This window comes from Lepidochelys kempii, chromosome 3 (assembly GCF_965140265.1).
Source record: "Lepidochelys kempii isolate rLepKem1 chromosome 3, rLepKem1.hap2, whole genome shotgun sequence".
NCBI classification, from domain to species: Eukaryota; Metazoa; Chordata; order Testudines; family Cheloniidae; genus Lepidochelys; species Lepidochelys kempii.
This window is the reverse complement of record NC_133258.1, coordinates 113499254-113561340: the sequence shown is the minus strand read 5'-3', so window position 1 is coordinate 113561340 and position 62087 is coordinate 113499254. Positions and strand designations below refer to the sequence as shown.

The 62087-nt window shown below is 42.9% G+C and overlaps 1 protein-coding gene across 3 annotated transcripts; it reads left to right on the top strand.

The window, feature by feature from the left end:
• Window positions 1-24767: 24767 nt before the first annotated feature.
• Window positions 24768-61441, top strand: LRP11 (LDL receptor related protein 11). Of its 3 annotated transcripts, XM_073337629.1 has the most exons (9): window positions 24771-25557; window positions 32164-32321; window positions 44801-44942; window positions 47341-47466; window positions 50020-50226; window positions 51331-51501; window positions 53420-53476; window positions 59350-59448; window positions 59782-61441. In XM_073337629.1, the coding sequence occupies exons 1-9, from the start codon at window positions 25026-25028 to the stop codon at window positions 59934-59936; spliced, it is 1647 nt and encodes a 548-aa protein (XP_073193730.1). In that variant the 5' UTR covers window positions 24771-25025; the 3' UTR covers window positions 59937-61441. The 3 variants fall into 3 exon arrangements, with proteins under 3 accessions (XP_073193732.1, XP_073193731.1, XP_073193730.1); XM_073337631.1 differs by lacking the exon at window positions 51331-51501 and having other exon boundaries at window positions 24768-25557; XM_073337630.1 differs by lacking the exon at window positions 53420-53476 and having other exon boundaries at window positions 24770-25557.
• The last annotated feature ends 646 nt before the right edge of the window (window positions 61442-62087 follow it).

Sequence of the window (62087 nt, the reverse complement as noted above, 5' to 3'; positions counted from 1 at the left end):
GACATCAAGACTCAGGAATAATATTTTAGTTTGTACATTCTTGTTTGGCTCACAATGTTTCTGTCAGTGGGAGGGTTACTGTGCTCAGATAAATACATTATAAACCAGTTAAGTATATAGTTTGGTCATTACACATAGTTTTATTAAAGGAACACAGGGCTTTTTTGTATTATTTTAAAAGGCTTTTTTTATACTTTGGCAGTGTGTTTGTTTTTTAAAAGTGTTTGCTTGTTTCTTTTGCAAGATTTGTAGAAGCTCAGAAAGAAATGGCTTTCCCTACTGATTTTGCTCTTTCTCATTTAACAATCATGCTTTTTGCCTCTTTATTTCTAAATTTCTTTCAAAATGTGACTAATGTTCATCATTTAAAAACACATCATGCAGTTACTCAAAACGTAATCCAGAACTACAAACTCAGTGAGATCAAAAGATAGAAACCACAATGAAAACAAAGTTACTTTACTTAAGGCCTATTTAAGGGCACCATGTACAATGAAATGTAAAATATTTAGGAGTAAACTGCAGCTTAGAGCCACAGCCTTGAGAAGGAGACAGTGTGGATGTGTACTGCCCTAGCAAGAACTCCTGGAGGAATAGTTCCTGAGGTAGCTACAATGCCTTCAGGAGAGAGCAGGAAAGATGGAAAGAACACCATTTGAAAGAAAGCAGCATGTGCTCCCCTCTGAGTAGCTAGGGTGACTGTAGCTTTTTCAGAGGGGTAGGCCTCACCCATACACCTTCCATGTCTACTTTGTGAAGGCTACTGCTCCTGAAGGGTCTAGCTTAAAGCAGTGCTTCCATATCCTAAGTGCAAGGATTTAGATTGTGGTTGGCCCTGCATGGTCACAACAGAGGTGGTTTATGCCCTTTCCCCTGCAAACCCTCACAGGCATAATTTGGCCCTTAACTCTTAAGAAACTTGGTAGTCAAAGTGTTTTCTCCTTTAAGGATTGGATGGTTTCCTTAATTGCACCTGGGCTGTCTGAAGGTGCTATGTGTTGGAAGTGGAGAGTGAGTGAGGGTCTGAGAAGAGAATTGAAGTTGGGGCCTAACTATTTGATATACTGGTCCAAGCAGGTCTAGGCCCACCTCTAAATAAAGGCCCACCTCCCTCATTTAAGGAGCAGGAACCTCAAAGCCCAGGCAACAATTGATTTCTGGGGACAACAAATGAAAAAACAGGAGTGGGAGTGAGGTCAAAGACAAAAAATTGGGGATCCAGAGGGGGACACCAAGCAGAGAACCCCGGTAGTACCCACTGCTCCTCAAAGGTGTCCAGAAAGTCATTGGACACTACCCAGTGGAACTCTGCCCAGAGACATGACTGCACAAGGGACTGGAAATAGGCCCTACATTACAGTCACAGAGCACAACCCATCCAGCTTCCTCCACAGGAGTGATGGATGGCTATCTTGACTAGCACCAGGAGGAAGTTAACAAGGAGATCTTGCAAACTTCATGGGGCCACAGATGGCGTGTGCCTAAGTGAGGAGGTGGGGGAAGAAGTGCAGCCAGAACCTCAGTAAAAGGTCCTGAAGGAACTGGAAAAGGAGCTGCCACCTGACACGCCCTACATAGATGTGCGCCGGGATTGGAGATAGGTCGGTCTAGCCAGTTTTCAACATCCCTTCTCAAGTTACTCTTCTCCCCCAGAAGGTCTGAATGCTAGAAAGTTCCTCCTCCCTGCTTCCAAGACGCCTCTCCCTGTCATGAATCATCAAGGAATAGGTAGCACACAAGTGCTGCTAAAGTCAGGAATCAGGAAGGAACAAGCATACAGCCAGCAACATCACTGATGTCGGAGCCACAGAGAGGCCGCTGAAGGAGGGCCTAAGGCTCTCCATCTGTTCTGGGGAGCAGGCAGAGGAGGAGGAAAGGGTGTTCTAGCACTTCTCAGGAACCAGGGAAAGGCTAGGGAAGTCGGGGTGACGAATTGGAAAAGGGATGAATAGGACTGAGCAGCAGAGGAGCAAGACAGACAGGAAAGGGGGGAGCTGCATTTTCACAGCACATGAGGCATTCTGCAAGGAATTTCACAGAATGAGGCACAATTCTCCTAGGGGTTCCAGGGTTCCTTTCCGAGCTACAAGTGAGCCCAAACCAGAACTGTGCCTCTAAAAAAAACCACACTTTTCTTTTAAACTGACTGCAGTGAAGCCTGCTCATGTGAGAGGGTTGCAAGATGAGTCCTTCAGCTTGTAATTAACAATTCACAGCACAATTTAGTGTTCATAAATACAGGCCAAACAGAACATTGTGCGCCTTATGTGAAGGACACTTTCCTTCTAACATGCAAAACAGGGCAAACCCTATTCCCCTGACCTCACAGTGGGTACGGTCACTAGATTCATCATATGTAAATAAGAGAACTGTTGTGTCAGATCATTCCCTCCATCTCCCTGGGCAGAGGGGACAAAATCTGGCAGATCATGGATTTGGGAAATCAGACCCCTTTCTATCTCCCCAAAGCACCACTGTCTCCCAAAATCCAGTATGCCAAGTTTGCCTTTCTAATGAACTAAATTTGATGTAATGTTACCAGGATAACAAGAAAATTAAATCATAGGAAAAATAATTGAGTTAGTATAGCGAGTATGTCCTTGCTGATGAGTGACATCCAGCCCCACATCATTCTAGGGTACAATCTCCAGCTATGTCCAGCTGCTACTGAAAAATCATTTTAAATTCAGCCAGCCCAATATGTTCCAGACTTAAAAGTGCAATGACCACCTTAACCACTGTTCCTAAAGCTTCATGTGCCATGCCCTCATCCCCTCCACTTGAAGGGAACGATTTGGGAAGCTGTGCACAGTGTGAAACTCAGATGAGGTTCCATTGCCACACTCATGCAGAGCTACAGTTGTCAGTGGTCTCCTAGGAAGTTATCCCACCATGGTAAAGAGGTTTTCTTAATCATTTTATCCTCAGCCCCCTGCAAGGCCAATCTTGCTCAGCTCCACTACTTTACAAATTTGTTGGAGCCAATCAAATGGAGTAGGTGGAAGGAAGTTTTTCGATTGTTGAGAGATAGTCAATCTACTCACAGACAATAGAGTTCCAGTCGGTTTAACATATTTCCTGCAAGCATATAAGAGCATATATCTGCAAGCATATAAGAGGGGAAACCTGTGGCCACTTTGGCAACATCAACAGGCATCTGAACATCACGTACATCATTCACCATATTGGAAAATGGTATATGTGTATATAGTATACATTATATTACATATTCACCAACCCAATTTCCCAATATTTAGCAAGAACAGAGTATCTGAAACATAGTTTCATCATAATTATAATTAGTTCCTATGACTGAGTTATGGGGCCAAATCCTCAGCTTCGATAAATCATTATAACTCCACTGACTTCAGTGAAATTATGCTAATTTTCTCCAGCTGAAGATTTGGCCCATGGTTTGTAGCTTGACTAGTGCTGGATTATTTTGGGTTAATCTTCCATTGAGGTTAAAATTGCTTGACAGAGTGAGCTTCTCCAAACGGCTTCCAAGGTGTCTGACCATTCATTTAAGCAAAGCTCTTCTCCAATGTCTTCTTTCAGTTTGATCATAAAAAAGGAGTTCCTGTGCTACCTCTTGCTGAATCAGAGCTCATTATGTACTACCAGTCACTTATTTTTATCCCAGGAGACTAAAATAGCACTCTTCTAGCTCAGTGGGAAGCTCAGTCATCAATCAGTGTTTCTATTATTAAGGGGCCAATGATAGAAAAAGCATTTATAGTAATGATACAACTCCATTTTTTAAATCAAATATCAGAGCTAGGTAAATACTGGAAAAGTTTCACAATTATGTACTGATATTTTGCAGTGAATTTGCTTCAGCACGTTCACACCATTTTGCATTAGCTTTCAATGAACTTTTGTGCAATAATTTTTTTTTACTGGCAATATTGTTCACAAAAAATAAGATGCAAAGCTGCATGTGGAAGTATTCGTGATAACTGAATTTAAGATTTGCATTTGCCAGAAATGCTTGTGCAGTTACCTAGGCCCTGCTTCAGGAAAGCCATTAAGCGTTTGCTTAAATCCCAGTGACTTCCTTAAATTATGCAAATACTTAAGTGCTGTCTTGAACAAGGATGGTTTCACGAACTGGGACCCTCATCAGGGAAGAGAAGTAGTACCACATGACTTACCTGCACAATCACAGCTATCCAACATAGCTCAGACTGCTGACAAATGGCTTGCTATCAATCCACACAGACTTTTAGAAAGTCATAAAAATGTGTTGAGTACTTTCAAAAAAACATGTGAGAAAAACTGCTAACTGCTTGTAAATACCCCATAAGCAGAAGAGAGACAACAGAATTTTTTAAAATATCTCATTTAAATTAGACAAGTCTAGAAATATGGCATCTGTTGTGTGATGAGGCCCCTTTAAATTAGATTCAGGCCTGAAGTCACAGCAAAAAAATAAAGACACTTTTACATGTACCTACAAAAGTCAAGTAGGCAAAATTTGTAAGCTTATGTAACATAACATTTCTGCAGTTCCTAGGTGTGACACTCTCTCTGGGCATCCAGAATCATGGGTCACTCTGTTCTCCCTGCCTTGATGCCTCAGTGGCAGAGACTTGCTATTGCTAACTGAGTGACAACTCCCTGCCTCCAGTCTGTTAGCCATGCCAGACAACTTCTCAGGATTCTGCCAGCCCTGACTTTGTTTTACTGGTTAATACTTGGTGTACCCCAGTTCCTGAACCTCCCAGAAGCATCCTCCTATAGTGTCCAGCCCTGTCACTGGGCACTCGCAGTAATTACCAAGTCTGCTGCCTCCAAAGAGACAGTGTACAGACCAGCTTGCTTGATTCAGCTGAGGAGGCACACTCTACTTAACATCACAGCACTGAGATGACTTTATCATAAAAGGAGAATAAGTTTATTAACAAAGAACACAGATTCACAGGTTCAGGTATTAAGAAGAATGGAAACAGTGATGGCTACAAATAAAACAAAAGTATAACATGCTTCGAAGAGACTAATCATAACTTTTAACAGGCTTCAACCTTTATCTAAGATAAGTTTCTCGCATAAAGCAACTCAAGGGTGCCAGAGCCTTCCCAAAAGTAGGGGGAGCAGGGACCAAGCCTCTGAGGCCACGCCCCTTCCCTGAGGCCCCACCCTTCCCCTGAGGCCCCTCCCCTATGTCACCCCTTTCCCCGAGGCCCCTCCACTTCCCCCCAAGGCCCCGCCTCCGCCCCTCCTCTTTCCCCCAGGGACTCCACCCCCAGCCAAGCCGAAGCAACCCCCACCTGTGTCCCCACTCCCCAGAGTCCTGCCCAGGGCAGTGGAGGGACCCAAGCTCCCCAAAGCTGCTTGCACAGCACGGCTCTTACCCCGACCTGACTCCAGCTGAGGGGCAGGGCCTTGGAGCCGCAACCCAACTGTGGTCAGAGCCCCACTGGTAGCTGTGGGGAGCAGCAGCGCAGACCCTCCACCTGCCCTGGGCAGGGAAGTCCAGGGGGTGGGGACATGGGCCGGGGGTTGCTCAGGCCCCCCACACCGTGGACAGGTGGGGAGGGTCCACTGCGGCTCCCCACAGTTGCCTGCGCGGTTCTCACTATGGCTGGGCTGCAACTCCGAGGTCCTGTCCTCCAGCTGGAGCTGGGTTGGGGTAAGAACCATGCAGGTAGCTGTGGGGAGCTGGCGTGGACCCTCCACCTCCTTCTGCCCTGGGCCGGGAGCCCGGGGAGCAGGGACAAGGGGGGAAGAGGAGGGGAAGGAGGTGGGCTTTCAAAAAGTGGGAGGGCCGTGGCCCCCTCACCCCACCTGTTCTGGCACCACTGAAGCAACCTATCAGTGTCACCAGCCCCCAAGGCCAGGAACCAACTTTCATGGATGCAGAAAGCACTGTCCTTTTTACTCCCACAGTGAGGGATAACAAAACGGTTCTTTTCCCTTCTTCTTGTAGTCCAGCAAACCTCAGAAATGTATCCTTTTGAACTGTACTCCCAGATAAGAGCCTTCTTCCCTGCTGCTTTGTGCTCAGGTGTGCTGACAGTGTGTTGCTTTCTCAGCCTCCTGTTAACTTGTTCTTCCTGTTTACCTCAGATGCAAATGAACTCCATTGAACTTGTATTTGGCTTATCCTACTTAATTTACATCAAAGATCTAGGCAGACAGGTCAATTAACATTCCTTTATCTGGGAAAAACTTGTTTATCAACCCTGGCTGGCTACATATTTAAACACATTTTTAGTACATACATACAATTTTTTGAATGATGCCCGTACGTACAGCTCACAATACTTATCATGAACAGTATGATATAAGCTTTCATTTGATATCTCACACAACTTTTTTTATAAATAAATTCTATGACAGCAGTGTGTTAGGTGTAGTGAGTTTGCCAGGCCTGATAACAGTTGCTGTTACATGACAATGAACTGTTTTCCAGTTTGCCCCAATTCAGCAGAGTATTTAAGCACATGCTCAAGTCCATCCCAATGCAACAAATCACTTAAATATGTGCTTAACCACTTTGCTGAAAAGAGATAAGTAGCTGGAAACCATCAGGTGTGTGAGGAAATTAAAATGGTCTAGGCACGCAGCCAGTTTCAGTTTGGAACTGAATTTGAAATGGAATTACATCCTAGATCCTTCTAGTAACTAGTAATGTAAGTGACCCTCTTGAAGACCAACTATGCATGTTTTGGGTCATTGTTGAAAGTGCCATTTATGAAATACAACTTTGCAGCTCCACACACATGTCCATATAGTGCAGTAGATGTTAACGTACTTTGTTCCTACACTTGCAGTAGCATGTACACACAAATGTAGCTACTCACTGCAGTGCAAAGCAGTCTGCATCCACAGTGTGGTGTGTAGCTACATGAAGCAGTGAAAGCCTCTTGTAGGAGGGAGGCAGCAGGGAAAGGACGGAGCTGCCAGAGCTTTTCCCTGAGGCCTCCCCCATCAGAGCCTTTCTCCATTGCCAGAACCTTTCTGAGGAAGGCAGTAGGAAGGCAGCAGGGCACTACAGTGCTAAAAATAGCAGTGTAGATATGGGAGACTCTGCCTGGGCATGCAGAAAGCCCTGTAGGGTGCATACCATAAGGTGGTGCTACTCTGTTCGCCAAAAAATCCAGCTGGGAACATCCTTCCACACAGACTCTTTGTCTCCTGGTTCTCAGCTGGAAATGATTTTTCAAGAAGGGAACTGAAACTATAAAAAGGAGGGACAAAAACCCCAAGGGACACCCCTCTCTCTCTCCCTGTCCATCGTATTCACTGCACTTGAAGCGACAAAAGAAGCAGGTGTTGGACTCAGGGAGAGGGGTCCTGACCTGAGATTTTGGTCAATAATCTGCTGGAGCATGTGGTGAGAAATTTTGCTTGAATATAATATAGTTTGTTATAATAGGCATTCATAAATGCCTTATCTTTATTTGTCTTGTAACCATGTCTGATTTTTATGCCTCATTACCTGTTTTTCCTTAAAATCTTGCTCTTTGTAGGTAATAAACTTGTTTTTACTGTTTTTTCTAATCCAGTGCGTTTAAATTGAAGTTTCTGAATAACTATTTGAGATAATCAGCTTGCATATTAGTCCCTTAAACGAATAAAGGATTTTAAATATCTGTACTGTCCAGGAGGGGGCTGGGCAGTACAGGACATACTTTGCTGGGGGAAAATCCGGGACTGGGGGTGCGTTGGGGTCACCCTGAAGTATAACTTAGGCTGGTAGGAGCCAGGGTATAGCTGGCAGGCTGCAGTTACCCACAAACACTCAGGGTATGGCTTGCATGCTGGAAGGCTGTTTGTGAGTAGCCTAGGTGTGAGCGACTTCATCATGGCATTGTAAGGCACCCAAGGTTGCAGGTCAAGGGTGACACAGCTCCCACTGGTCTGGGCTGGACCCTGATATGTTACAGCGATTAAAGAGGAAAAGGGCTAAGAACTGTGTTGGTGATAAGGCAGTCCTTTTGTGTTGTGTTGTGTGTTACGCCTTATGGGATAGGCACCCAGGACATAGGATCTATATTTTATAGATCTGATGAAGTGTAACATATATAAATTACTCAAAAAATTCAACAACTATGAGGAACCATAAGTCTGCAGTCTCAAGAAAACTAGCCGCCTGGCTTAATTCATAACCAAGTATTTCCTTTAGCCTTACGCTTGTTCAAAGGAAATGGAATTTATAGTCCCTAGATACTGCTTTGAAACATTAGCATCAATAAAGGAGTAAGACCTCGAGATGGCAAGAATTCAGAAAAAATTACAGCCTGAAGATTATTGCTAAAATCTGAAAGTAGTTATTACTAATAATGCAACAGAACACATTAACTAGTGCTGCTGACTTGTGCTGGTTCTTGCTTTATCTACAACCTTATTATTATTTTGCCTGAAGCATCATGGTGGTGCTCTGCTGTGCTAATAATCATACAACCTACAGTCTGTCAGTTTTTATATCTGGGGGAAACAAAATGGCATTTGTACTCACACCGTTAGCCATACTGTAGACACTTTTAGCAATTATATTATTGCATATTACATTTCATGACCACTGTACAGTCTGACAGGTTTCAGAATAGCAGCCGTGTTAGTCTGTATTCACAAAAAGAAAAGGAGTACTTGTGGCACCTTAGAGACTAACAAATTTATTTGTTATGTGTGCATTATTTTACACAATAAGTACAGATTTCACAGAGCAGTAGGATAATTCCTGTGCACACTCTTTTAGAGTAATCTTGAGCCACAAAGTACCTCAGATCATTGTTTAGCTATTGGGGCAATTGAAAGGGTTGTTTTGAGGACAGGCTGAAAATTTAGATAGTCTGACAGCCAATAACCAAACCAATTTATCATATAACTTACTCTTGCCTGAAGTCATCCAGCTAGTAACCAGAACAAGATGTAGCATGAAGGCAGTCAAAATCTCTACACTGGGTAGGAAAAAAAATCTAACCATTTGAACGTAGATGAAAGGATACATCCAGCCAGGATGAAAGAAGGGAGGATTCTTGATCTTTGAGAGAGTGAAATACAGAGAGGGTGTAATCTGCTTTAGCAAGATCCATGATAAACTCCCTTGTCACCAAAGAGTTAGATATCTAGCTGTGTCAGATGAAAAATTGGCTGTAGTTTGGCAACAGCAGTGAATTCAAAAGAACACTTACAAGTCCAAGGGTTGAGATCACTCTGCTTTCATGCATATACTGCAGTGCTCCTGCGGTGACTCAGTCTTTCTGACTGTCATTGAACTCCCCTGTGAAATGGCAGTGAAGTGAACTAAGGGAACTGAAAAACAAGCATTGGAGTCCTCTCAGAATTAAACCCTTCAAGCTTTGAGTTAGATCCCTCCAGAGAAGAATTCCCTGCATCAAGTAGTTTTACATTGGTCAAGTAAGGGAAAATAGAATTGGCAGGTCATTTTTCCCACCGCATATTTTAACCCTCTAAGCCCAGATTTGCAGTAAGAATACTAAATTTTAAAATTTTGCCAACATCTAATAGGCAGAATCTTCTTCCACTCCTTTTGGCCAGTGTGAAGCCCAGGTTTCAAACTCAAGATTTAATTGCATCTTCCTATGGTATTGAGCGCCAAAGACAAGATGCAGCCTTCCAGCTAGGGCTATGTAACCCTTCTGCCGGGTGGAGCTGGCAGCAACAAAGGCCAAGTTCAATATCTAGGGCAGGGGTCTCAAACTCAATTTGCCTTAGGGCCAGTACCAGTCCTCAAATCCTCCCAGTGGGCCAATAATGTCACTGAAGATGGTGTTCAGAAAAGAAAACGTTTATATTGTATTTTTTATTTCTAATTTCTTAGAAATAATATGATTGTCATACAACTTTATACAATTCTTCGCCTGCCAGAGAGTTTTTAGTGTTTGCCAGACACCTGGCAGTGCTTCAGTTCTGTCAGTTTGTTGATGTTTGGCCTCAGAGACTGAGTAGCTGAAACCTTTAGGATTGCAGCAAGGTGGGCATCAGATAGTTGTGTTCGGTATTTTGACTTGTTTATATTCATTGTGGAAAAAAGAGACACTGCCTCCATGGCTGACGCTGCCCGGAAACTAATGATGCTGCCTATATGGCTGACTCTGCCCGGCGACTAGCGATGGTATCTCTGTCCCTCTCCCCCAGCCAATGAGAGCTGTGGGTGCAGCGCCTGCAGCAGACTTTGCTGGCAGCGTGTCTACATGCATCTCTTCTCTGCAGGCCGCAGTGGGGAGGTTCTTGGGCTGCAGATAGCCTGCGGACCAGGACTTTGAGCCCATAGGTTTATCCTCCTTGTATTCAAGAGTTCACAGCCCTCCTTCTGGGGCTGTGCTAATAAATCAGGCCCACAAAGGTATTTAAGTATCTAAATCCTAGTTTTAGGAACCACTGCAATCCGCAAAACTCCCACTCAGCTGCCACCTACCCCTGTGGGCACCTACATTTTCACTGTGAAAGTTCCATAGGTGTCTATGCTTCTGAGCATGCACACTGCTGCCTCCCTCTAGGTGTCCAGATGCCTATACCCCAGTGTGATCCATGAAGTGAGGGAAGATAGGTGGAGAACACACATCACTAGGGTTGTCAGGTGTACAGTTTTTGACCAGAACACTTACTCAAAAAGGGATTTGAAAAGCATTGCTGACTGGGCCATTAAAAGTCCGGCGGGCGCAGGGCTGGCAGGCTCCCTACCCTGCTCTGCATGGCTCTGGGGAAGTGGTCGGTATGTCCCTCCAGCAGGGACAGCCCTGAGGGCTCCCTGAGTGCTGGCTCCACTTCTCCCATTGGCTGGAACTGTGGGGGCAGTGCCTGTGGGCAGGGACAGTGCACAGAGCCCCCTGGCCATGCCTCTGCTGGGGAGCTGGACATGCTTGCCACTTCTTGGGAGCCACCTGAGGAAAGCGCCACCTGGCCGGAGCCTGCACCCCTCACCCCCTCCTGGACCCCAACCCTCTGCACCACCCCTGAACCCCTCCCACACTCCAAACCCCTTGGCCCCACCCCCAGCCCAGAGCCCCCTCCTGCACCTCATCCCTGGCCCCACCCCAGAGCCCTCACCAACAGCTGGAGCCCTCACTGCCCCCCTGCACCCAACCCCCCTGCCCCAGCCTGGAGCCCCCTCACACACCCTGAACCCTTCATTTCTGGCTCCACCCCAGAGTCTGCACCCCCAGCCAGAGCGCTCACCTCCTCCTGCACCCCAACCTGGTGAAAATGAGTAACTGAGTGAGGGTGGGGAAGAGCAAGCGATGGAGGAAGAGGGTATGGATTGAGCAGGACCTTGGGGAAGGGGCAGGGGTGTTTGTGTTATTCTTATAAGAAGCACACAGGATCTTTATAGGGAAGAAGGCAGCACACTGCATTTATTGAGAATACAACAGTTAGCATATGCTTTTCAATCTCTCTCTCGCTCTCTCTCTGTGTGTGTGAAAGGGAGAGAGAAAGAGAGTCCTGCCAGTTGATGTTTATAGTTACCAGTCCAAAGTTTGGATCAATCTAGTGGCCAGGCAGATTGGTCGCAGCGGGGAGCAGGGCTCTGTTGGTCACGATCCGATGCTCCTGGAGTGTGACAAGATGAACCCAAAGTCCCATGGCCAAGCACTCTGTTCTTATAGTCTTTTTTCTCCTTTGAAGTCTGTGGATTTTGCTGTGTCAGTTTGTGACTGGTTACTTCTTCATTGGTGTATCTTTTGATGTAAACATTCCAATACACCTCTGAGAGGGTCATCCTGTCCTGGTTCCGATTTAATCAATTGTCCTGTCTTTAGGGGTGCCAGCCTTCACTTCAGGGTCATCAATTTGCCCTTCCTTCATTATGGATGCACGTTGATGATTCTCTGGTGTCGTTAAGTCTCTTTACTCCTTCTTCCTTGACCATCCGGCTAGAACAATGGCCTTCACACCTTATCTTTTCCTGATGCATACATTCCGCATTCACACAAACCGTATTTTTACAGAGACCTTAGAGAATACAAACAATGTCAGTTTATTTTGAATCTCCTTAACATAGACGCAATACAAGATCCTGTCTTTTACTTACTAAACCTTAAAACAAAGAAATGTATATTTAACTAGAGTGCCTAATTTGTAATACATATAGGAAACCATAGTAGACATTATAACTTATTCTAAAACAAAAGGGTGACCATAATCAGTCATAAGGATTGTTCTGGTCTGTCCCTGCTTTAACATCAGTACAGATGCTGGCAGTTTGTCAGATGCATTTCTACCAGTGTCCCAGAGGGTCATTCCTTTCTGCTATTCAAATGGGGTGGCTGGTAAAATGAAATCAAGACATACATTAGTACCTCTATTCTTATAGTACAATTATAAAATCCTGCTCCTACATTTGATTTTGTGTGATTAGAAAGTTGGCAGTCTGATCCCCACCTGTGGGGCCCAATCCGGTAGGCATATTCAGAGGCTGTCTGCCAGATCCAGTCCCATTCACAATCTACCTGGAGGAGGCATTGAGGGGTGGTGCCCACCTTATAACTTTTAGCCCACTGGCTAGAGCACTGAGCCAGGATGTTGGCCACCCAGTTCAATTACCCTCTCTGCCAGAAGAGGGATTTGAACAGGAGTCTCTCACCTCTCAGGAGAAAGCACTCTGACACTGAGCTATGGGACATTCTGATCTGGGGCTCCTTCACTTTATACAAAACCAGAACAGTTTCAACAGGAGAAAGAGAGTCACTGGATCCAATGGAGGTTTAACCACTGGACTATAGAGTCATTCTCACCCTCTCTCTCTTCCTCTGCCACAGTGAGAAGGCAGCTTGGCTGGAGCACACTGCTTGCTTGTGATTCCCCAGACAGAATAATGACACTGAGACCAAGCACTCTGAGGGCATGTCTTCAGAGGAATTAAAAAAACCCTGTGGCTGGCCCAGATCCGCTGACTCGGGCTGGTGGAGCTCAGGCTCCAGGACTGAAAAATCACTGTGAAGACATTTGGGCTTAGGCTAGAGCCTGAGATCCAGGACCCTGTGAGGTTGGAGGATCCCATAGCTTGGGTCCAGCCTGAGCCTGAACGTTTACACAGTGATTTTTAGCCCCACAGTCCGAACCCCCCAAGCATGAGTCAGCTGAGCCAGGCCAGCCGCAGCCATCCCATGGCTCTTTTATCCCTGTGTAGATGTAGCTTGAGGCTTCTCCTACTTCTGCTGGGAACAAAACTAGCTCCCAGCAACTACAAGGATTTGGGAGTGGAAAAGTAACATATAGTCACCCTGACCCCATCAGGTCATGCACTAAGGACAGTTTGGCCAGATTCAGGAACCGGGGCCTAATTTAAGACCCTTGGCCAGGAATGTTATCACCTTTCAGACAACCAAGAAAATGTTTCCAAATTTCATATTTGTTTGCATCTACATGCTCTGGTTGAAGGATGGAAGTCATTTACTCTTGATGAAGACTATCAGGTATTTGGTCCATGATAACTGCATAGGGAAAAGGAAACACACGGTGTTGAGCCTCTGAAATTCTTGACCTTTCCACAGAAAATAGCCTGATGCTAGTACGGGACTTCATGGACCAGATTCTGATCTCACTTATACCATTATGAATCCAGAGTAATTCAGCTAACTTCAGTGAAGGTGCATCATAGTCACTCCAGTGTAAATGAGATCAGAATACAGCCCCAAGTGTTCCTGTGGGGCATTTCTGTGTGGGAGAAGATTCTGATGTGAGGGAAGGGGGACCCACGCAGGTGGTGCTGAATTCATCTTTCCTTCATCATATTTTTATAATTCCTCTCAAACTGAAACTCACCTATTCTTCTGGAGCCTACTTCTTTAATACCTTGTATCTGGGGGTCATTATATATCAATGGCTCAGCTGTTTCCTGCTCTCCTCACTCCTCCACCTCTCAAAAAACACAATTTCACATTTTTTCACACTCCTTTCCAAATGCAGGTGTTTCCAGAACTCATGCACCGATAATAAGAAAGTTGTTGAAGGAATCACTGGATCCTGTGTTGGACATAAAACCTGCATTTTTCCAGCATGTGTCCCAGATGGCTGATTCCTGGATCTAGTCTAGTATTTGGGTGACAGATTGTACCATTAAATCAGCAATTATGTGGATTCAGTTATTGTGTTTTCCCCCACCCCAATTCCGCTCCATGCTAGTCTCCATTTTGTGGGGTCAACCTCTTTGCTCTGTCCACAAATGCCCATGCCACAGGCAGAAGAACTCCAGTAGTTTGGGAGGAAGGGGGGCTTATGGGACCACTACTGTCATGTGGGAATTTCACCCTAAATCAACTAATAAATAAGAAAAAATAAATGAACCTCTGAAAAAAAAATGTTTCCTCTTCCTCCACTGTCCCTTTTTTGTTTGTTTTTGTTTCTTAAAAGGAGATTTGAAAATATTTCTCTACACCAAAGTCTCAGTGTCTTTCTCAATGTCTGGTATTGTACCACATGGTGCCTGCCTAATGCCGTTCAGTCAGTTATGCAGTATCTCGGCAGAGAAACAATCATAGCACATATAAATGTATGTTAAAATAATCACATGATATGATTTTCTTTGCCTGGTCCTTACCACTGCTGCTGCTGAGGGAGATCTTTAAAAAACAAAACCTCAAACCTCACTCTCTTCCTCACTTCAGACTTGTCCCTGGTTTAGTAGCATATATAACATATAAAAAAGGACATACTAATGTTGTGTGTGAGGACATAATTTGTACAGACAAAGGCAGAGAAAGAATATTTTCTATAAATAACCTACAGTGATCATTAGTAACGCTCACATTTTTATTTAAATTGATATTTACCAATAAAAAAGCCCAATGGAATTTAAAAATACACTTGTCTAGGGTTGCTTTGTTTTTCAGGGTGTGGGAAGATGTTTACAAAACCCGAAGGGCTACAGCTGGCTCTAATTTCATTCCTTTATGTGGATTTGCACAAGGGATGAATTTAGTCCAAATGATACAATTATTTTAAATTTTCAATTAAGATGTTTTAAAACAAAACAAAACAAAAAAAACCCCCAAACTAAACATCCCCCTGCTGTTTCTAAAGCACAAACCTTACAGCATTATGCTAGTGAGAGTCAGAAAGTAAAAATTTAGTAGAAAATGACAAAACACAGAAACAAAGGTATCTAACTCTCACTCCTCTGTTAACACTGCTCTAACCCCTTAATTCCAGTCTAAACTCACTCACTGTTGCTGCATATCTTGAGTCTGGATCTCATTACCATCAGACTAAGGCCATGTCCACATTACAAAGTTTTGCCACCTCAAGTTACATCAGATACAGCTGCTGCAGTTAGCATATCTCTTGTGCACATGCACACTTGGCTCTTTGCATTGGCACGGTGTGTACTCACCAAGAGTGCTTGTGTCAATGCACAGAGTGGTGCACCATGGGTAGGTATCCCAGTGTGCAACCTTGCACCATTCAGGACATTGTCTTTTGGGTCATTTTTGCAATGCATGTTAGGTCAGAAACAGCTCATGCAGGGGTGACGGGGAGCAAGGGGTCAACTTCCCATAATGCAATGTCTTCCATTTAATAATATCATCTCTGTCTCATAATTTTTGAGCCTATTTCTGATTGCTCATGAATCCACACAGGACTTGTCACTTCCTGCCATCTCCAACAGAAGCATGGTGTCTGCACAGCTCTACACTGTTGTCGTGAGAGTTTCAAGTATAGGACGCACGATCCTCCAGTATTTGCAGACCCACAAGAAGAACATGATGATTTCCTGGTGGTCAGTTTACTGTGGGACATAGCAAGAACCAGTTCAAGATTTTTGTTGGCGTTCACAGAGCACTGCTTCTGGATCTGAGAAATGAGCACTGACTGGTGGGATTACATCGTGATACAGGATTGGGATGAAGAGCAGTGGCTGCAGAACTTTCGGATGTACAAGGCCACAGTCCTGGATCTGTGTGCCAACCTCAGCCCAGCCATCCAATGCAGAGACACCAAACTGAGAGCTGCCCTGACAGCGAAGAAGCAAGTGGCAATCACACTGTGGATTACAACACCAGGTTGCTACCAGTCAGTGGGAAACTGTTTTGGAGTCAGGAAAATCCGCTGTGGGAGCCATTGTCATGCAAGTGTCCAGGGCCATTAATTGTCTCCTGCTATGGAGGACTGTGACTCTTAACAATGTGCAGGATGTACATTGGATGGCTTTGCAGCTATGGGGTTTCGAAACTGCAGTGGACCAATAGATGGCACACACATGCCTGTTTTGGCCCCAGAGCACCTTGCCACAGAATACATCAACAGAAAGGGCTAGTTTTCTATGGTATTGCAAGCACTGGTGGATCACTGGGGATGCTTCACTGACATCCGTGTTGGCAGGTCAGGGAAGGTGCATGATGCTCACATCTTTAAGAACACAGGCCTGTTCAAAAAGCTACAAACAGGGACCTCCTTTCCAGATCCATGGATCACCACTGGCAATGTTGAAATGACAATTATGATCCTGAGGGATCCAGCCTGCCCCTTATTCCCCTGGCTCATGAAGCCATACACCAGCCACCTTGACAGCTCCAAGGAAAAATATTTGCCCTCTGTTAAAAGTCTGCTGTCGGACTGGGTTACAGAATCTCACAGAACAGGTCCTCCTGCATCCTCTTTTTTCTCCTCTGTATCTGGGACAATCGTTTCACTGGTGTGGACGGGGTACCCTGAAGGCCGCAGCGGCCACAGCTACAAATAAAACTAACAAAGGTACTGCTGTATAGTATAGTAGGAATGGAAAACGAAACTTAACACTCAGACACCCTCCATTCCCTTGCTCCCGTAAAGGGTTAAACAAGATGAGCTAATTGACCCTCCTGCTTTGGAGGTCCTGCTTTCCAGTGCCACACTCAGCTCAACCCATGGTGGGTATGATCCACCGGGTTAGAGAAACAAGGAGGGAAATGCTTAGTTGCAGGAAACTATGAGTATAGGGCAACGGCACTGGATACTGGCACAGTTTTCCACAGGCTGTGGTTTTAGGGGATATCTCACTCCTGAAGGTAACAAGGGCACAGAAAGCAGAGATGCTGGCATCCTGAAGCTGCCCAGGCCTGTACACTACTAGCCTGTTTACTGCAATGGTGCCTGACAAAGTTATTGCTGACTTGCGTGGGAAAGCGTTCTACCGCAGAGGAGGAAATAAGGCTGCCATCCCGAGAAACCTTTAGCAGAGGATTGTAGAGTACCTCCATGGAAGTTTTGTTGGGATCTCTCGGGAGGATTCAAGGGACATTCCTGGGCACATAAATAAACTGCTCCACATGCCCCCCCCCCCCGTCTAACTCTGGAGGGGAATGAAAAGCAGATAGTATCTTTACGTCTCTTTGTTGTACCATTACCTCTTCTACTATGAGTAAATTAATGAAACGTCAATAGCTGTGGCCTGTTAATTTGGAGGCACCAACACTGTAATGGAAAATTTATTCCACATTTACCTCAAGTTCCTTTCCCTGCATCAGGCTCACCCATGTTCAGCCGCAGCGACTGACTGGACTGCAGTAGAGTCAAAAACAGGTCCTGGCTCGTGGCATAGCCAGATACCCCCAGTCACCTGTCCCCCATCCTCCTCCTCCTCTTCCTCATCCACCTCCTCCTCGCTGTTCACAGCAGGGGCCTGTGACTCAGGATCCTCAGAAGTATCCACGGTGGTGTGCGGGGTTGAGGGTGGGTGGAGTCTGCACCAAGTATTTCAAGTAGCTCATTATAAAAGCGGCACGTCTGCAGCTCAGCACCAGATTGACTGTTGGTCCCCCTGGCCTTCTGGCATGCCTGCTGCAGCTCCTGGGCTTTCACATGGCACTGCTGCTGATCCGGTTGTACCCCTCTCCTGCATCCCCCAAGCAATCTTCTCATAAATGTCAATGTTTCTATGGCTGGTTCAGGCACAGCCTCTTCTCTCCATAGGCCCAGGAAATCCACTATCTCCTGTCTACTCCAGGCTGGAGCGCAACTGGAGCCTGGAGCCAGCATGGTCAGCTGGGCAGTTGCACACAACAATGGAGAGCAGATAGAGGTGTGCTTGCCAGGTGGGGCAACCAGGAAAAGGCATTTCAAAAATATTCAGGGGTTTTAAAGGAGTGAGGGCTTCTGATCTATGTGGCCCCCTGGGCAGTGCAGTTTGCAATTCTGAACAGAGTGGTCAGTGTGGGACATTAGGGGACAGCTGCTGGAAGACTGCTAGGGGTGATATAGGTAAAGCAGCGTCTACACTCACACTGTGTCAACCTACATACATCGACCATGGCTCAATGCCGCTCAGGAGGTGGTGTTCATATGTTGGCGTAACAGGGCACTTACATCAGTGGGAGACAAATTTTAGTGCAGACACATGCACAACTAGGAGGATGCAAGGTGGTTTATGTCAACCTAACTTTGTAGTGTAGACCAGGAGTGAAGCTCCACATTACAAAGAGAATGTTATCACTGCAATTTATACTTGGGCAAATTGTTCAAACCCAGCCATCAACCACCAATCCTCTTCCAGCAAGTAGGAAGATTCACATTTTTCATGTGGGCGGTTAGCTGACAGATACTCACAAACAAGTTAGAGAAGAGAAAAATTGTTTTAAGCACAGAATCATGCAGATGACAGATTTTATGTACATAAGATTTATGCAGTATATTTACTGTTCACAGAGCATTTTGAAGACACAGCATGAAAAGGAAAGCGTATTTATTTTTAGAATACATTTTCAAACAAAAATAGAAGCGCTAGTCTTAAAGAGAGGTGTTCATATCCTACTCAGGGCTCCTATATTTATGTTGTCCTGTGAAGTTGGAACATGACCAGAGGGGAATAAATTGACAAATTTCCTAAAATATGAACATTCATGAGTTCCCAAATAGACTATTAAGCAGTCACACCAGTGGCGGATTTAGAGTTAGTGGGGCCCTGTACGCAGCTTCATTTTTGGGGGGGCCCCCCTGGGGACCCAGCCAAGAAAACATTCTCTCTTATCTCCTCCCCCCATTTTTCATTATTTTTTTCTTCATCCTCCTCCTATATTATAAGTAATAGGAAGTAAATGAAAATAAAGTGAGGTACCTTGATTGGGGCAGAGGGTTGGGGTGCAGCAGGGGGTGCAGGGGTTAGGCTCTGAGATGGAGTTTGGGTGTGGGAGCGGGGAGGGGTGCGGGCTCTGGGAGAAGGTTTGGGTGTGGGGTGCAGGCTCTGGGCTGGGACAGGGGGTTGGGGTGCTGGAGGAGTCAGGAGGCAGTGTGGCTCCCAAAGCAATCGGCACACCCCTCTGGCAGCGGCTCCTAGGCAGGGGACACCGGGGGGGGGGTCTCTGCATGCCACTGCACACAGGCACCACCACCACAGCTCCCATTGGCCGCAGCTCGGAGTCGGTATGGGGCCAACGCGCAGAGACATACGCCCCCAGGGGCCGCAGGGACGTGCCGGCTGCTTCCGGGAGCGGCGCAGAGGGACAGAGGCAGCATGGGCAGGGAGCTGCCTTAGCCCTGCTGTGCCGCTGCGGGCACGTCTGTGCGCACCCCTTGGGGAGAGGGGGCAGCGGGTCTCTGGGCACTGCCTGGATCCGAGTAGCCTCATAGCACAAAGGCAGAGCTGCTCTAGCTAACACTCCACTGCAGTGGGCCCTTAGGGGCTAGCCACAAAATTCAGATGCAGTTCTGGGTTTGGATTCCAAATGCTCCTATTTCCTCCCCTAAATAATGTGGGGCTGTTAGTTTGGTGACTCTTTATAAAGAAAACGTGCTTGGTTTATTATTGATGAAAGCCCTGGAGACTGAGATAACCTATTCACAGAACTAATACAGCGTGGGCAGAGGCAATTAGAAGCTTCCCTACGTTGCCTTGCTGACAAGCCATCAACCCTGACCTGGAGGGACCCACTTATGGGGATTAGTGGCCTATTCACTCCATGCCTTCTTTCTGAGTTTGACATTACCCATAAGGAAACTCATGATTGTTAATTATGGAGGCTCTACCAACACAATACGATTATGCTTATGATTTATTTATATTACCGTAGCATCTACGAGCACTAGTCATGGACCAGGACCCCATTGTGCTAGGCGCTGTACACACATGGAATAAAAAGATGGTCCCTGCCCAAGGAGCTTACAATCTAAGTTTAAGACTGGAGACAACAGAGGGTTACAGATAGGCCCACAGGTGAGTATGAGGAAACAACGAGACAATTTTGCTGAGCATGATAAGCTGTAATCTGAGCACATCATCAATCTAATCATTGTAAAGTTTTTTTGTAGGCAGCACAGCAAAGAAGTGTTTTCAGGAATGGAGTCAGCTTTGCAGATGTTTACTGGGAGCATCTCCCAAGGAAGAGGGGCAGCCAGGAGAAAAGCATGAAGGTTTGTTTGAAAATTTAACAACTAGGTGATGGGCATCATAGGTTGATTGGAAACGGGAGTCGACATCTCAGCAATGAATGAGAAATGACAAATAGGGTGGGGATAGGCTGTGAAGGGCCTTGAAAGTGAAGACAAGCAGCTTACATTTGCTGTGATGTGGAAGGAGGAGCCAGCGGACGGATGCAAAGAGTGGGTGACATGGTCAAAAGATGGGCTAGGAAAATGTTAGCAGCAGCATTTTGTTGCTGGGACAAAACCGCATTTATCTAGGCCAGAGAGAAGAATGTTGCAGTAATCAAGATGTGAGATGGTGATGAGAGCTTGGATGAGAGTCCTATCTGTGTGGCGGATAGGAAAGGCCGTATCTTAGAAATATTATGCAAAAAGAATCTGCCAGATTTAGACGTAACCTGGATGTGAGGACCTAAAGAGAGGTCTGAGTTGAAAAAAACTTCCAAGTTACAGGTCTGAGTGACAGGCAGGATGGTGGGGCTGTTCACAGTGATTGAGAAAGGATGTGGAAGGAAGTCTTAAGGGGAAAGATTAAGAGCTCTGTTTTAGCCATGTTGAGCGGGAGCCATGTTCATATCCATGAAGACTTATAAGAGATACAGGCTGAGATTTTAATTTGGACAGAAGGAAACAGGTCTGGAATAACAAGATAGATGTGTGAGTCATCAGCACAGAAATGAGAGTTGAATTTGTGCTCATGGATTAAATTACCCAGTGAGAGGATGTAGAAGAAGAAGAGAAGAGGACCAAGGACAAAGCCCCATAGAAGCCAGTGGAATCACAGAAGCCATGGGAGCACAAGATTTCAGGAAGAAGAGTATGATCAACTTTGTTGAAGGCAGCTGACAAGTCAAAGAGGAGTACTGGTTCTTTACTTTGGCTAGGAAGAAGTCTTTAGAGACTTTGGTGATAGCAGTTTCAGTGGAGTGCAATAGATGGCCTGGAGACAGTCTAAAATGAAACTGGAGGGGAGGAACTCCAGACAGCCATTGCAGACAGTGAATTCAGTGAGCTTAGAGATGAAAGTGAGAAAGGAGATGGGGCAGTAAGTGGAGAGGCAAGTAGGGTCAAGGGCAGTGATGTAATCAAGCTGGAATGCTGTTGCGGTACTATGTTGTAGTTGAGCCAAAATGTGCATAATAAGCAAGCTAAAATCACAGAGATGGAGTGGCGTGGGAGGAAGCTGAGGGGGTTCTTGGGGAGAGAGGAGATGGTGATGTGTCTATTTCTGGGATGGGGCAGGGAGTTGGGAGCTCCCAGTGATGCTGAGGGATGGGCGGTTACAAGGAGAGACTGGCCGAATTCACCCAGTCACAGCCCGGCTCAGCAAGCAAGAAGGACCAAGACATTCTACAGGCAGAGTCCTGTTCCTGGCTCTCAGCGTAAATGGAAAGTGATGAACCCAGTCTTGTTCTCACACATCAATCACCATGCACAAAGTGGCCCCAAAGTGGGGTAACAGTGTGGACACTGATCACGTGACTTAAGCATTCCCAAGGAGCCAATCACCATCTCCCAATATTAGATAAGGTTACATAGCCAACAATCACTCTTCAAATAGAACAGCCAATAAATCCCTAGAGCAAAATCCAATAGCCAATTAGTGTTAGCCATCCCCAACTGCAGCCAATCACGGTATTCACATCTGACAGCCAATTATTGCCCATACCCCAAACGTGAATCACATCCTGACTAGCCTGACCGAGCAGACCAATCACAGCAGCAGAGTACCATACTGGGATAAACGCCTCCCCCTAGATGGTCGGGGAGCCCTGTGATGGGCCTAGGCCAGCGGTTCTCAAACTATAGGGCGGGCCTCCCAAGGGAGGCGCAGGAATGTGTCAAGGGAGGAGCAAGCTGTGTGCCTTTTTAAAAAAAAAAAAAAAGAGCTCCATCATCCCTGGGAGTCTGGGGCTCATGCAGAAGGGCTGTGACACCTGGGAGACAGTGATAAAGGGGACAGCTGGAAACCCCGCTGCTTGGGCTCTCCCTCCCCGCCATCCCTCACTGGGAGGCAGCCCAGGCTTGGGCTCTCCTTCTCCCACACTCCCCCAGTCCCACACCAGGAGGCAACCTGGGCTCAGACTTTCCTTTCCCCACCCCATCTTCACCTGGAGGTGGTAGGGCTCCGGCTGTCTGCCCCAGCGTGGCAGCAGCAGCAGTGTAGAAGTAAGGGTGGCAATGGGGTGCTAAGTCTGCTGTGAAAAGTGATATGGACAAATATCACTTTTCATATTGCCTCCCTTATTTCTGTGTTGCTGCTGGCATGGCACTGCCTTCAGAGCCGGGCACCCAGCCAGCAGCCGCTGCTCTCCGCTCTGCCTTCAGAGTTGGATGGCAGTAAATGTATTTGTGGGGGGTGGGGGAGGGACATAAACAACTACAGACACAAAGAAGGGGGACAGATCAAATAAGTTTGAGAACCACCAGCCTAGGCAGATAGCAGCAACACCCCACCTCCTGGTGAGGCATGTTAAGCAGCAGGCAGGGAGCAGGCATTCCTGTACCTTCAGATTTAAGACTACACTTCTGGTCAAGGTTGGGTATTTTTAGGATGGGAGAAACTGAAGCATGCTTGTATTGTAAGGGGAAAGAGCCAAAGGGAAATGAGAGGTTAAAGAGAAGTCTAAGGGATGGGGATGAGAGTGAGCATGAGGGAGCTCAAGAGATGGATTGGAATGGGATCCCTGGGACAAATAGAGTTAGAGGAGGAGAGCAGATGAGAAACTTGTGTGTCTGTGATGGGAGAACGATGAGAGAGTTTGGAGGGGGGAAGAGAAGGGAAGGCATGATGGGATGGGGAAAGTCATATCCTATTTTGTCAATTTTCTCATGGAAGAAATCAAAAAGATCTTATGCAGAGAGCAAAGTGGAGGCAGGAGTAGGGGAGGGTTTGAGTTGTGAGTCAAAGGTGGCAAAATAGTGGCTGGAATTATGCATGTGGGTTTCAATTAAACTGGAGAGGTAGAACTGTTTAGTAAGGAAGATGGCAGAACTGGAGGAGAGGAGTATGAATTTGTAGTGGAGGAAGCCAGCCTGGTGACAGAATTTTTGTCAAAGACACTCCATAGCATGAGATGGAGGTGAGTAAGGGTTTGGTTTCTCCAGGCAGATCTTGCAATGGGAGATTGAGGCAAAAGAATCAAAAGAGTCAGTGGTGCTTTATCTACCATGGGAGTGCACCCACCTGAGATTAAATGTGACAAATTTAAGAGCACATGACATTAGAGGGAAGTTTAGAACAGGAAGTGAAGTAGAATCCCACGTCCAATAAAAAGGACTCCACTTTTTTTAGTCACTTAGATGAGGAAGGTACAGTTGGGGCTACATTTCCTCCATTTCTATAGCAAATTTCGGCAAAGGCTCTCAAAGCTCTTTTCTGATCTTCAGGCTCATATTACACAGAGAAAATACCATATTGTCTCTATATAAATCTCTGGTGCACCCACATCTTGAATACTGCGTGCAGATGTGGTCGCCCCATCTCAAAAAAGATATATTGGAATTGGAAAAGGTTCAGAAAAAGGCAACAAAAAAGTATTAGGGGTATGGAACGGCTGTCATATGAGGAAAGATTAATAAATCTGGGACTTTTCAGCTTGGAAAAGAGATGAATAAGGGGGGATATGATAGAAGTCTATAAAATCATGACTGGTGTGGAGAAAGTAAATAAGGAATTGTTATTTACTCCTTTTCATATCACAAGAACTAGGGGTCAACAAATGATATTAATAGGCAGCAGGTTTAAAACAAAAAAAGGAAGTATTTTTTCACAAAACACACAGTCAACCTGTAGACTCCTTGCCAGAGGATGTTGTGAAGGCCAAGACTATAACAGGATTCCAAAAAGGACTAGATAAGTTCATGGAGGATAGGTCCATCAATGGCTATTAGCCAGGATGGGCAGGGATGGTGTCTCTAGCCTCTGGTTGCCAGAAGCTGGGAATGGTCGATGGGATGGATCACTTGATGATTATCTGTTCTGTTCATTCCCTCTGGGGCACCCGGCATTGGCCACTGTCAGAAGACAGGATACTGGGCTAGATGGACCTTTGGTCTGACCCAGTATGGCCGTTCTTATGTATTGTGCTTTTCCTGCCTAGCTCTCTAAGCGCATCGCAAAGCAAGTACCTTTATCCCTGTTTGACAGATGGAGAAAACAAGGCACAGAGGGATGAAGTGACTGGTCTGTGGCCACAGAGGACCAGAGCCCAGGCGGCTGGGACCCCAGGGTGGTGCTCTGCCTGCCTATACCACGCCTTGCTGTGACACAGAGGGAAAGGATCACACGCAGCCGCCCCTGTGCCACTGGGAAAACCCCTGAGGCTCTCATAGGGGCCGGCTAAGGGCAATGCTGGAAACAAGCGGGGCAGGAAGACTAGAGGCGGGGCAGAGGAGCCGTAGTAGACAGGACGAGGAAAGGGGCGGGAGGGGCCCAGCTCGTGGGCGGGGCCAGAGGAGCGGCGGGTGGGCGGGGCCCCCGGAGCTGTCCAGGGACTCTGGTGCTGAGCCGGTTCCGGCGCTGCCCGCCGCTTGATTCTGCTGCGTCCGGCTCCTCCCCGCGCGGGCCCGGCCGGGCCATGCCGCCGCCTCCTGCCGCCGGGGAGCGCGCCCCAGCCCGCTAGGCCGCCGGCTGCCGCTCGGGCCCGGCCCCGCGCCTGCCCGCCGGACTGCAGCGGCGGGTGACTGCGGCAGGCGGGCCCGCTTCGCTTCGCCCCGCCATGGCCTGCTTGCTGCTGCGGCTGCCGCTGCTGCTGGCGGCGCTGTGCGGCCGGGCCCCGGGCGGGGAGGTGGCGGCGCCGCTGGCCGAGCTGCGCTCGCAGATCTCGGGCGTGGAGTCGCTGCTGGAGGAGTTCCGCCGCCAGCTGCAGCCGGACGAGGCAGGCGGGGGCCGCTGCCGGGGCGCCGCCTTCTCCGCCCGGCCCGACGCCATCATCCGCACCAAGGACTCGCTGGCGGCGGGCGCCACCTTCCTGCGGGCGCCGGCCGCCGTGGCGGGCTGGAAGCAGTGCCTGCAGGCCTGCTGCGCCGAGCCGCGCTGCTCGCTGGCCGTGGTGCAGCGGGCCGGGCCCCAGGGCGAGCCGGGGGCGCTGAGCTGCTACCTCTTCAACTGCACCTACCGCGGCCGCGCCGTCTGCCGCTTCGCGCCGCACCGCGGCTACAGCAGCTACAGCCTGGAGCCCGCCAACCGCACGCACCTGCCCGCCCTCGGCCCGCGCGGGAGCCCGCTCCCCGCCCTCAGCCCGGCAGCAGGTAAGGGAGGAGGCTGCGCTGGCGCCAGAGCCCCGGGGGTATCGCTGCTTTACATTGGGCCCGCCCCCCAGCAAGGGGGCCTGGTGTGTGGGACACTGCGCTGGGGCCCCTCAGCGAGCGGGAGGGCTTGGGGAATTGGCTGGACAAGCACCTGGCAGGGTTGGCTCGGTCCTGGGGACGAGATGGGCTCTTGAGCTCCCTGCATTTCCTCCATTACAGCAAAAAGAAAAGGAGGATTTGTGGCACCTTAGAGACTAACCAATTTATTAGAGCATGAGCTTTCGTGAGCTACAGCTCACAGCAGCTCTCAGCCCGCCCCCGCTCCCGTTGTGCTAGACCTGCAACGAGACAATGGCTCTGTCCCAAAGAGTTTACATTGGCAGCTCACCTGAGCCGGCTGTTCTCAGGGACAACAAGGCCAGAGCCTTTCCGGAGAATTGCTGATGTCTGATAAGCAGAGGGTTGGGCAATCTGTTAAGGGGATGAGTGCGGTATAAAAGCTCCCAGGGCAGCTTTTTAAATAGCACAATTTTGTCACTGTTTAAAAGAGTTTTAAATAAACAGGGGGCTCGTTTTATATATAATGTGGTTAATACACCAACAAACAGATTGCAAAGAGCTGTAGGATAGTTGCTGGTTATGGTACTAATTGCACCCCTCTTTTTCTGAGAATTTTACAGGAGATGTTGGCTGTGCATCTACAGATAAGGCAGCTAATCATAACAGTTTTAGCCCATATGTAGAGCAATCTGATTGAGGGGTCAGTCCTTCAAGGTTCGAGGTGCTAAGCATCTCACCTCTTATTTAAATCACTCAGTAAGCTTGGGCACAGGTGCCCCAATTCAGCAAGGTACTTGAGCATGTGGCTTCCTTCAAGTCTTGATTAGTTTCACTGACCCAGCCTTGTTAATGAGATCACACTTAGTTCCATGGCTCTTGTTACTTCTCCCATATCATAAATAGATACCAAGGTAGGGGAAGAGAGTTTATGGGAGAAAAAGATCCTTATTATATATAAACTCTGGGTAAAATCCTGCACTTACTTATTCACATGACTAAAATTACTCAGATGAATAGTTCTGCTGAAGTCAGTGGGACAACTCCTGAGTAGCTTTACTCATGTGTGTAGGTGTTTGCATGATGTGGCTCATTCTGCAGTAATTATGAGTATGAGGAAAATAAACTTTGTAGCTTTGCTTCAATATGAAACTTAGTACCCAATATTCAAGATGGCAGTTCAGTGAAGAGCTAACAAATTGAGTTAAAACATTCATGAGCTCAGCATTCATGCAAGGATAAAAGAGATTATCATATTTATATAGGGTCTCATGTGGAATTGAGAGTTCTTAGCACATTTGAAAATTCAGCCCCATAATGGTAGAATCTAGCAAAGTAGAGTTTAAGGATTGGTACTGTGGCTGAGCAAGATAGACTTCACGCAAAAACAAAACTGTTAGAAAAGACTTCTGCAAAGCAAACCCAGGGAGGAAGATGACAGGGAACCAAATGCTATTTTCTTCTGTTAGAGTTTTGCCTGCTTAAGAATTTCAGTATCAGATCTTATAAGAGGAAAAAAAGAGAAAGAGGCTCCACAGACAGCCTAGAGATATATAAGCAGAATTGATGGTACTGTTAATCTTGAATCAACCAGATAAAGAGAAGCAGCTTCCAAAGCAACTCAGTGCAAGTAATCCAAAGAAATGAGATCTAGAAGAAAACATGTCTGAGGATCCAGCATTCAAGACTGTTCTCTTCAGGATTCCTGACATCTGAAGCAAAGCTCTTGGACTCACTGCTTCACCTCCTACAAATGTGACCTGTTATTAGAAAATAATATCTTAAAGGACAATCTATTAAGCTTAGTTATGGTTTCAGTACCTTTTCATGGAGTACAAATATTTCCTATACATCCTTTCAAGGAATTCAGTATGTCTACCCAAGTAAACACTTAGTGTATGTGCATTATTGAGTAGCATGACATTTCAGTAACATGAAAACACTTAGTAATAGGTGTGAATGAAGAACACTCAGAAACACTCATCTAAGGCTATGTCTACAGTATGGACTTTACAGTGGCACAGCTGTATCGCTGCAGCTGCGCCACTGTAAGGTCTCCTGTGTAGCCTCTCTATGCCGGTGGGAGAGAGCTCTCATGCTGGTATAATTAAGCCACCCCCGAAGAGTGGAGGTAGCTATGTCAGCGGGAGACTCTCTCCCACCAACATAGCTTTGTCCACACCGGCTCTTTTGTTGGTGAAACTTGTGTTGGTCGGGGTGTGGTTTTTTTCCACACCCCTGACCAACAAAAGTTTTGCCGACAAACATGCTAGTGTAGACAAAGCCTAATACTATTTGCCCAATAGGACAGCCACTTGGGTTGGAGACTTTGGACCTGATTTTCCCCTGTTGCACCAGTGTTATGCCACTACAACTTGATTGAAGCCAATGAATATTGAATAGTGAATATTAGTTCAAAACTATAATGTAGTTTCATCATGTAACTAATTTGTTTAAAATTGTTTTTCTATTAAAAATCTGTCTAAAATCTTTCTTAAAAGGTAACTTTCATGCTTAATGCAATTTTAATAGCAATATGAAAACTTAGGTAAGTTGACCTCCAATTTATGCTCTTCCCCAGTTATGTTTTTATATGTTCTTCACCTCAGGATGTCTAATTAAGAAGGGCATGATCTTTAACTCATTGAAGTAAAAATTTGTACCAGTAGTGTCAGGCCTGCCCTTGCTCTCATAGACATAATTTGCAAAACTTCTGTTGGAATCAGTGGGAACAAAATTAGGCCTATAATACCTGATCTAGACTACACTTCCTCACAACCTATTTTTTTGCTCATTACTTTAGAATTAGGATAGAAATTTGCCTTCTGGCCCAAACTTGTGAGGTGCTCAGTGTCTTGGTATTACCTATCCTCCATCTGATTCTATGTGGGTTGGCTGTGATATCACAAATGGGATTATAACTGCTTAATACAATTAGGTAGGAGCTGAAGCAGAGCTGTGAGGCAGAAAGGCCATTTATTTAGATTTCTGTCAGCCATGACAGGAAAGAAAAACTGAAGATTGTTAAATTGAGGTCTAATATGGTGCTGTCCTTTCATTTTTGAATTAAACTGAAAAGTTCATCTAAAAGTTAATATGAAAATGAAGACATGTCTCCTCACATGTCATGCTGTCACTTTACATGCTTTACAATAAGCTTTACATTTCAAGATTTTTCCTCATACTAGAATCACACTTTACCTATTCCTGTTCTTTGATGAATCCTGGGTTCAGAGCACATTGAATCTTCTTTTACCTATCTTTTCATTTTCTTGAGATATATTTAAAAGATGTCTTTTAAAAAACAGCATCTTTATAATCCTAAAATATGGTGTCTCTAATGTTTCACTGTTAAATTCTTTGAGTAATTTTCAGTAATCTCAACCTAAATTGTATTTGTAATTCTGAAAGCACCTATTGGCAGATTTAAACTTTTCAGTACAATTGCATCCCTTGTGTAATTTCACTGAAGTCACAGATGTTACAGTAGGTCCTCTGTTTTTGCCTGGTACAATATCCCAGGGTTCTTGTTACTGATAAAAAGTAGGGGAATTAATATTCAGGTAAACTGATGTCAGCAGGAATGTAAGAGCTTTTAATAAAGCGATCTTTTTACAACAAAGCCTCCATTCAGATGCCATACCAGTACCACCTAACATTTATTGGTGACACTCCAAGTCTGTGAAAGAAATAGGGGAAAGGAGATCTGATTAAATCTGCTGTTGTCTGCATAAAAAGGGGGGAAGGGTTCCAAAGCTATAGCTCCTTTTCCTGCAGACAGACAGCTATACAATCTGAGAATGTTAAGTTGTAAAATCAGCATATTAGTATCCATATTAAAGCTTAATAAAGCTAAAAAATAGAAGTTGAAATGCACACTATGAACTTGATCTCCCTTCCTTGTGCTTTGTCATCATTTACACCTGTGCTGTGTGAGTGTAAACTGGTACCAAATGAGAATCATGGCATTTTGTATTCACTTTCTATAGGTCTAAGTTATTAAGGTTGCCTGACCCTTCCCTGTTTTCAGTTGCTTATTAAATTGCCAAGCTTAAGGCCCTTGGGCTGAAGTTTTTCATGTTGCCTGTCTGACTCAGGCTGAGTTTATTTTGAAAGATTCAGCAAAAGTGGTTCAACTGTTGTTGAGAATGAGATTAAGGAAAAATATGGTTCAACTATTTTGTTAATGTTAAATTCCTACAACTGTTTCTTTTGCATTTGTTCTTTAGAGCATGGATTTGAAATTTGGCAGGAGGTTGCTCTGGTGTCAGGGATGTGCTTTTCCTTGGACTAATTTGGGTGGATTTTCAAAGTTATAAGCCTGTGAAAATTGTTTCCACATGCTCAGTACAGGTTGGTTAGAGGTTGGTAGCAAAATTCTCCAAATATTCTATGTCCACAGAGCATGTTCCATCCTGGGTGAACAGGACTTCTGCAACTGCTATGGGGCCGAGCACTGGAACTGAGGGCAGAGAGATTGTTTCTCCTCTTTTTTCAATGCTACCCCTCCGTGCTCCTCCCACGCATTGTGGAGAAGGAGGAAGCAGTATGATTCAAGTGTGGGTGAGGAGCAGGAGAGGAGGCAGGGACAGGCACAGTGGGAGACAGGGACAGAAACAGAAGGAGAATGGAACTTTGTCTCAGTCGAGCATAGACTGGACTGTGCTGAGGGAATGAATCAGGAAAGGAATGCAGAGTGAATGAAGCTGGTTTCTGTAAGACCTGCATCAGTTGTTGCGGAAGTTGGAAGATTTGTAGTGGAGCTGGTTGGGAGTTTCCCGTTGGAATGACTTCCCACAAAAAAAAAAAACAAACAAACACACACACACACCTCAAATTTTCTTTTGGAAAATTGAGTTTTGCTGGAAAGTTTTGATTTTTCCATCAGAAAATCATTCCCACCTCCACAGCTCCCCTGCTTCTAAATAGCCCACCAGGTGGGCTGCTGGGAAGCCTGACTCTGCAACAGCCTGCCTGGTAGGCTGCCTCAGACCTGGGGATTCAGGCTCCTCAACTCCAAGGCAGCCCTCCAGGCAAAATGTTCCAGAGCTGTGGCTCCCAGGGCTTCTCAACTCCTTGGCAGACCACCAGGTGGACTGCTCTGAAGCCAGGGCTTCCAGGGTCTCGGCTTCCAGGGTCTCAGGAACCCAGACGACCCCCAAATTGCCTGGCTCCATAGTGGGTGGGCTGAGAGGGTTCCACACCGCTCAGGGAGCCTTGGAAACATTTTGAAAATGTCAAGACAAAGTGTCATTTCATCTCTCTTTTGGAACAGAATAAATATATTTGGGCTTTCCCACAGAATGGGAATTCCCCAGTTTCTGGCCAGCTAGAGTAGGCAGTGATTGAGGCAAGGAACTGCAAGAAGTGAAAGTACAGTCCCATGGTTGGGGCACTTGAATGTTGCCCTGGGGATTAGAATCAGGGCGTGCCTCTGCCACAGAATTCCTGTGTGTTTCTGGGCAAGTTGCCAAAACCAGTGTTTTCCAAGATGCCCGCTGTTTACCTGATTTTCTGGATGCCCGTCTTGAGAGACTGGTGGCCTGATTTGTAGAAGTGCTGTGTTCTCACAACTGAAGTCAGGGGGAACTGTGCTTTGAACACAGAGTGCTATAAAATTCTAAATATTTCTAGATATCTCAAGTTAGTCCTTCAAAATTAGTGTTATTTTTCTGGCCTTACTTCCTCTGTGCTTTAGTTCCCCCATCTGTAAATTAGTGATAATACCACTTCACTGTATTGTTTGAAAATAAGTGAATTAATGTTTGTAGAGTCCTCAGTTCCTAGAGTGATGAGTACCATAAAGAGGCCACAAGGAAATTAATAATCCTGTGTTCATTGTTGGATCTGGAAGATGTAAAGCCCTGGGACCACACATTGAATGTTGTGCTTGTATATTTTATATACGATTTATGTTGGCTTTGGTCCTCCTAAATTAAATAAAAAACACTTCCAGCCATCCTACTTGCTGTATAATTGTTGCAACTGAAGCATCCCTGTTTGTAGATGAGGTTTCATAGCATGAAGATATACCAGTTTTCTCCCTGGATGAAGCTGGCACATCATGCAGCAGTTTACCAGTATTGCCACTTAGACATAATTAAACCTTGCATTTAAAAGTTAAGGACATGCTTCTGTCTCTCAAGATTCAAAAGGGCATGGGATTAGTTTACATTGTAATACTGTTTTAAAAGCCTCTGTGTGTGTTTTAATTAATTAAATCTTAGCTTTTGGAGAACTTCCATGGATTTTTTTTCCCTTCAGCCTGTGTTGTGAATTTAGGTTGCTTATAGTCAAACTTCTGACAGAGCATGTTCAACTAACAGACACAAACACACTGAACTTATTTAATGCTGAACAGGCAAAAACATAGGAACTCAGATTTTGAGGGACAGGAAACTAACTGAGCGCTGAAAGCTGTTTTCTCTACCTTTCAAATCAGAGAAAGGCAGAATAATAAATCAGTGTCTTACGTAGAATGTTTATTCTTTAGTTAAATATGAACAATTCTGTTTCCTCTGATGAATAACTATTCTATTTTTTTTAAAGAAAACGACAAACCTCCACGCAGCAAGGCAGGACAAGATATTGTGCTGCAGTCACCAGTGGACTGGGTGATTTTGGATGGCCGAGAAAGCTTAGATGACCATGGAATCATACAATATGAGTGGACTTTGCTGCAAGGTGACTCATCAATTGATATAAAGGTACATATAGTATTGCATGCAAAAATCAGTTATTTGGCTGATAATTGTATTCAGTTCAGTTGTAAATGTAGATGTTTAATGTTAGTCTATTCACAGAGATGTGGTTCGTGATCAAGTTAGTATAAAAAGATTAGAGCCTCATTTTTCTGACTTGCCAGTAGTGATGAAATTGTATAATTAATGGTATGAGAAATTATGGTCAAATAAGTAGATTCAAAAATTCTCTTAATATATTTACTCTCTCTTCTCCAGACAGCTTCTTTTTCATGGCAGTTGTTCAGCTTCTAGGATCCAGGGTAGGGGTACCTCAGTAACTTAGTTATTAAAACAAGGTATTTTCACCAACAACTTGTTGGAAGAGCTTATAGAGAAGCTCGAAGGAAAAGTCACACTAAGGACTATCTCCAGTAGGCCACACCAATCCTAAGAGACTGTTTTAATTTATTACTAAGGTTTCCAGTACAATTTTGTTTAGTCTTGAAATTTAACACCAAGGTAGGGATACCACATCCTGGCCCAGCACCTGAATGCTGCCATGGCTGCACAAAGAGACCAGAAGAGACCCTTAGCTGGCTGGGGAGACTTCCTATGGGACAGACATTGCATAAGGTTGTGATAGTGGCTTACCCAGGACTCTTCACAAGTATGAGCATTGAGGGCATGTCTGGGACTCAGCCAAGGGGAAGAGGGGGATGTCAGGGATAGGAGGGAATGGGCCACAGCACATAATGCTACCAAGATTCTGGGTAATGCTGCTGCCCATATACAGGCCACAGTGGTCCCTGGAACAGCCCAGAATCAGGAGAGCACAAATGCCATTTAAAACCCCCTCAGCCAACCCTTTCCTGGGTTGCACCTGTGTGTGCTGCGCCTCCAAGAGGTGCCGCACAGAGTCAAATTCTCCTCATTTACACTTGAGCAAATCTGATCTAACTCTGTTGACTTCAGTGAAGTCACTCTGTATTTGAAATGGTGTAACAGAGAGCAGTATTTAGCCCAACAGCTGTCAGACAATGAGGCCGTGTCTACACTACAAAGTTTCATCAGCAAAAGCTGCCTGTTTGGCAACAAAACAGTGGAGGTGTACACACTACAAAGCTACTTTTGGCAGCAAAACTCTGCTGTTTTGCCAACAAAATAAAACCACCTCAGTGAGAGGCGTAAAGTCTTTTGCTGCACAGTTAAAGTGACAAAGCATCACTGTAAATACTGCTGTTTGTTTTGTTGACAGAATTGGCTTCCGCCAGTATCCCACAATGCCTGCCGTGACATTCTGCTTACTTTTTTGATCTCTACAGGCATGCACCCCTCCCCTTTCAAAGCTCTGGGCAGGGGTTCTGGAACACTTTTTATAGAGGGGGTGCTGAGAGCCATTGAACCAAATTGTAAACCCTGTATATAATGGAAACTACTTCAAGCCATTCCTCAGCATGGAGAGCTCACAGAGCTGCTCAGGATGCCTCTCCTGGCCGCTGAGGAGGCTGTGGGAGAACTTGGAAGGAATCACAGACAGAACCATAGGCAGGCAGAGCAGGCTGCGGAGAGACTGCTGTGCGGAACAGAGCCAGGCCTGACCTGTGTGAGGTGGGGGTTGTCCCCCTCCCCCAGGATAGATCAGTCAGCCTACTGTCTCCCCTGCTCGGACACACCACTCTTCTCTCCCTGCCCCCACATGCTTCAGTTGAAAAAGTAGCTGACAATCTACTAGTATGCCCCTGGAACAATGGGATTGAGAAACCTGCATCATGTGACACTGTACGTGCCCCATGAGGCATTGCAAACACTCCCCACAGCACCCTGCCCCAGTTGCACAGTGGGATAGCTGCCACACTGCACTGCTCTCTGTGTCGATGCAAGAGCTGTTAGTGTGGATGCATTCTGCCGACACAAGGAGCTAGTGTGGACATGCAACAGCGGTTTTAATTAAAGCGCTTTAATTAAAGTGGCATAACTTTTGCCAACAAAACTTTGTAGTGTAGACAAGGCCTCAGATTTTTAGTCCCTTGGGGGATAATTTAAGGTTTTACTGTATTTGCATATGGATTCTTATTAAAGGTCCCCATATCACAGCTAAAAAAAGTGCTTTATAAACTGATAAGAAAGCATGTGGATTTCTCTGATGGTTAGTCATTGAATTTATGTATTGGAATATATCTATTGCCACACTACTTGCAGAACATACAGAATGGCATTTTCAAAAACGCTCAGCGTTAGTTAAACCAGTCCTGAAAATCTCACCTGCTATCACCAGACCCACATCACAAAAACTGCAAACATAACTGAGCCAATTTCCAATCATCCCAGTGCTAAATGACTAGAGGTGATTTCAAAACTTGAGTCTGTCACATGTCAATGTATCATTGCTAGTCTGTTTATCTTAATTTAATGTTTTGTTGATGTGGAATTTAGAAGGTCTGGAAGACATTAATTAGGTATGCATTCTCCATAGGGGAGTTGAATGAAATTCAAAGAACACCTTTTACCTATTTTGTGGATAAACTGAATCGCTCATTATTCAGGCCCCTTTCAGGATCACTACATTTAAATAATTTTTATAGAATAGTATTGAAAAGAATTAGTTGTTATACAAAAACCAAAAATGTGTTTTTAAAAAGTTCCTTTTAATTAATATGCACTATGGGAGTATGCTTCCAGAACACCAAAAAAATCTAAATCTAAAGTATGTATGTTTAAACAATATGCATTAATATTTTTATCTTTGATTCAAACTTAAGTATAGTCAATAAAATGGAGAGGTCAATCTTGGAATTATATAAGCTTGCAAAAGTCACATTAAAGTCAACGGTAGTTTGGTGTGTGAAAGGACCACAGTACTGGCGCCAAAGTAAATACCTGTGAAAGAGTAGATCTGCTCAACAAAAATAAACACTTTTCACAAATTTATGCTTAATAGGTGAAATCCTGGCTGCACTGAAGTCAGTGGGAGTTTTTCCATTGTCGTTGATGAATTCAGGATTAATGGATAATTAGCAGAGATCACATTAATTTATTAGAGTTTAGGTAATATTCATAATTATTCATACAAATATTCCCTGGTTTTTTACCTTGACTTTTATTTTGGTATTTGACTTTTTTTTATTGTCCATTTTTAAAATGGTACATAAATCCAAAAGCACCAAGGAGACTGGGGTTGTGTGTTTAAACAAGATAAAAGACAGCTGTTACATTGCACTTACGTACAAAAGAGCAAGTAGATGGCACAGAGGGAGATAGGGGTGATTATAAACAGATCCTGTCATATTGCAGCAGGCAATCAGTAGAAAGAAACTTTTCTTTCATGATAATTTAGCTAAAGAATAATTTGCTTGTCAAATTGCTGCCTACAGAATGTAGTCATTGAAGTATGTGACAGGTGGCTTATTATAATTTTCTGGGAATTTGCTGCTTAGTTTCAGTCAAGGATTAGAACAAGATAGATCCAGGACCCTATCCCAGTGGAAGGTGGAAAAAAAGGGTCATTAGGCTTGTAACAGGGCTGGTCACCTTCTATGCACCCCCTTATCACCACGAGTGCTTCTGCAGCATCCTGCTAATAATGTCTCCCTCAAAGGCCTTCTTATACAGACTCCACATGCTTTTTTCTGAGGTCAAGAAACCTCTCCTTGGTATCTTGGTTTATTCACAGAAAATAACTCAAAATAAGACTCTAAGTGCTAAATTAAAGTCCCACAAACAAACATTTCTCTTCCAACTCCCAGACTTCCCTGCCTGGGGAGCTTTTGCAATTTCCATTACCTGCTCAGGGTCCATCTTGTATTAGCAGGCTACTCCCACTCCTTCTGCTAGAATCTTAACTCCCAGGACTCTTTTTAGCTAGAGTCTCAACTCCCAGGACTCTTGCCCACTCCTAGCCGTCTCTGATCTCTTCCCCTCTGTGCCCCCCTGCTGCCCTTTATAGGGAATTACTTGATCCTACTCGGGTGAGGCTCATCCTGTAATCAGGATTTGGTTAGCCCTGGGCTATCCAGCCCATGGAGCAAACTACCCTGCTCCAAAATAAGAATAAGTAACATCAGGGAGATTAATTGCATGAGAAGAGAAAAGTGAATTTATCAATAAACCATGTTATAAAGCAAGCATTAATTCTAGAGTGCTATTGTCGTATGTGCTGAAAAACTCCTGAGGTCTTTCAGGTTTTAAAAAATAATTGTAAATGGATAAAATGAAAGAATTCCACAGAATTTCTCTTCATTTTTATTAGTGTTCAGCATTCCTTACATTGGGCTCAGTACTGTAAAGTGCTCAGCATTCCTTACATTGGGCTCAGTACTGTAAAGTGCTCAGTGCCCCCCATTATATACCATGTATACCCTCAACTCCCATGTTGAGTATGTCACACTTTGCAGAAGGTGCTCAGCACCACAAGTCTGTTGAGAATAAAAGTTCTAGAACGTTCATGGCGGTAACAATTAAGCATCATCATACAGTAGCAAATACTAAGTAACACTTTGAAATAGGCACATGCATGAAAGGTTAAGTCATGACCCATACATGGTTTTGGAAGATTTATATGTAAAAGTTCTACTTTGACAATGAACAGATCTGTGTAGTGTCCCACTGATTTCAGTGTAGACTGTAGAAGATCCACATGGGTGAAAGGGTGTACCCGTGCAGAGCTACTTGCTCACTGAGGCCTAAGTTTTCAACTAGTCCAATTATGGAAGAACCTTTTCATGTCCCGAAATTACTTAACCTTACTATTTTTTCGATTACACCATTTTTAAAATGGAATATCACACTCTAGGAGGATAGGGAATATGGTTACAATACGATAACTGCATTTCTCTGGTATGATAGATGCTTGTCTTCAGTTTGTGCTTCGGGATGCACCTGGGACTTGTGGTTATCTTTAAATAGCCATGCGTTCTTCATTTGTATAAATTCACCATTGGTTTTTAGCTTACTGTTTTCTAAATACTGGAGAACATGTTACTGTGTCCATGGCTGGTATGTGGAATTGGTGACTAGATAGTTGGTGTCAAATTAAAAAAGCCACTCAACATTTTATGGAAACTGTCATTTTATACTGGTTTTTTTAAATTATTGTTACATTAGTTTATAGGGTAACAGTCATTTCTGTATGCAGTTTAAATTAATATTAACTATAAGACATCCTTTTAAAAACATTTATGTTCCAATGCCATTTATAAATATTTATTAATATTTATTTATTTCATATTATCAGAAGTGCCTTGATGAAACGTTGGGCACCTTATACAATTTATAAAAGCATAAAAAAAGTTCAGTTTAAAAATTTAACACACTCACATTAAGGAAAGCCCATTTTTTCAGTGACTATTAGTGAATTATCTTATACATAACATGCTAAAAAAAATTATTATTTAAATTACTAAAGAGGCATTGAGCCAAAAAATTTAGGTGAGTAAATATACTGTAGACAAGAGGCCTGATTCTTAGTTACACCAGTGTCACTTTACACCTCTCTGGTGCGTTACGTAGACCTACATTCCTGTTCTGTAGTGAAGTGATTTTTAAAATTTGCCATTTTTCTTTATTTACTGTTTTTACAATTGAAAGTCCTTTACATTTTAATGGTTTTTGAGTCCTTTTAAACATGGCAGGCATGAATAATTGAATTTCAGTGACCGTATGTGGGGAGTTAGGCACACTACACTAATTGTTAACTTGATTTGTGTGCATAAGCACTTGCCAAGATTACAATTCAGCCACAGCTATTCCAAAAACGTTTTAATTCATTCCTCAAATATTTGTCTTGCTCATCTAAATATGTTTTTCCCCAGAACTATGTAATATTAGTTGGTTTTGGTTAGTTTTTTAACAGTTAATGCTATATAAAGAACAATTTAAGGTGTTTTGAACTAACATCTCTTTCCTTCTTGACATTATTCTAATCATTTTCAGTACAGCATTGCTGTACATATTGTTGAGCATTTTCAGTCCAGGTTCTTTTAGGGTATGTCTACTCTCCAGCTGAGAGTGTGCCTCGCAGCCCAGGAAGAGAGACTTGTGCGAGCTCACAAAAAATAGCAGTGTGGATGTTATGGCATGGACAGCAGCCGGCATGGGCCAGTTGCTTGAGTCCAAGACCACCTGGCCCTCTGAGTCTGAGCTAGGGAGGCTAACCCAAGCTGCCACCCGCTATTTTCAGCACACTAGCTTGAGCAGAGCTTTTGTGAGTCTGTCTACCTGGGCTAGGAAGCTCACTCCTAGCTGCTGTGTAGACATACCCTTAAGGGCTGGCCTACTTGGGGAAATTGACTGGAATTGCTATTGTGGAATAGGCTGTTCTGCAATAGCTATTCCAGAATAGCTTTCCATGTGCACACTCTGTTCTAGAATAGAAGGAATTTTATTCCAGAATAATGACTCTGTTTCGGAAGCCCAGTAGTTATTAGGGAGTACAAGTGACTTTTGATCAAGAATAGTTTTCTATCCCCATTGGTTTTCTCCTGTTGACAATACCTAATGAAAATGCAACAAATTGGTTATCATATGGATTTTGGATGATGCCCTGTATTACAGCGTTTAAACAAAATAAGTAGCTTCAGCTATAAGTGCAAGAGCAAAACAAGCAGTGACTGGAGACAGCAAATCTACATGTACTATTTTGTCTAGACACTATACCCGGCAGCCCATTCTGCATGCTTGCTGAGCCTCTCTGATCTTTACCTTGTTCCCAGATACCCTATTGCGCCATCAAAGTTTCCGTGGACCACTCCATTTATGTCTTGCCCTGGTCCCTTTGCTGGTCTGTCTCAGTTCCCATCCCACCACAAGTACTTTCTGGCACATTTTTTTGCCCTGTCTTTTAGTGTTGTGTGCCATAATCCCTCTGCCCTAATGGCCCTTTCTGGCACTCTGTCATCTGTGTCTTGGCCACTCTAAAACTCAGGCTCTCCTTCCTTTTTCCCACCTGATAACTCCAGTGCTTTGCCTCTGGCTACATCTACACTCAGAGGTGGAGGTGTAATTTCCAGCTCAGGTAGACATACCCACGCTAGCTCTGATTGAGCTAGCATGCTAAACATAGAAGTGTAGCTGCAGCAAGACCGTTCCGAAGGATGTGCTAGCCACTCTGAGTGCAACCCTGCCTGGGACCGTAGGAACTTGGGGAGGCTACCTTGTGCCACCACAACTATACTTCTATGTTTAGCGCACTAGCTAGATCAGAGCTGGCATGGGAATGTCTAACTGATCTGGAAATCACACCTCCAGCTCAAAGTGTAGACATACCCTTAGTTTCCTGAAGCAGCTCCAGAGTGCTCTCTCAGCTTCCACTGGCTCTCCAATATCCTCTGTCTCAATTTTCTTTGGATCCATCCATGTTTCAAATACTGCCAAGTCAGAAGTCTTAAGTATCACACAGTTGCAATATGTAGTGTGGACAGGATTTTAAACATGTTCCCTAACTCCGTTAAAGCCTTGGGGTTAAGATTAAGGTTCCGTTTCCACTACAAATTATACTTGTTTTATAAATATATTAGGAGACATGTTCAAGGCTTAGTCTGGTTACAGAACATAGGTAAACATCCCTTCTACCTACAAATTGCAATGAGATTCCACTGCTGGATCCTCATTTGGATTGAAGCCTTAGAGATTATTTTTTAAAATACATTATTTATCATATTTTACATTAATGTACACTTTGGAGCATTAATAATAATTGAAGTGCAAGGGATCAGACTCAGGGGTAATGGATCTGCAGAGATTTCAGGTCAGGGGATGTACGTACAAAGGTGGCGTAAAGCTCACGTTTGCAGTCCGCTAGTGCTGGCTATGTTCAGGGCAAGACCCTCTGTGCAGAGATACACCAGCTGCAAATGGCCCCAGGAGGCTAATGCATAGCCAGTGATCAATATGATGCAGAGATGTCCCAGCAACCCCTCTTTATCTCTGATCACACCCTCTTTTCCTCTCTAGGGAAGGGGAGCATCTATATCATATTTGTACCACTGGAGGATGCCCCTTGTATTGAGTAACTTTACTGTCATTTATAACTAGATGTGAATATAATCTTCTGTATAATAACTGTGGTGTTTTCCTGAGGCAGACTGACAGACTGTGGGCTTTGGAGAAGGCTTGGCAAGTGTTTAATCATTCTGAGATTATGGTTCCTAGGCTGCAGACACTTACTGGTCAAACAAATGAATCAAATAAGGGGAAACTATTTGTTAAATACAGTGGAATCTGGATTTTATGAAACCCAGTCTAACTAATGACCAGTAGTACAAACCATTTTTTCCCCATGGGGAAAAAATAAATCACATTACAAAAGTGATGTTGGTGAAGAACAAGTTGACACCCTTTCACATTCTGATGCCTTCAGTGTATTGGAAATCACTTTGCAGTGATTGGAAGCATGAGAAGAAAGTGATGCAATGAACCATACTGCAACTTATGCACCATACCTGCTGTCATTTTGAGGTGTTCGATTTTTTTGAGCTTTTTGATTTTATAAACTCTTCAATCCCAAATTAGTTTGTAAAGTAGGATGGAAAGGGCTATAATTTAATCTCTTCCTCTCCACAAAAATGAATTCTCTTTGTTAATGTGCTCTTGAGAAAAAAGAGAGCACTTCCAAAATGACAGTTTCAATATTTCGAAAATCTCAACCCAGCAGGAGACGCACCAACAAACAATGCAGGGTACTAGTATGTCCTTATTGCATCATTTTGCTGTTCTCTTCTTGTGAGTGAAACAAGCAGGCTCCTGAAATTTAAAGATTCTTTAGGGAGTTGCTGGCTCAAAGAATTTGTAATAGCAGCCTAGAGCCTTTCACCTGTTGGTCACCAGTGTGAATTTAGCCCAGGACAGTAATGAACAAAAGTCACTCATCTGATGAGTCTCTTTGTGAATGTAAGCTTTCGTGAGCTACAGCTCACTTCATTGGATGCATACTGTGGAAAGTATAGAAGTTCTTTTTATACACACAAAGCATGAAAAAATGGGTGTTTACCACTACGAAAGGTTTTCTCTCCCCCCACCCCACTCTCCTGCTGGTAATAGCTTATCTAAAGTGATCACTCTCCTTACAATGTGTATGATAATCAAGTTGGGCCATTTCCAGCACAAATCCAGGTTTCCCCCCCCACACACACACACAAACCCACTCTCCTGTTGGTAATAGCTTATCTAAAGTGACCGCTCTCCTTACAGTGTGTATGATAATCAAGGTGGGCCATTTCCAGCACAAATCCAGGGTTTAACAAGAACGTCTGGGGGTGGGAGGTAGGAAAAAACAAGGGGAAATAGGTTACCTTGCATAATGACTTAGCCACTCCCAGTCTCTATTCAAGCCTGAGTTAATTGTATCCAATTTGCAAATGAATTCCAATTCAACAGTCTCTCGCTGGAGTCTGGATTTGAAGTTTTTTTGTTGTAATATCGCAACTTTCATGTCTGTAATTGCGTGACCAGAGAGATTGAAGTGTTCTCTGACTGGTTTATGAATGTTATAATTCTTGACATCTGATTTGTGTCCATTTATTCTTTTACGTAGAGACTGTCCAGTTTGACCAATGTACATGGCAGAGGGGCATTGCTGGCACATGATGGCATATATCACATTGGTGGATGTGCAGGTGAACGAGCCTCTGATAGTGTGGCTGATGTTATTAGGCCCTCTGATGGTGTCCCCTGAATAGATATGTGGGCACAGTTGGCAACGGGCTTTGTTGCAAGGATAGGTTCCTGGGTTAGTGGTTCTGTTGTGTGGTATGTGGTTGCTGGTGAGTATTTGCTTCAGGTTGGGGGGCTGTCTGTAGGCAAGGACTGGCCTGTCTCCCAAGATTTGTGAGAGTGTTGGGTCATCCTTCAGGATAGGTTGTAGATCCTTAATAATGCGTTGGAGGGGTTTTAGTTGGGGCTGAAGGTGACGGCTAGTGGCGTTCTGTTATTTTCTTTGTTAGGCCTGTCCTGTAGTAGGTGACTTCTGGGAACTCTTCTGGCTCAAGCTGGGCCATATCCAGCACAAATCCAGGTCCACCCCTCCCCCCCCCAACACACAGACCCACTCTCCTGTTGGTAATAGCTTATCTCAAGTGATCACCCTCCTTACAATGTAAGCTATTACCAACAGGAGAGTGGGTTTGGGGGCGGGGGGGGGGGGGAGGGGAGAGAAAACCTGGATTTGTGCTAGAAATGGCCCAACTTGATTATCATACACATTGTAAGGAGAGTGATCACTTTAGATAAGCTATTACCAGCAGGAGAGTGGGGTGGGGGGAGAGAAAACCTTTTGTAATTGTAAACACCCATTTTTTCGTGCTTTGTGTGTATAAAAAGATCTTCTATACTTTCCACAGTATGCATCCGATGAAGTGAGCTGTAGCTCACGAAAGCTTATGCTCAAATAAATTGGTTAGTCTCTAAGGTGCCACAAGTCCTCCTTTTCTTTTTGCGAATACAGACTAACACGGCTGTTACTCTGAAACCTGTCTTTGTGAATGAGTTGCTAGCTTCAGTGTAGCTCCCCGGGGTGGTAGGTATCCGCATCACAAAGTGCACTGTCTGAGTTGGCAGTAACGGGTGTCTTTGTTGGTAGTCTTAAGAGAATGTAAGGGCTGAACCAGCACGAAAATAAAACTATCCTCAGAGTTTCCTCCTCTATTCATGAGGTTTGTGAAGAGGGGAGGGAAACTTGTCCTGCTTCTGATCTAGCTGAACATGTTCAGAAAGAAATAAAAAGATCTCCAAGGTTATAAGTGAGACTGGTCATGCATGTAAGTCCGGCAGAATTGGGCCTGTGCTTTTAGTACTACTTTTGCCTTCCTTCTTCAAAACAAGCCCACTAGTTCATTACTTAGCATTGTTAGAAAAAATGCGCCTAAAGAGAAAATCTAGTAGAATTCTAGAATCACACAAATATAGGCTAATTTTACAAAGGCAGAAAACTGAGTTTGAATGGGATAAAACATTTATGAGTAGCACGAGTGCATTACCTGAAGGAAATTGCAAGGGAGTTATGAAAGTAATTTCATAGCCTAGTGAAAACCGCTGTTCATTCTTTAATCTGCTGCCTCTTGCCAAATTGCAGTTTACTAACAGCTACTCTTTGAAGCCAAAATGAACAGTTTAAATTGCTGTGTTCCTGCACATATTGTTCCTCAGAGAATAGTCAGATTATCACACTCACACTGCATTTGTACACAAGAAGAAATAATAGGTTTTTTACTTTGGTGAATGGTGCTAAATACATTTGAAGAAAATGTAGTGGTTCTGAATTTTTTTTTTAAATTGTCTGTAAAACAAAATGTAAGAATATTTAGAAACCCAGGAAAGTCTCTTATAAATTTTTAAATAATATGTTCTCTCAATACAACACAAATTTGTGAATCAAATGGTATTTCATTCCAACATAATTCAATGTTTCAATTATTAGAAAAGTAGTTTCACAGTGTGAGGAGGAAAGCTATTTGAATATTTTGTCTTTTTACCATCAAAATTATTGGGCTTGTAGAAATATATAGAGAGAGAGAGATTACTTTAATATTTAATATATTGACTTACTATAGGTGGGGTAGGTAGCACTCCCTACTCTTCAAGTTGCCTCACACTTTCCATTATTAAATGCTGTTTCCAGTTGCTCATACCTTCGCCACACTTTAACAGTTTGGGCTGACAGTTTTCATGCCAGATGCTGCCTCAGACTGAATCTTTATGGAATAAAGATGAAAAGAATAAAGCAAATTTTGATTCATAAAATCAGTCTTCAGGCTTACCAGGTGTTCACCTGCCTATATCACCTGCTGGATATACAGTCCAGCATCACCTGCCATCATGTGTAACACCTGCTCGATATACATTGAGATATGAGCTTACTTCCCTTGGAAGTTTGGATAGCCTCTCTAGACTCAGAAAAACTTTCTTTTAGGTGTAGTTGGCCTGATGTGACTGCATATTGTGAGACATACCTAGGCTACAGATGAAATGTGGAGAACCTCTTTCTAAAGCACACACTAGCAGCATTGTGGAATATTACCAAGCTCTTTAAATACTTTGTCCATCACTTACATGAAAACCCAGTTTTCTAGCCAAATTGTTGCTACATATTTTTTTGCAGTTGAAGAATGAGGTAAAATAAGCTTCCAAATTGTATTTCACCCATCATCTCAGTAGATACTGTAGACGTTCACATATCCTATTTGTTCTCTTAATAACTACAGCTGCAACACGGGATAACTGAGAACAGAGAATTATTACTGAGACCAGTGCATGAAAGCTAAACATTTGATATTTGCAAGTAGAAGGCATCAAAAGATCTAAATGTTATGAAATTATATCTACGTTTGATTGATCTGGTCTGACTTGAAAGAGAAATATTTTATCTCCTTGAGAAGCAGCGTACAGAAGTGTTTCAACTATTTGTAGAAATGTATGACTGGTCCAATTTTGTTAAGGTGTCTATGTCAGTTAATGTACAGTAGCCAGGACTAGAATTTCAAAAATGAACTTTCTGGCTCTTCTCTTTTGATCAGGTACCACAGCCAGGAACATTGAAGCTCTCTCACTTGCAAGAAGGTGTATACATTTTCCAGCTGACGGTGACAGACACTGCTGGTCAAAAGAGCTCAGATAATATCTCTGTGACCGTTCTTCCAATGCTTCACTCTGCATTAGGTGAGAAAATGGTTGAAATCACAGTTTGTGTGACTGCTGCAGTGTGGCATACCTAAAAAGTCTCTTGGGGTAGATGGGAATGCAGATCCCTATCATAATGTCATTTTTTATTTAATAATAGCTTCCTTCCTTCTGTATTCCTATTTCAAATGGGGAAGGGGTTAAAAACACTTTTGGACGAGGGAAGGAAAACCGTCTTTTTATGTGTTTGTATGATTAATCACTTCATTGCAGATGAACATGCAGGGTAGGGCAAGCAAAACATAGCTTTGGTATTGCCATATGTATCAGGCATGTTATGATGGTATATTGTACATTCAATGCAGGATCAATAGAACATGGCAGGGCATATGCTGTTGTGAAAGACCACGGAAGAAGCAATTAATAAGTGTAAGATCCACAGACTAACGATGATTAAAATTTCTTCGTGAATTTGTATTTAAACTAAAGCAGGTTTGGATTGTTTCTTTTTTTTTTATGCTTTTAAACTTTCTTCTGAAATGTTTACAACCCAGGTATTGCAACATTGTGCTAGTGCATGAATGGAAACTGAAATTGGCTAGAAAGTGACTATGTATTTTCAAGTTCTGAAACTGAGACTGCAAGGGGGTGGGGGCGAAGGCAAACAGCATGAATGATGAGAGGAACTTCGATTCTTGAGGTTCTCAGTTTTAGTAATAGGGTCTTTCTACATTAAGGAAATTCGCATCTGTGTAACTATGATTAACTTACACTGGTAGAGCATACTTTGGAATATTACCAGATTAAACTGCACCAGTTCAGCACTTCTCCTTTAGGCATTTGCACTAGTGTAACTAAATGGATGAGCAGAAGAGTGGAAAAGAACCAATTAATAACTTGTACCCTCCACAAATTAATAATATAAATGTACAGTATTCAGGAATTTTCTTTAGACGGTGTTTTTTCAGAAGGGATGAGGTTTCCTTTTAAATGTTCCCCAGAAATGTTTGCAACCCAAATGATATTGATGTGGTTACACTGGTACAGATTTCCTTAATGCAGACAGGGCCTGTGGTGTTTTTAGCACTAAAGATTATAAAATGTGTTTTTCCAAGTATGGTTTTTAGCTGACAGTGTACATTCATACCATGCTTTAAGTGTAGTTGTTGTTATGGAGTACAGCAGTGTAATAATTGATCATTTGAGTTGTTCCCGCAGACTGGTTTGCTGTTACAGTGTCGAAATGCTGGAGTTGATAGCATTTTACAAACCAAAGAAACATGCTGGCATTGGGAGGACTGCTGCAAAAGTGATTTGTAAACATCTGATAATTACAAGGTCAAAATGTGTTGCAGGAAAGCCTTTAATATTTAACAGCAATGCGGAAGTGTCCAGAGATAGACATTCTCATTACCAGAGAAACCTAAATATTAGGGCACGCAGCAATCCATTTCTTTCCAGTTAAGATCATTTGCAAGAATGTTGGCTCAATGCTACTCATGTACATGCTACATTTTGAAATTACGGGGGCTACTCATATGAATAAAGGATGCAGGATCATGTCCTTCATTTGTCCTTTGATGAATTTTGACAAAATACAACACAAAGAAGGAATGCACACAGCTCTAAAAACAAAATTAATATGCATGTGTGTGCATATGTAAAATAACATACACTCACAGACAGGAAATAAATATCCAACTATGAAATGGTGTGTGCAGCAAATGGAATTAAAGCCCCATCATTCAAAATGTTCCTGTGTATTTGACTTAGGAACTGTCCTGGGTTTTTTAACCCAAGCCAGACTCCCTACTGATAGTCTGGGCAAGTGCTCCAGGAAGCGTGGTATTTGCTGCTCTGGATTTTTGTAGAAAACAAACTGCTTCCCACCATTAAGAGCTGCTGTGAAGAGCCCACAGGAAGGAAGCCAACTGCTGGCTTCTCCCTGCTGTTCGAGTGCAGGGTAAAACTTTTCCTTGAATAGCAGCAGTACTATCTAGCCCCCAACCCGGCTCTCTATTTCTTAATTAGAGAGCTTCCCAAACTCACTCACTGAAAGGAGCAGAAGTGCAGAGCTGGGTAAAGAAAGTCGGGAAAGGGGGGCTATTTTGATCTCCCTCAGTGCAGGGGCTATGTTTACACAGAGTTTGAGGTGTTGCAGACCTCTTGGCAGCTAAAACCCCCAGCTCACAAACTCCTGCTGTAGAAAAGCTACCAAAATAGTGAAGAGGGTGCAGGGTCCAGCTCTTCTTTATAGTTCCTGTGTCACCATACATAGTGTGAAACAGCAGCTTCGTTCTAGTCTTTCTGCAGCATTTTATTTTACATGTTGTCTTTCTTGGGTTTTGCTATAACATTGAAATATTAATACCTCTTTAGATTTAGTATCCTGTATTTGGGCTTCCCTTCTTGTAATCTGAGAATTATTCTACAACAGGCTGTGCTGGAGTTTGTTCTCGCTACCAGTTTATCTGTGATGATGGCTGCTGCATTGACATCACCTTTGCTTGCGATGGAGTGGAGCAATGCCCGGATGGATCTGATGAAGCGTTCTGTCAGAACTGTGAGTGCATAGTACACTGTTTTTTGTCCTAGAAGCAATGGCTGGGGGTTCTGATAAGAAACGTGGTAATGTGTTCCCTCAGTGCACAGTTAGATCTCTCTAATCAAAATAGTTATTTAGAGCCTTTCATTGAAAACAGCAGGTGTATAGGGTAGCCGTCTTCTTATTAGGTGTTCAAAAATGAATTGAATTGTTTTTTTAAATCACTTTAGAACTGTTGGAGATCCCAGAGTAACAGATATTAAATAGTTCTCAACAAAACATCTGAAAGATCAGTTCTTTCTTCACTTTCATTCTAAGGCCAGGGTTCTTATTTTCATCTGAAGGAATAGCTGAGAGGTTGAAACATCTAATGCAGAGTACACATCACAAAAAAGTTGTACACCTTTCAAAAATTCAAAATGTTGGGATGTTTAAAAAGGATCTGTTATGGGATCCAGCCAATCCCACTGCCTTGTTATCTTGCATCCCCCAACCCAGTTTACACCACTCTTACAACTTTGACTTTATGCCCTTCTTTTCTTCTGCAGTGGGAATATGCTGTAAGATGCTCTCCCTTCTTGATCTGGTACATTGTTTATTAGGAGCTTAATTAAGATTTAGAAAGGAATATAGTTCCAGGGTACATTAAATTGTCAGTTTTATCCACTCTCAGTTTTATGTAGTGGTGCTGGAGAGTGTTTTTATGAATTGAATTGGAATGATTGCACCTCCCCAACATATGGTATCTGAAGGAAGGATGGTCCAGTAGTTAGATGCTAGCCTGGGATCCTGGAGACATGATTCAAGTCACTGCTCTGCCACAGGCCAAGTCACTTAATTTCCCAGTGCCTCAGTTCCCCATCTGTAAAATGGGGATAGTACTAGTGTGGTGCTCAGATACTGTGTTGTACCAATAAAATAAAAACCAGCAGGATCTTATTAAAGGGAAAAGGGCAAAATACCACATTTATTGTGAATACAGAAAGAATCATAGTAAGCAGTTAGTTATAGTTATAACATTCCATTCAATCTCAAATTTATTCTCACATTCATTCATTCATTCATTCATACACACACACAGGTTCTGCAAGGTTGTTATCATAGTTACCAGCCTTAGAGTTGCTCATGCCAAGCCACTGGCCAGGTGGCCTGGACATGAGGAGGGAGCAGGGCCTTGTCAGATGCTCATCTGATGCTCCTGGAAGTTGGTTTGCAGAATCAAACCCCAAAGTTCTCACTTTTTAGAGTCTATTTTTACAGGAATTTCTTCCTATGCCAGTCTATGGGAATTGCTTCATCATGCTGTTGCTGAATCAATCAGCAGATAGCACATTCCTGACGGCTCCAAGATGTTATCTTGTTCTTTGGTTCTCCCATTCTTGAGGCTGTTGGGTGGATTCCAGTCTGCCCTCCGGGGGGGGTCCTCTGGTTATTTCCACTTGACGCCTTCTTCAGCCGATGGACACTGGATTCTTAGGCTGACACCTCCCTGATCATTCAGTTATTATCCACACCAAGCATCCATCCACATACATCCTCTATCTCTATTTTAATCACAATGGTTAATACAACAAAAGGGCGGGGAGTCTCTGGGTGCTGTTTCTGTTGTTAGAGTATTGTTTTGAGTCTCTCTCTCTGTGAATTGCTTTGAGAACAGACTCTGTCTTAGAATGTACTAACACAATTAGCAGCTTGCAAGTTTCACACATAGAGGGAGAGAAACAGTACCAAAACCCAAGAGACCTCTTAATTAGTAATACCCTGGAATTTAAACTCTGGGGAATCAAACTCATTTGTGATTTTAATACAGAACTTCTTTAATATGATCCAACAACTGCGGTAATTGGGATCATATAAGTACCTAAGATTGATTGATTGATTGTGGTTTTTGTGGCTGAAATGCGTAGACACTTCTTCAGAGATGTGCTACCCATTTTGTGAAATAATTAGAGGTTGACTGTGGGATGCTCGTAGCTTTAAACTGCTATAGTCTTAATCTACACTTTACAATAAAGTGAAAAGCATGATCATTACATAGCTCATTGTATTTTAGTTTTATATACTAGCTCTGCAAAAACAGAGATTAAAAGTTAATTTTGTAATTATATCACATCACAGGGCAACCCGTGGGATGTTTTTTCAGTTTAAGGAGAGTTTAGCAAAAAACATAGGAGAGCAGAGAATCCTAAATCCAAAGAATTGGTTATTGTTGGTAGCAGATTTGCTGCAGTAATGACAATGCTGAGATTAAGGAAAGCCTCATTTGATTCATTGCTGTAGCCATACATTGTTCACTCTGAGTTGTCACTTTTAAGAACATAACCCTTTTCAAGGGATTACCTAGTGGGAGCTATGCATCTAAATCCTCTGTAACTCTCTGAAAATTTAGAGTCAGCATCTCAGAAGGCAAAGAAAAACTGTCATATAATAGGGGTCTGAATGCTGAGTGGTATCAGAGTCTGATAAACATGTTAAAACTCCCTCATGCCAAATTCTATCATCTTTACTATCACAAAACTCCCATTTACTTCCATACAAAAATAATAATTGTTTTTATTTCCATTAATTCAGTCAGTCCTGGCCGAAAGACAGCAACTCATGCAGCTGTCAGCACTGCCCAACAAAGGATCATAGGCCTGACTAAAGATGCAGACAACTCTGTGGAAAACACCCAGAAAAACACTATAAGAAATCAGCCACTACTTTCACTTGATGCAGACAAGTCTAATCAATCACTCTCTCAGGGACCAAAGAAACAAATCAGTGGGTTTATCCCAGGTAAGAATAAAAAAAGAAATAGTTTCAGTTAGTCAGTCTTTATTAACCAAAAAAAGTACCTTTTATTATAGATGGCACCTAGTCAAAAGCAAAATCTTGCAAATATAGGTAATGTGGGGGAAATTGTAGGAGGTTAATAATTATACCTAAAAATTTACCTTTAAAGTTTGCCAGGCATCATTTCTAGCAGTTGGTAAAAAGAAAAGAAAAATTCCAAAATGCTAGAAATACAGTCTAACCAGTTTAGAGGCAAACAGTACAAAACACTCAAAGAGAGCAAATATGGAAAACTGCTGTGCGCTCTGCTGTTATTAATTATTTACCTAGTAGCATACTAGGCAGTTACAGATATGTAGGAAAATAGCTTCAATGGGACTTCATACATAGGAAGGTACTACTTAGTGTGAGTAAGGGTGACAGTATCTGACCCAATGTGAACTGAGAGAAGGAAATTCTTTATGTTATGGTCTCTTCCCTTTTTAGAACTGCACTTTTCCGAGTACAACTAGCTGATGTAAATGTAGAGAAGTCCACGATTTGAGGACTTCAATAGCTCAGACATAGGTGAGAGGTTTTTCGCAGGAGTGGGTGGGTGAGATTCTGTGGCCTGTGTTGTGCAGGAGGTCAGACTAGATGATCATAATGGTCCCTTCTGACCTTAATATCTATGAATCTATGTGTCTGATGTAGCACAGTCTTTTGTGATACCTTTGTATTTCTACCAGTGGAGACCAAAAAAAAAATAATAATAATAACCCCAAAACCCCACATACTGTTGCATTAGTAGGCAAAGAGGTTTTTGTGAAGAACAATATCACTGTTGGAAGTTATAAAACACTATCTTAGCAAAAGCTTCAGAAGCTGCAGTGAAATCAGACCTTTTAGTGCAGTCAAAGCATAGGTAGTTCCCTTGCCAGGAAGCTGAAACAATCCAATATGTTTAACAAATGAAATTAACTAGAGCCTTTTATTAAAGAATAAGTTACAAGTACACAGAGAGTACAAGCCTCTTACATTTTAATGGATTTTTAATGTTTAGATGTGAGCTTAGCTTCTAGAGATACAGCTGATTAGAAATATGGTTTTCTTTTCTTGTTGCAACAGAACAGTGCTTAGTGCTCCCCGCTGTTGGCCCTTGTAAAGGGCACTTCCCTCGCTGGCACTTTGATGTTTCTTCAGGCACTTGCCTACATTTCATCTATGGTGGCTGCAAAGGGAATGAAAACAACTTCCTTCAAGAATCTGACTGCCTCAGTGAATGTGTAGAAATTCATGGTAAAAATTCCCTCTGTTGGGAAGAAGGGAATATATCTTTATAAAGCATTTTATGTATTTATATTTGCTCCAGCAGTGTAATATGAACTCTGCAACAGAGGCTCTTTAAAATTCTCTATTCTGCCTGAAGTCCTTTTACCTCTTACATTTATTACTAACACCGAAGATTATAACTGAAAGTTAGAGGAAAATGGAATGGTAGCTTTTATTCAGTTTGTTTCCTTTGTGCTATTGTCCACACTTCTGTATTGACAATGTCTGTTTACCTCTGCCCAGTCAGTTTCTTGGTCAGCTTCCCGTGTTGGCATGTGCCTTTCACACCCACAAAGAGGAAACGGAAAAACATTTCTAAAAACGGGAAACTGATTATAAAACCACATAAATTGGTATGGGGAGTCAGGGGCAGGAATAGCACCCAAAACTACTTTTAACTCACTTTTTTCAAGGGGGCAAGATTTCCAGCTGACTATGTCTTTCTCTAATTCTTGTGCTTTTACTGTTACTTTTTTATAAGTTTCAGTTAGAATTTAAACTCATTTCAGTTAAAATTAAAAATTTCCTTGTAGAATAGAATCTCACTGATCCACTAACTCAGTACTTTTAACTAAAACGCATGGTAATCTCTGCCCATATCTCAGCAATGTTATTATAGTTTACCTTTCTAAGACTTCATGATTCTTACAGCATATGATACAGCACATTCACTAGTATGCTAATATAAGAGTAACATAACTAAACGATACTTTTCAAAATAATTGAAAACAAGTGTGTTTTGTGATAAAGTAGTCTTGAATGATCAGGGGTTAAGCAAATAAACGTACTATTGAAGGATTAGTAATAGCAATGGGTCTGCATGGCATTCATGTACAGTTAGCAAGGTTCTGCGGTATCTCTTCATGTCCCATGTTGGGAAGTCGGTGCTGATAAAAATCTAAATCTCAGCACATTGGGGTTTTGGGCTTAAAAACGTCAACTATAAAAATGATCAATTACTGCACTTGTAAGAAATACAGACTTGGCAGACAAGTACACATTTTTGGGATGAGATGTTTCTTTAAGACACGGTGTTGCTTTTTTCTGAAGAATTCTGAATAAATCCAGTAATACTCTGACACAAAATATTTACATGAAGCTGTGTGGTGTGAGCACCTCAGCCTCAAATAATTTGGGCCTAAAGTCCTAGGTAGCAAACTCAAAGCACTGAAGCTTATAGTCTGATGTACCTTTTGTTTGCTAGTACTGATATGTTTCTACTGGTTTAGGGAGAAGAATCAACTACATGATAGTCTCCCAATAGTGACCAGCCTGGTGGCGATATCATATAGGGGAATGATGGTAAATTTTGTTTCTGGGCTTGCTGTCCTTTCTGGCTGCAGAGAGGGCTTTGATTGCACAATAGGGTCCCTCCAGTTAGTTGATGAGTGGCACTGTTAAGCTTTCAAGAAAACGTCTTCAGTCCTCCGCTTGAAAGATTGTAGCTTCAGTGTTGACATAGGCAGGGTCAAAGGAATAAATCCCATCAAGGATTTCAGTCAGGATAAAAAAGTGGTAATAGCTAAGGATAGCATGAGTAGAAGCCATTCAGGCTTCCTCACACAGTTCTACAAATGCACTGCTGTGTAATAAACAACACTCCCATTTTAGTATAGGTCCTCTCCTGAGTTGGCATGCCAAATTCTCTAGTGGTTCTCTGAGCCGGACCACATGTACGTCATGTTTACACCTGTGAATAACCAGATGAGACCCACCAAGCTAATTTTACTTGTGAGCTCAATCAAATTGGCAGTATGTCTCCCAGGTGTTGCAAAGGTAGTGTTGTAAACCACTGTGCCTCAAAAATATATTAAAATGAAGTCTTAATCTCAACCAATGGGACTTCCTTTGCAAAATATGATTTTTTAAATGTATTAATTAACAGGTGCAATTTCACAACAGACTGCAACGGATCCGTCATCTCCGTCCAATTCAGAGCCAGGTTTGACTTGTGTTTAAATAATTATTTTGTATATTTTCACAAAATTATAGGTGAGAGAAGGTAAATGAAGTGGTTTAATAGATGCAATGGTTGGAAGTTGACAGGCAAAAATCAAACTAGAAATAAGTGCAAATTTTAATAGCAAGGGTAATTAACTATTGGAACAGCTTATGTGTGGATGTGGTACATTCTCCATCACTTTCAATCTTTACATCAAGACTAGCAGTCCTTCAGTGGTATGCTCTAGTTCAACCATAAGTTATGGACTTCATACAGAAATTATTGGGGTAAATTCTGTGGACTGTGTTATGCAGAAGATCAGCAGTGGAAATCATAATGGCCCCTGGTGATCTTAATCTGTGAAGAGAAGAGATTTTCTTTGTGATAAGAGGTTGTAGGAAGCAGTTCCTTACTCTTCCTTTAAGTTACAATGATCATTAATAACACTAGTGGGGACATGTCACACTTCCCTTCTCCCCTCCACTAGTGAGCTCCCCATCAGTGAACTTGCCTCTGGGTTCTAAGATATTCATTGGATAAATGAATGTCTTTGCTACAGGTGCTCAGATACTATAGTGATGGATAACAATATAAAACTCTATCATTAAACTGATCATTAATGTGTCTGACTGGACTAACCATGGTGTGGATTCTTTAGGACCCTGTCTACACTAGATGAATTACCTGTTGATAACCATGGGCTAACCCATTGTCCCTACATTCCCTCCCCAGTTGGTGTTGGAAATAGTTAGACCACAAAGTAGACAAAGCTTGTGGTAGAAAAGATTTTAGACACCTTGTGCAAAGAGCACACTTTCTGTAAGAGGGTCATGGCTTGGCTCTGTCTACACGAGTGCCCAAAACATTTTCAACTGTCATTGAGATCAGATTCTGGGGGACTGGTCAAAAGGAGATAACTTTCCCTCTGTAGACACACCCTCTACGTTGTGTAATTCACACACCTCCTCTCCAAGAGCCCAAACACATCACTTCTGCATTGCAGCTAAGTTGCTGTCCTAAAGCTGCTTTCCAGTGTGGTGCTCACAATTGGCTGCCTATTATGGTGCTATTACATTTGTGAGGTAGTGTCATGAAAGTTTGCTTGCAGCTAAGCAAACTGGAATGGCAGGCTGGCTGTGAGCACCAGCAATAGCAGCTCGAGCAATCACAGACTATGTAGGAGGCCTGAATGCCCCCAGGACTTTCACTTTCCAGGATTCTGGATGTACACTTCTCTGTAACAACTTTGCATTCCTTGGGTTTAATGTCTCTCACTGTGTCCTGACTGGCCTATGCCAACTGCCTTGCGGCGCTGTTTGGTTAGGGAATTACAACCCTTGATTGAATCCCCAAGCCATTACTTTACTTATGCTTCTGAGGCACACAACAGCAGGAGCCACAACTTAAATCTATAACCAATTTGTTATCTTATATAAAAGCACAATGTATTGGGCACAAGCTGAATTATACATTATGTCACATCAGGAAAAAAAATCATTGCTCTGACTCAGTGCTCCTAAGTTATCTCAGCAAAACTGTCACCCAGGTTGTTAGCTCAGGGTCGTATGTCCATGCAGGACTCGGGAATGGATTTCAAGACCCAGGAAGAGACTGTGCTCGGGTGAATGATTTGTTTCAAAGGAAAACCAGATTCCTTTGTTCTTCAAAAATCTATGCGCACACTTTGTATGAAAGCACTACAGTTGCCCATTGTATCTTGTTCAAAAACCTGTTTGGAGTTGCCTCATCTTTTTTTTCCAGCCCACAACAGATATGGACACTAGCAGTGTTAGCTTTGATTGGCCTTGCCCGTCCTATATTAATAGGCCTTTTCTTAATGATCCTACTGCATGTCTTGTGATGGGTCTGTGTTGTTCCCCCAAATTCTCCCACTAAATTTTTGTCCATACACATTCAGCCATGTTTGCTAGATGAACCTCGATAAGCTGTTGGTCCTAAAAGTTGCATTGTCTTGGCATGGTAGAGATTTGAAAATATTCATCCTTTAGGTAGAAAGTTGCAAACTAATCTAGGGTGGGTATGATGAATGCTAGAGTCAACATGCAGCAGCAGAATTTTCTGAGAAAGGCATTAAATCTTCTTAGATTTAGAATGGAACAAAGCTGTCAGTCTTTCTCTGGTATCAGGAAATATCTGGAGTAGAAGCCCTGTGCCTTGCCACAACCTGACTTTCAGTTCTTAAGGTGTTATCCAACTTACACTGATCTTCAGGAAGCACTTTTGCAAACGTGGAAATCTTCTTTCCATAAGTGATAGTGATACCATGACATCACTCCCTAGTAATTCACCACTCTTATTCCAAGCAAAGCAAAAGAAAACATTTTTCTGCCACCTGTGTTCATCTTTTTATCCTCCCTATCAGAGGGTGTGGAATGATATTGTTCTCCTCTAGATCTATGGCCTATTGCCGCCACTACCAGAGAGTTAGGTGTAGGATGCACATGAAAGAACAAAACCCCTTTGTATGGCAAATGATACAATTTGTCGGTCTTTTTTGATATAGCTTGAGGAGATGAAAGGGTACACCGAATTGCTTTTGCTGGTTGCATTAGTCCATCTAAAATTGGGAGAATGAGTTTATTTTTGGATAAGGCACCCAGATGTCAAAAAGATTGCAGTTTCTTCCAGTGTGATTGATGGAAGCTAATCAAAGTTGTCATCAGCCTGTTCACAAGCTCAGGTAACTGTAAACCATTCTCAGAAGGAGAAGAAGCTGAAGCAATCTAAACATTCTCACCAGGGGAAGATTCAGCTTCCATTTCTGGCTCTAACTGGCATTCCATCTGAGTTACAGGCTCCTCTTCTTCCTCCAGTAGCATCAGTTACTATGGTCGGAGAATGCTCTCTGAAAGCAGGAGTGGCCAGATCCAAGAATGCTAGATCTGATGTGAAAGCCTTTTCTTGATCTTTTAAGGGGAGATACGTTCCTACTACAAAAAGAAAAGGAGTACTTGTGGCACCTTAGAGACTAACCAATTTATTTGAGCATGAGCTTTCGTGAGCTACAGCTCACTTCATCAAATGTGAGGCTGTTGGACATCTCTGTCGTTCTTCCAGCGCATGGTGGAACATGCTAGTTGTAACAATAAGCAAACTCCAGTACTTGAAGGATAAGATTATCTATAGGCACTGTATCTAGAGTTATTTTCTTTCCTCTGAGAATGAAGCCTCAGAGGAATAGCTGGCAGCTGTTCACAATCAGATTCCTCCTTGGACTGTGGATCTGACCTCAAATCCGACCCAGACACTATCAGAGCTAGCATGTGTAAAATGGCAAAAGGCAAAATAACTTTATGTTGGGAGCCCAAAGCTGTTTTTTAGGATGGTAGAGAAGTGTCTGGGGAAAACTGACAACTCATCCAACCTCATTTCCTAGGTGTGGAGATCTGAGACTGGTAACTCACAAGAGCTTTTCTTTTCTCACTCTCAGACAGTGTCTCTTGCAGATCTCGTAAATGATCTGACTGCAGATCTGTGCAATATACTTGCAATACCATAGTAACAGTTGGAGCTTTGTGAATTGGCAACAAAGAAACTACCACTGGCTCTGGAACTCTTTTTGGATCTGTGATCTTTAGATGAGCTTTAGGCAGTGTTTTACCCTGATCTGAACTTCGTCTTTGGTTTAGGATGCAGTGTTCTCAGCCCAGGATCTGACAGATCTGTGGACTCTCCTGACTGTAACATGATTCTGCTAATAGGAGCCTTGTTGTCTCACACCATGTTTTCTGGAACTGAAGAAGACTGATCTGATGTTTTTACTTGTGGTTTGGCTCTTATCTCAGAGGCCAGCACCGATGGTGTCTACTAATGCTTCAAGGTCAGATCAGATTACTTACTAACCAGCTATACAGCAATGTTGGAACCTGATCCTGGAGCTGAGACCAGAGCCTTCTGCACAGCACCCTTTTTCTTAGACCTAGAAGTGTCTGGACCCAACACTGGTCTTTTAATCCTGTGTTCAGATCCCTTTGAGATATCAGATCACAGTAGCTTTGCAACCAAAGAGCATGGAACAAGAGGGCTTGAGTCTGTTTTGGTGCTTCTTGTATGCTCTCAAAGTAAATGTGCTGCAGATAGAGGTCCTCAAAGGAGAGTGACCCTCGCCAAAGCATGCTAAGCATCTGGCATGGGCGTCCTATGCCAGGGAGATCTCTGGACAAGAGGCACACCTTTTAGTCCGGTCTCTTCACCTTCAAATCCACCGTGAAACCAGAAGTTGCAACTGAGACTTAATAACTATTAATTGTACAAAGAACAGAACTTTCCTTAAACTAAGCTTATCCTAACTAACACTAAACTACTAACAATAAATAACACTGTCAATGGCATTACTAGTTTCTTGAGAGAAGGATTTGGATCTGGGGGGTCCAGAGAGGTTCACATCTGTCTGCTGCTGCAGTTGGAAGGAACTGAAGGTAGCACTGATTCTATGCCCCCTTTAATAGTCTCATCCTCAGGAGGATTAGAAATGTGGAAGGGTACGAGGGGCACGTAAGCACTGTAACAGGCACTGTTATGAGAAGGTTCCACCATTTCAACTTCACTTACAGCACATCCCATGAGTGGGAATATAGAGTACATTCAAAGAAGAATCTAGTCAGGACAATCGTTAACACTGACATCATGCTAATTCTGATACAACAAGTCTGACCTCAGCTGACAGGACTCATATACTTGCCATTTCCATTACACAACTGACTTTTTATGGTGCTTTGACAGCTATTATCAGTAGGATAGCTGCATATAATGTAGTTTCCAAATTAATTATATTATTTACATACTTCATTTTGTCACCCCTCATTATTATTTCAATGACAGTGTTTTGACATTGACATTGTAATAAAAATTCCCAGTCATTAGGGAGTATGTCATTTTGCAGCCAAAGTGCTCCATACAATTTATATGACCATAAAAAACTAACATAGAAAAAAAACCTACTTAGAAACTTCAGTCGTTGAACGCAGTTCTGATTTTTGTGAGGATGCTGATGGATCTAGGCTACGTCTACACTATGGAGCCTATATCAGCCTAGCTATGGCAACATAGCCCTCTAGTGTAGACACAGCCTACACTGGCAAAAGGAGTTTTTCTGCTGCTGTAGGAACACTACCTCCCCAAATGACATTCTCTATGCCAACTGAAGCACTTTTTTGTTGACATAGCTGCATCTACACTGACGGTTTCGTCAGCATAGCTTGTGGGTTTTTTCATACCCGACTGACATAGTTACGCCAGTATAAGTTGTAAGTGTAGGCCAAACCGCAGCCTGTCACTTTCATTAAGTCACCGTTATTGCATCACAGATGACGTAAGATTTTAAGAATACCTTTCTCACATATTTATAATCTCCTGAAAGTATTTAGATACAGTACTATAAGATTTGGATGTTGGATAGGGAGATGGGTCAGAGTTAAGGTTGTTTGTGGGACCTAACTGAATTTCCTGACTTACAAAACTTTAACCAGAATTAGAAATGTCCTGCTTTTCAAGTATTTATAGCTCTCATCTAGTAGTGTTTTAACTGATATTTGGTTACATCCCTAACCACATCTTAGTGAAATTTTTTGTTTGGCACTTATAATCTATCTCCTAGCCAGTACATTGTGAAATCACCTGTTCATGACTGAAGTGTGTTGTGGTTGGTGCATGATGTAGGGGGATTTTTCTTTGTAACTTAAAGTTTAAAAAAAATTATTTCAGAATGTATACAGATCAGCAGCTCTTAACCTGGAGTATGGTAAATTTATCCACCTGCACCTTGAGTAGATTGTCACATGACTCAGAGGCAAATCCATTTCCTCAATCACTGAATTGTAATATTGCTCTCTCTTTTGCCTGATTTTATGCAGCCAATAGTTCGTCAGGGAAAAGGACAGATAAGAACGAAAATGGCATTGTTGTGTCAAGAAGTGATCAGGCTGCAGGGGGGCATCCAGTCCCAGAAGCAGGTAAGACCAATATATATTTTAATCTACAGATTTTCTCTTTTTATTTCTATGATCTTTAAAATCAGATCATCATCAGCTCAGCTAGTATTTTTCAGATAGGTGTGACAGACCCAGATAAAAATAATAAGGAAAGGAGTAATACGCTACCCTAGCGACATTACCGCTAATATATGTAATTTGTATGTCAGTTTCCCAATGTAAGGTGCACAAGATAGTTCAGCATTACTTCAACCAAGCTGGGGTGCTATTGCTTAAAAAATGCAAGAGAACTATAATTTTTCCCTGTCCCATTTTTGGTATGTTAAAGTGTAAACTTTCTTAACCTCTCTTTAGGTGCTGTGCTACCCCTGGCTTTAGGCTTGGCCATCACTGCTTTGCTGCTGCTTATGGTTGCTTGTCGGCTGCGTTTGGTGAGACAGAAACTTAAAAAAGCTCGGCCCATTACATCTGAGGAGTCTGACTACCTCATAAATGGGATGTATCTATAAAGATGGGATTTAGGTTGCCTGTTTTCTCCACTTTGCAGTTTTCCGTAAGCCTCTGCCTCCAGCAAATGAGTATCTCTTTGGTAAGACTTCAAGCTTTAAAAAAAAATCCTTCTAGAAATCTCACTTTAAAGTCTGCAAGGTGAGAAACATGTTTGCCCCTTTAGTTATATAGTAGGATTTTTCTATTAATTACCAAATCCAATTAGTAATTTGGATAAATCCTGGTTAAAAAAAATAAAAATTAATGCAGGCTGTGCCTGAAAATAACCATGTTTTTAGCATATGCAGAAAATGCTGCAGGTTTGAAGGCCCACCACTGGATGGCAGAGTATCTTAGTCTTACACCTCATTTACTCCCATCCAGGAACACAGCTGGATATAGTTGTGTTTCATATCGGATAGTAGCCCAGGATTAGAGTAACTGGGATACAGCAAATCAGAACCGTGTAGGAAAGCAGGTACAAGGTCAGTCAACTCCTTGCCTTGTTCCTCTCAGAGGTGTCAGAAGAGTTGCATTCTAAAATATACACACTGTTGTTCAGCATGTTCATTTACGATCTGAGGAGGATTTGCGCATCTGTTACAAATGCAGCTTATGCACTGGAAATATTCTTGTCAGGGGTTTTTGTCTTTGTTAATTAATAGCAATCTGTATCTAAGCAAAGTGCCACCATTTGAATTGCAGTTTTGATTTTTAAAAAGTATTCCCCAGCCTGCATAGCTTAACTCCCTTTACAGCTAGGATTCAAAATTGCAAACACGTAACATTCCAATGAAAAATATCAGCACATGTTTGGACCTACTCAGTGCCAACAGCACATGTGAGATCATGGGACTGTCCCCTTCCACAAAGCTCCTAGCTTGTTCAGCCTTTTCCATCCCTAGCCCAACACTCAGAATTTTTAAAGAGATACATGCGGTGACTGTGGTTTGTGCTTGAGCCTGGCCCTGCCTTTGTTAGAAAGGACAGGATTTGTTCTAGTCAGCGTTGTCAGTAGTTCGTTCCAGCCAGACTTAAGCCATCAGTGCTATTGCTGCTTCTACTTCAGTGGGCTTGATACTCAGGACTAAACTTCCCATATAACTACAGATGAGACGTTCCTGCTTCTGGAGAAATTTAAGAATCTTGTCAATTGAACCCTTAGCTCCAGCAAAGCTTTAAAGCTTCAGTGGCTATCCCAATACAAATCTCCTAGAATTAGAGCAAGTAATTGATGTGTGAATGAATTTAAAATGTGCTAACCCTAAAATGTGTTAAATATATACTGTGCTGCTTATACCGTTTGTCTGAATGTGCAAGGATGTCACATCCATCAAGAGTCCCAGTAAAAAAATCAAGACAGAAGAATATGCATCTTTTTGTATGTCGGTCCTTTGTACTTCAAGGAATTAGTCAATTTGAATATTGCTGTGGTATACAAATCACTAATCAAAAAGCCCATGATGTTCAAGTCTTGATTACCTTTATGAAAAATAGCGATAATAAACCTCCTTTATTCTTAAAATTTTTGCATTGTGTTTATTAGCATTAAAGTTTAAATTCTCGTGTTAGCATTGTCCTCACCAGACACCTTGCATCCTCTGGAGGGAAGGAGAGATCAAAGCATCATGGCAGTAGTCTCTTTCCCCCTCCCCAAACACCATTAACAGGGGCTGAAGTCTATATTTCCCAGAGTGGATTAATTTCAATCAAAGCAATTTAAATGACTGATTTTAATCATATTTTGCATTTATACTTTAGTTATTTTCCTGAAGAAAGGTTGATTTATCAGTAAGCAAGCATTAATCCATGCTGATTTGCAACCTAATATAGTATTTCCATTAAATTTAGTACTTCTTTTTCCTAACCAGAAGAATGCACTATATCAATACACATTTAAACAAATGTTATAGCTTTATTTATGCTAATTAATTTTTACATTTGTGTTATGAATTGTGCATTTCTTATTTACTAGATGATTGATTTTTTGTGTGTGATTTGTGTCAAACTCTATTCGGATAGAATGGAGACCTTTCGAAGTTTTCCAACACACACAAATACAGAGCATTAGCCACCACAGAACAACAAATAATTAGAGAACTTATGTGGGAGACGCAACTTCAAATCACTACTCTGAATTAGGCAGAGCAGAAGGCTTGAACCTGGGGCTT

What these genes read in the sequence shown, in the direction of transcription:
- LRP11 (XM_073337629.1), top strand. Translation starts at nt 25,026, where the DNA reads ATGGCCTGCTTGCTGCTGCGGCTGCCGCTGCTGCTGGCGGCGCTGTGC. An exon ending in AATCAGTGGGTTTATCCCAG is followed by an intron (nt 50,227 to 51,330) that starts GTAAGAATAAAA and finishes TTGTTGCAACAG; the next exon opens with AACAGTGCTTAGTGCTCCCC. An exon ending in TCCGTCCAATTCAGAGCCAG is followed by an intron (nt 53,477 to 59,349) that starts GTTTGACTTGTG and finishes GATTTTATGCAG; the next exon opens with CCAATAGTTCGTCAGGGAAA.